Here is a 72,089-nt window from a genome sequence, read left to right on the forward strand (position 1 = left end):
GAAGAGCCTAATGCTGGGAAAGATTGAGGGCAATAGAAGAAGGAGATGACAGAGAATGAGGTGGCTGGATGGAGTGACTAAAGCAGTAGGCATGAGCTTAAATGGACTCCAGAAGATGGTAGAGGACAGGAAGGCCTGGAGGACCATTGTCCATGGGGTCGCGATGGGTCGGACATGACTTTGCAACTAACAACAAAGGTCATGTAATCATCTTTTGCAAACTTCTGACAAGCACTGTCAATGGAGAAGCCAGATTCACTTAACAACAGTGTAACTAACTTAACAACTGCAATGATTTATTTAACAACTATGGTAAGAAATCTTGTAAAACTCACTTAACAATTGTCTTGCTTAGAAATGGAAATTTGAGGCTCAGTTCTGATCATAAGTGAAGAATTACTTGTACCGTAATAAAGATGTAACTGAGCTATAGGACCACAATGAACAAACCTACAACAAGGTTCAGGTAACCAAATAATTTGATTTGTTAACAAATAAATAGAACATGTAATTGCACCGTTTCATTTTACTTTCTATAGATATCTAGATAGTTAAAATAGAGAAAGATTTTTTTGTGTTCTGCTATCAAGGTTCTGATAGACAAGACCAAACAAATCAGAACTCTGAGGCTAGGGATTTCCTCAAAGAACATGTTTATTGGTTACATAGTATTGGCACAGTCAAAAGTGAAACCAAGTCTGAAATCCCCTCCAAAGAGAAACACTATTACAAAGTTAAACTTCCCATCCCATTGCTATGCAATCAGCTATGTTTCCTAACAGAATAGTTTGGCAGGCTTTCTAACCAAATGCTCACATCCCCCACCTAACCGATAGAAATGACCTTGGTTCCCACGAGACAGTGAAATATTTAGACTAGCAGAAATCCTCCGCTCCCCCTCCCATTCTTGTGGCAACCTAGAATGAGCAAGATAGCTGCAGCCAGATTCGTTGTAGAGTTGACACCTGCTTCTTCTACTGTTACAGTAGAAATAAAGCACAGGTATCAAATTAATGTTACTTAATGGGCACCAATAATTATATATACTATATTATTATGTTATCACAATAACTGTTCACTAAAAAGTGTTCTCTTGTTTTTAAATGTAACTGACTGGTGCTTTTTCCCATATCTTAGAAATAAACTAAATACTTAACTAATAATGCATATTAAATCATTTAATGTTTAAGCAATAAATGATTGAATTTTAATTCATTTTTAAAAGTTAAACCATAGAACTATAGAGCCGAGGTGGCGCAGCAGTTAGAGTGCAGTACTGCAGGCCACTTTAGCTGACTGTGTTCAGCAGGTCAGCGGTTCAAATCTCACCGGCTCAAGGTTGACTCAGCCTTCCATCCTTCCGGGGTAGGTAAAATGAGGACCCAGATTGTTGGGGGCAATGTAAATATATATATACATTGCTTACTGGTGTACACCGCTTAGAGAGTGCTTGCACTTAAAGCGGTATATAAGTCTCATAAATAAATAAATAAATAAATAAATAAGACAAGTTGTAAATTTTCTTAGAATATTTAGTTAAATTATCAGAACACAAATAGTGGAATTAGTAATATAATGTCTCTCTTTTCAAGAATTATGGATTTTCCCCTTCAATTTTTCATCTGTCTTTGTATTCAAGAAAGAAAACTTAAGCAGTTTCTCTTAAAAGAAATGTGTTCATTCTATATCACATTAAAATAATTCCCAAAATAAAACTACATATACCAAGAGTGCATTTTCATAATCAATCAATTCTTTAATATAGTCATTGCACAGTTGGACAGAGACATGATAAAAGAACATAAAGTATTACACAGATATTAAAATAAAGTAAGTCAGAGTACAATATGCATAAAGTATTAAATACTGGGAAAATTTAAAAAGTAATTACTAGATCATTAAAACAAAATACTAGATTACGAACATGGTGAAATGCTGAAATACTACCCTACACATCTCTATCATCCTCATCCCCTTCTCCCTAGCTTTTCTTCTCTTCTGTTCCATTTCTGGATCATGTGGCAGATTACCAAATAGAATTTTGTCTCTAGCCATGTAAGGTTGGGGTCATGAGCCTGAAATAAATTTCAGATCATTGCAATTTCCAGAAAATGTAGTTTATACCTGTAAATTATGAAGCCAACATTGGAGCTTATCAGTCTAATAAGTTTGCCAACCTTATTTTTTTTATTTTGTTTATACAATTTATAGGCCACCCATCTTACCTCAAGCTAACTCTTAAGCAGACTTCCAGTTTGGAAGCCCAGATATTAACATAGGGGCCAAGGTGGAAGAAGACCAAATCTTTCTGAGACCATTCTGTTCAAATTTCCTGCATATACCAGGTGGATGAATTCCTCCCGCTTTCCTACTGGGATAGGAGATCTCAAGTAAAAGAATATAGAAGGGCAGATACTATTTTTCAAATGGAAGAAGGATTGTTGAACTTTGCTGAAGTTAGTAAATGAATCAAGCGCTCCTCTATAGCTCCTCTATAGCTAACTATGTTAGTTTGCAATCAGGTACTTGTACTATTAAAAAAAATTAGAAATATCCAAGTTGATGTTTAGTTACAATTAGCACTGCATTATTCAGGGTTATTTTATACTTAATACTGTCCTTAATTATCTATGAACTGAAATCAGCTCACAAGGAATGCTCCAATTGAGGACTCTGAATACATCAGTGTCTCTACAATAGACGTTCCAAGTTGTAAAATGTGCATCAAATTCAACATTTCTGCCATATTTGCATTAACTACCTTAAATGAGAAGCAGTACCACACCTGTTTAAACTGCAGGATGAAAAACATATTTCTTGCCCTTTTTGATGGAGGCTTGAAGCTCATGATAGTAATAAGCTTTCAATCAGCTTTCTACTATCTACAAATTACAGAAAGTTGTAAATGACAGTCACATAACCAAGGGTAGTCATAGATGTACATGCTCCCCAAATAAATGCCCCTAGAAAATCTCCCTTAGTGACACCATTTAAAATAATCAGATCCAGTCGGCTGAAGACCTGCGCTAAGTACAATTCAGCATAGTTAGATAGCAGCAGATTGCGAATGGCAAACAGCAAAGTGGAAAGATTCTAGATATGGAAGACATTGTGGAAATTCTTTGCATTACTCACCCACTTCTGACACTGAAATTATTGACATATCAATGATGATTAGTTTTAAGCAGATTCTCGGAGGAGGGGGGATGATGCGCAATAAGACTGCAGTGGCTGAATTTTATTAATGTTGCTATTGCAAAATTCAGTGGGGCAAGACCAATTTCTAAAACTTAGAATCTAGTAGAAATAAATATTATAAGCTCCTCACACTGTTGTATCTCTTGCCCTGACTCCCCTTTAGTATCAGAGAAGTCTAATAATATCCATTAAGATGAGTTCCTTCTTGCATCCAGGTCTTCTGAAAAATTATCACATTAAATTTGGCTAAATAAAAGGTAAAGTCAGATTCTGTTATTCTCATCCTCAGGAACTGAAAGCATACTGTACACTGAAGTAGGCTGCCAAGAGTACTACCAGGTACTATTTTTATAAGAATTGATTGCTTTGAAACCTCCCTCTGCATGTCTTCTCTGTTTTTCCTTATGTACCTTCTTGGGCGCTATCCCATCTGATCAATTAGAAAATTACAGCTGAAGGATGCGCAATCCTGTCATACAGTAATTTAGCCTCTTAACATAGGCCTATTTCCCTTCATCTTTTGTTAGTTGAAAGGCATTATTTTCCAGTGGAATGGATGAGTCAATAAAGGTTGAAATAGTAATCCCTGGTCAGACTCCTGGGTTCTATTCAGATAATCCCTACATGCATCCTGTTGAACGTATATACAGAAAGGCTTATTTTTTTTCCTTAGGTGGAATATTAAATGTTCTGCAGAGAAACTGAACATAGCTTTCACAAACTCCAGAAACATTTGTCTGTTTTTGAGGCCTTCTGCTATGACTTGAATGAGCTTTTTTAATATCTTAGCCTACAGAGAATACTGTATATACAAAGACCTGATCTTTTTGTTCTGGAAAGGCATAAAAGGTGGAAGACATCTTTCCTGGTTGTTGTCTTTATTCCTTTGCCAGCCACGAAGAGGAATTAGGCAACCCCTCTCCGTTTTGATCAACAGATGTCTTTTACCTTTTATACCTTTCCAGAACAAAAAGATCAGATCTTTGTACCAGGCATAAGATACCAAAAAACAATTCCAAGATGAAGACTCATACACAACAACCCAGGCTCCATCCGTAACTCCTTTTCCCCCTCTCCTTACCATGCTCTTTTCATATAAGCAATCTCCTGTATGTTTAACATGAGACTTTTACTTTTCCAATATATATAAAGCATCTGCTCAGGCAATTAGCTACAAAATAATGATTACAAAATAACAAAACAATGATTACATGATAACACTACAAGTATCAATATAAAATGGTTACTATATATAAAATAGCTGCTAGTGTCAAACTTAAACATACTAAAATCATAAACACAATAAAATCCCTTCAATACTTTAATTGCAAGAAGAAAAACAAGCCATGCTTTAAACATTACTATACCTTCAGATTATGAAGGCCAATTTATTAAAGCTATTTAGAAAGTTAACAAATGTTCAGAGTCTCTATTTCTAATTTTTACATTATATTTTTTACTTCTAAATTCCCCAGGGATTTCTTAATACATTAATAAAATCTTCATCATCCAGAATGCCAATACTTAATCCTTCATAATAATCCTCAAATTCACCAAAGGAAACTTCACTGGGATTGCTGCAGGCATCCTCCAGTGTTTCAAGAAATGAAGATTTAATTTCTTCCTCAGTTGCATTTCCTGTTAAAATATTACTTACTATTAAAGTTGCTAGTGAGCATATGAAAGCTTCAATAAAACATTAAAAAATAAAAATTACACCTGTGTTCTTCAGATGTTAAAAACATGCTATATATCTAATCAAAAAGATTTCCTAAGAAAAGCAAGTTAAAATAGAAAATTCAAGGGATAGCTTAGTAAAAGTAACTTGTGTAGGAGTCTAGGAGGTAAATGACAAAATGTGCATCACCATGTCACAATGCAAATCGTTGTTAATTAGATATTTTCATACAACATCATACTGCAAATGCAAAACAGAGGGATTGCTTTGTTTTGTAATGCTACTGCACAGATGCTCACAATAATTCAGTCTCTTACTTTAAGCCTACATTTATCCCAAACTTTGTAATGTCTTTTTCCAAATATAACAGACTACAATATACACCAAATGAAGGTTCTGGGCATGCTCAGGTTACTAAGATTTCCAAGAATGCTGAAAGAAACAGTATCATTATGTTGGCAGCTGACTGAAAAATGAATCTGGTCTTGTGTGTTCTACTGATCAACATAGGAATGTTGTCTATTTTGTCAACATAGCTGCATTCAGCAGACAAATATTTGAGACTGCATATGAATTAAATACCTCATATTGAAACTTCTTGAGCTTTTTTAAAAAAAAACATTATTCTTTCTTTCCATTCTGTTTTTATAATGTATTTTTACATTTTTTTGAATAATCAAGCAACCTGAAAAAGCAGATGCTTGCAAATTCTTTAGTAACATTAAGCTGATCTAATGGAAACATGTTATACATGTAATGAATAGTCCTTATCTGCAGGAAAAAAAAAAGTAATGTAGGTCTGTCCGTAAAGCCATGCAGCTAAAGAAATGGCCATAGAAATAGAGTTTCATGGTAAGGATCTTGAAGTCAAATAGTTTTAGAAGCTCAGAGGTAGAATATAAATTTGCCCCAAAAGACTGAAGATATATAAACTAAGATAGGGATTACCCAAGGCAGATATAATAAATTAAATTCTTTCTTAAACTGAATGACTATAATGACTATAATCTCCCTGCACCTAAGAAGTAGTAGCAATACAAACCAATAATTACTTTATTTATTTATTTATTTATTTATTTATTTATTTATTTTTATTTATTAATAAAATTTATATGCCGCCCAATCCCTAGGGACTCAGGGCGGTGTAAAAAATTAAAACAATAAATAGAACGATAAAACAATAAAATAAGTGCATTCATACATCATGTCCAGTCATATCCCGCCCCCCCCGGGGACATCAACCCCAGGCCTGCCGGAACAGGAGAGTTTTAATGGCTTTCTTAAAGGCCGGCAAGGTGGGAGTAGTTTGAATCTCGGGGGGAAGTTGATTCCTCCAGGTCGGAGCCACCACAGAAAAGGCCCTTCCCCGAGGGCCCGCCGGCCGACATTGTCTGGCCGACGGGACCTGAAGGAGGCCCAATCTGTGGGACCTCACCGGTCTCTGGGAACTATGCGGCAGTATGCGGTTCTGTAAGTAACCTGGTCCTAAGCCATGAAGGGCTTTAAAGGTGATAACCAACACCTTGAATTGCGTCCGGAGACCCACAGGAAGCCAGTGCAGCTCACGGAGGATAGATGACACGTGGGTGTACCTTGGTGCACCCACAATCGCTCTCGTGGCTGCATTCTGAACCAACTGCAGCATCTGAACACTCTTCAAGGGTAGCCCCATGTAGAGCGCATTACAGTAATCCAGTCTTGAGGTGACAAGGGCATGAGTGACCGTGAGTAGAGCCTCCCGGTCCAAATAAGGCCGCAACTGGTGCACTAGGCGAACCTGGGCAAAGGTCCCCCTGGCCACAGCCGATAGATGTTGTTCCAAATTTAGCTGTGAGTCCAGGAGGACACCCAAGTTGCGTGCCTGCACTGAGAGAGGTAAATTTCCCCCCCCCAGGGCTAATGATGGACCATCAGAATGACCCTTGGGGGGCAAGACCCAGAGCCACTCAGTCTTCTCAGGGTTGAATCTAAGCCTGTTCACCCCCATCCAGACCCTCACATCTTCCAGGCACCGGCACATCACATCGACTGCTTCACTGAAAGGACACGGGGTGGAGATATACAATTGGGTATCATCCGCATACTGATGATACCTCACCCCGTGTCGCCGAATGATCTTGCCCAGCGGTTTCATGTAGATGTTAAAAAGGAGGGGGGACAGGACCGAGCCCTGAGGCACCCCATAATCCAGGCGCCTAGGGGTCGATCTCTGTCCGCCTGCCAACACCAACTGCGACCTGTCAGAGAGGTAGGAGGAGAATCACCGCATTACGGTGCCGCCCACCCCCACCTCTCCGGGACGACGCAGAAGGATACCATGGTCGATGGTATCGAAAGCTGCTGAGAGGTCAAGAAGCACCAGGATAGAGGAATGACCCCTATCCCGGGCTTGCCAGAGGTCATCGGTCAGTGTGACCAAAGCAGTCTCAGTGCTGTAGCCGGGCCTGAAACCAGATTGAAAAGGGTCCAGATAATTCGTTTCATCCAAGGATCGCAAGAGTTGGGACACCACCACCTTCTCTACAACCTTCCCCACAAAGGGGAGGTTGGAGACAGGACGAAAGTTCTTCAAAACATCTGGGTCCAGGGAAGGCTTCTTGAGGAGGGGCCTCACCACCGCTTCCTTCAAAGGTTGCAGGAAAGACCCCTCCATCAAGGAGGCGTTGATTATCACCTGGAGCCAGCCTCGTGTCACCTCCCTACTGGCAGAAACCAGCCAGGAGGGGCACGGGTCCAATAAGCAGGTGGCGGCATTCATTGCCCTCACGGCCTTGTCCACTTCATCAGGGGTCACAGGCTCAAACTCGCTCCAGATAACATGACTAAGACCAGCCCCCGGCATCTCGGCTGGCACTGCCCAGTCGGAGTCCAGGTCTCTCTGAATCTGAGTGATTTTGTCCGAGAGAAACTGAACAAACTCCTCAGCTCTCCCCTGCAAGGGTTCCTCCGCCTCCTCCACTTTAAGAAGGGAGCAGGTCACCCTAAACAAGGCAGCCGGGCGAGATTCTGAGGACGCAATAAGTGCGGAAAAGTGAACACGCTTTGCCACCCTTATCGCCACTAAATAAGTCCTAAGATAGGCTCTTAATAGTGATCAGTCAGATTCAGAGTTACTGGCCCTCCAACGTCACTCTAGACGTCTCTTGTGGTGCTTCATCTCCCGGAGCTCCTCAGTAAACCAAGGCGCCCTCCGGGGACCACTCCCACAGAGAGGTCGCAAAGGCGCAATTCGATCCAGGGCCCCGGATGCCGCCTCATTCCAGGCCGCAACCAGGGACCCGGACGAGTTGTGGACAAGGGAGTCAGGTATTTCCCCAAGCTCCTCCTGGAACCGATCTGGGTCCATTAGGTGCCTGGGGCGGAACCACCTAATCGGCTCCACCTCCCTGCGGTGGGGGAGTGATGCTCTGAAGTCCAGCCTCAATAGGAAATTATCTATCTATGACAAGGGAGAGGTCTCTATTCCCCTTAATTCCAGATCATGTCTCCATTGCCCCGAGAGAAACACAAGGTCGAGCGTGTGACCACCCCTATGAGTCGGATCCTGGATTACCTGGGTCAGGTCCATGGTTGCCATGGAATCCATGAACTCTTGCGCCCCCTCTGAGCATTCGCCAAGTGATGGCAGATTAAAGTCCCCCAGTAACCATAAGTCTGGGGAACCCGGCTACTGACTCCAGCAACGCAGGCAGGGCTGTTGCAACGCAGCTGGGAGGTAGGTACGTCAGCAACAAGCCCAACTGAACCCGTGAACCCAACTTCAATAGGAGGGACCCACACCCAACAATCTCCGGGGCAGGAATCCCACGAGGACTCAGGGACCTCCGAGCAATGACTGCCACTCCCCCACCCCTGCCCTGATGTCGAGGCTGATGAAGCACCACAAACCCGTCTGGGCACATCTCCGAGAGGGAAACACTCCCCTCAGGGCCCAGCCAGGTTTCAGTTATACATGCCAGGTCCGCCCCCCTGTCCAATATTAGATCACGGATAAGGGGGGCTTTGTTGACAATGGACCTGGCATTAAGCAACAGCAGCCTACAACTAGGGCCCTGTACTCCCCTGTCACCAGTACTACAGGATGGGCCTTTTGAGGGGCCGGAACAAGGAATCGTTCTAATATAGCAAGTCCTCGTTCCCCGAAAATGGCTGCCCCTCAGCTCCCGCCATATCTGCTCATCCCATGCTCCGACCTTCTCCCATCCCCGGAGTACCCCCACCCTCACCAACTTCTCCCTTCCCGACCAGACTAGCATTCCATGCACACCAAGCCCAAGGGTAAGTCCTGCCCCCCCACTTTTGCTATTGCACTCAGCAGAGGGGGCACCAGGCTCCACCCCCGACTCTACCATTCTCCTACCACAGACACTCAATACACATTCACACTCAATTAATATACATAAAAGATAATTCACATTCATACGCCCTAAATACAATAATAAAATTTATACCTAACAGGGCAACCATTCATCTACATACATACACATACTCACAACAATTAGACAACTTGTGCCACATTGGGTCATTATTTCAAAGATATTTCCTTAGCTAAACAGAAAAACAGAATGATCATGGGCAGGCAAAAAAGCAGTGGGAATGGCAGTGACTTCCAACTTCCTGTTGCCTTTCCTTGACTTACCTTGTGGGAAACTGGTATGGAGCATCAGAAATTGATCTTCCTTCCTTCCCCCTTCCCTTCTCCTTTCTTCACCTTTCCTATCATTCTGTCATTACCTACCTTCCTTCCTTCCTTCCTTCCTCCCTCCCCTCCTTCTTTCCTGTTTCTCCCTCCCCTCCTTCCTTTCATCTTACTTCCCTGTCTCCTTCTCTCCTTCCCTTCTCCCCTTCTTTCCTGCACACCCTATCATTCTGCTATTATCTTCCCTCCTCCCCCTTCCTTCTCTTGAATACTTGACAGCTTCCCATTCACTTTGCTTGTGGGAAGCTTTCAGAAGAAAAGTCAGTGGGGAAGCCAGCAGACGTTACAAGATCAAGGGCAGTAATCACGTAAGATGCTGCTGCCAGGTGGGGGAGGAAGAGAGGGGATGCACAGGGGTGAGGATTGTACATGGGTTGTGAGACAGATGCCATATAAGTTGAGAAGGATATGTGGGTGTGTGCTTTAGATGCCACATGGGTTGGGGAGGGTGCACAGATGACTAGGTTGGAAAGAGTGGCCATGAGTGCACAAGAGGTGAGGGTGGGATGGGTAGGGTCTATGGGAAAGTGGAATAGGTCAAGAAATATGGAAGCAAGTGGCTGCTGCTGGGTGGAGGATAGAGCAAGGAATTGCAAAACAGTCATGTAACACTGACAATTAAGATCACATGACTGCAGTAACAGCCAGTAGCACTGAAGCAACTACAACTTTCCCAAATTTTATTCCGTTGGGAGTCATGGGTCCCAGATTTTAGATCTGTAAATTAGCTGATTTGAGGTACCTAGTTTCAAAAAATGTTGCCCTTCTAATGCACTGTTTCACCTAGTTAAAGGTCATGACAACAAAAGTTTTAGTAGTATATAGATACCTGCTATAACTTGAGGATGTTTTCTAGCACAATAACATTTCTTGATATCTACCATAGGGACTCTGCCAGTTTTATTGTAATCTAGCTTCATATAAGCCTAAACATAATCAGAAAAAAAATGTGAGCATCAGATATATGGAAAAAATGTTTATATACATCTGGTATTTTTACGTGAAAATAAAGTAATATTAGCAAAATTATATCAACGTGCTACATATAGACTTTATATTTGTGGAATACCCGACTTTACATAAATGTTTGGAAAAAGAGAAATTAAAGAAGTAATTGGGTACACCTAATTGAAATTAACATCAGTGCAAGTAAGCTTTTAAAATTTCCTCATGACAGTAAGTTTTGTTCAATCAGTATCTTATAACAATAAATATATTTTCTACTTAGAAATCTGAATGTGTTTTTTGTTAACACTATCAATTTCTTAGCACATTTTTCCCTGTTGCATAAACAGTAAAGAATTTTCTCACTGACTCACTTACTTTCACACTGACAATTTTCTTCAAATGACACAGAAAGACTTTTCTCACAATAAACCAAATCTTGACATTCTCCCGCTAAAAAAAATCCAGTAAAGCATTATACAGATTAAGAGTATTCAACTTTTAATACATGAATTATAGTCTTAAAATAAGATTACTTACTTTCCTAACAAATATTTTTCTGTATTCATTCATTTCTCCAAGAATAGCACGAATAAATTCAGTATAATCAATTTCACCATTATTGTCATCATGTAGAATTAACCATAAAGATTCAAATTCCTAAATTTAAAATACAAAGTCAAATTAAACGCTGCATACCTAACTAACAAAATAAGTACCATGACATTAGCAAAACTCAAATTAATGCTTCAGGGTATTCATTTGAAAATTGTGCATTTCTTTAAAAACTGATGTAAATATTAAAATACAAACTTTAGTATTTAATGTTTCAGATTTCACCAAAGCAGCAGTTCAAACAAAAGGTTGTGGAAGGGGAGAGAGAGACTAGCTTCATTCACTTTCTTCATATTCACTATAGCAGCAACAATCAAGTAAGTAATTCATCCCCAGCTTATGTTACAGCTGTCTTCTATTGGCTAGAACAGTGATGGTGAACCTATAACATGCATGTCAAAAATGATACATCACTATGTTTTGGATGACATGCCAAGTGTTCACCAACACCCAATAATTATTCTCAAAATGTGTCCTTTTCTTGTGCAATTTTTGGAGGCTAGAGAGTGCAAGAATGGGGTGTGCTGTCATGCAGCCTTTAGACCCATCAAAAGTTGTGTGAGAGGGCTGTGCTCTTACACAATCTCTGGAGCTTCTGAAAATTATGCAAGAATGGGGTTTTCAGAAAGTGCAAGAAGAACATTCTTTGAAGCTACTTTAAGAATGAAGGACACATAAAACCCATAGTAGGCTCAGGTAGGCCACAGGGGCCTGTCAACAGAAAGAAAATATGGCCTAAAAGTAAGCAGAGAAAATAAGCAGCAGGCTGGTCCTGCCTATGGGGCAATTGTACTATTCCCCAAGCTCAACAATTAGTTTCCATAAACGTCCAAGTAACTAAGATTCTATTAGTATTATATTTCTCATTTATGCATGCATGCATTCATACTGCCCAAATTATAACTTTGTGTGGGGTAGCATCAGATTGAAACACATATGAAAGTAAGCAATAAATATAATGACTATAAAAGCACAATGCAAAATAGCCCAAAACCATGAAAGCCTTGTACTTTGGTCCTGGACGGTATTATCAAGATCTTCTGCCTGGCTAAATGGTCCAAAGCCCATCCTGCAATATCACTGTTTTTTTTTTCCCCTCATATGAAAACTCTAATTTGGAGTTTCTTAAGTTCCCAAACCTCTAAAAGCATGTGTGTTCTTCACATACAATGTTATCTCATCCTCCCACTTTGTCTGGCCTATTCCTTTTCAGGAAATTGTATTTTTCAATCTTTGCAAATTGCTCATGAATTACATACCACAATGTTGAAGTAATGCCTATTAAATTGTATCTACTCTCTTATATAAGGATTTTGACATACCTCTTCAGTCACTTCTAAATGAAATACTTTTAGAGCTTGTTTGTAGTCTGCTTTTGTAATATTTCCATTTTGCTTCTTGTCCAATTCACGAAAATATTTTCCTACTCCTGAAACAATACGAACTCCTCTTTTACTTAATTTTGGTCTCAAATTATCTAGATAAGAATTTAAAATGGTTGATTAAAATTATGCTTCTTTCTCTTAAGTACAGTAATTGTTTTCAAATATGTAAAAGTGTGACCTAATCTACCTCAATATTGCCTTTTAGTGATATAGTATGATAAGCTGAAGAAGAATTATTTTCTAATTCTGCTATACAAGGAAATTACTAGAGATGTTCAGAATTTATCCTAGGATATTCTGCATATAAAGAATTATCCCATTCTGATAGAAGATTGCTAATATCAAAGAAAATTCACACTATTTTTTTCTGTATCAAAAAATTATATTACCTACAATCAAAAGCCTTTTCTGAAACTATACTGTAATACAATTACTACATAAAGTACAATCTAGGTTCCATGAAAATATTTTTACAGAACTCATAGACAAGAATTTCTAGCAAACAGAATATACAAACCTTGAATATTCCTCAAAGTTTTTTTCCAATCATCTTCTTCCTTGATAGGATGTTTCTCATTTTCTATATTATACATCCTATAATATATGCATTTGTTAAGCAGTCATAAATACAGAAGATTACTTTCACAGATATATATTATATTTTACATATAAATTAGGAAAAACAGATTTTTTTGACTTGTAAAATATTTTATATATATTTATAGTATCTAAAAACTTTGAAATAAACTTATTCTAAGGTTTAAAATGAGCCTCCCAAATCTAGCCAGACATGAAAGTATTTTATGCAGGAATACATTGTAGATGGCTTCATGGATGCAATGAAGAGACCTCTGTATTTAATCTTGAAAGGTGAGACAGCTTTTGAAATACAGACTCTTAGGGGTTATTTGCTTACCCAGTGCATGTGATTATTAAAACTCACTCAGCTTGAACAAGGGATAGCCCAGATTGATGATTAACTACCTGTTAACCAGATTAGTACACATGTGAAACATCCAAAAGATAAGTAATTTCACCTTATCAAAAGAGATGAATTCCAGTTTTTGAGTATACGTATTTAAAAAAACAAGTTCAGAAATATTCTGAATTAAAAGAAACCAAGTCTTAACTTGTTCAAGCTAAATCTTGAGAGTTACATCAAATAATCTCATTTGGGTATATTTTCTAGTCAGAGATAATAGAAGATATGAAACAGGAAGGGGATTTGTGTTATTACTGTGTGATAGCATCAAAGCTATTTTATACTTCACATTATATTAGGCTTCATATCAAAGCCAGGTCCAGGTCCTTGATTTGTGTTTTTCATTGTTTGTTTATTCTGGCATGCACTTTTGATTTCACCACCCCCCACTAGTACCAAGACAGCCTGGAACTGCTGTTAATTTTCTACATTGCATCACAGGGTTATTATGTGAATACTGTAGGAAATTAAAGTGACAGCTAAACACAGCCATATAGGACTCCAGACCAGAAAAAAATACATTAAATGGAGTTTCAGTCAGGCATTACCTAAAAACATTTAATAAATCTATTAAATCTGCAAAGACAAAAAAACCACACTGTGCTTTTTAATCAGTAGTACTAGAAATATCCCATTAGAAGGTACAGAATATATATGATCTTTCTCCATCTTACCAGTTTTCACTTTAGTAGCCATAATCTGTACAAACTATTTCTGAACTTTCTTTTAACAATGGGCCCACAAAGAGGTACTAGCAATCACTCATTCAAAATGTATCATGTCATGTCTAGCTAAGGCCACATCTATCTTCTTATCTTTACTTCCTAGAGTTCCTTAATATGACAAGGATGTTTCTTTGATGGTCTGATTAATAGATTAGCAAGATCCTAGCCAACACCCATTTTATATAAATCTTTAGTATTCCTGCTCCTACTTGCTGGCCCAATTCACAGACTGTCTAATTATGCATTATTGAACAAGCCACCATAGGATAAGTACCTATGATATGCAAATATACTAAGCCAAAAATATGATTTACACCTTATAATTTACTACTCATAATCTCTAGATTCATAAAACATACCAAGGCAAAGCCAAATAAACTACATTATATATGTCTGTCCTGACCACTTTCTACAGGGGGATGATCGAGAGCATCCTGTCATACAGCATCACAGTTTGGTTTGAAAGCATCACTGCTTCAGACAGGAAGGCAGTGCAGAGAGTGGTGAGAATGGCCGAAAAGATCATTGGCAGTTCCCTCCCTTCCATCCAGGACATAGCACAGAAGTGCTGCTTGAGCAGGGTCCGTAAGATTATCTGGGACACTACACATCCTCTTCATGACCTGTTTTCGTTACCTTCTGGGAGGAGGCTTCATGGTATCTGAAGCAGAACATCCAGATTCAGCCATAGTTTCATTCCATACAGCATTAACCTTGTGAACTCTTAAGCTTCCTCTTTCCGTTATATATTCAAGATGGAAAATATTCAATATGTATTTGCTACATATATGTAGGAGTGTGGGTCTATACATATGTTGTTCATAGTATGTTTAGGTGTGTGTCATGTATGTGTTTCACTTTGGGAGCGGGCAACTAAATTTCATTTTTGATGTGTGCCGTTGTGCCCACAGTAAAAAAAATGTCAATAAAAGTTATCTTATCTTATATCAAAATGATGTATTATCTCAGTTACTATATCTTCTAATCTGCTATTTTTAAAGATTATAGCATATTCTTTTTCTTACTCCAAATAACTACTATTGATTTATTTCTAATCTCTTACATTTATTAGACTATCATTAAAGTTCTAGAAAGAGCTACAAGAATCAGGAAGAAGCATGAAATATCCATTACAGTAATTTTTTTCCTCTATTTACAGGTTTTCTTTTATAAACAATAATGTAATTGCCAATTAATTCCCACTTTTGAAATGAAACTATTAAACTAGTGTTAAATAATCACATGTTCTTCACATGTATTAAGAACTGATTTGGAATTCTTGGACATATAGTTTCAATATTTCTGAGGGACCTACATTACATACAGTTCTGCAATTCTTTTTTGTTTTAATTATATAAACCTGCAATTTGAGTGGAAGATTAGCTTTTTTCATTAAAAGCAATGAAAAAAAAGATATTTTTAATTGTATGATATCTCTCTTCAAACAAATTCAAAATTGTACTTTTTAGAAACAGTAACTATAATATAAGTAATGTTAGATGTACTTACACATTTTTTCTATGTTCTGGAGGAGTTTCTATCTTCTACAAACACCCAGTCATATAGTAACATTCTACTATGTGTACCTCTAATCAGGTATTAACATTTATGCTGGAGAAATACAAACAAACCCTCAAGCCAACAGATATAGAAAATATTTTTGATCAACAAAGAGGATTCATGAGCAGATACTCTAATTCCACTTACTTTAGAAAAGTTCTAGCCATTCCATCAATATTTGTGACACGGATTGTAAACAATGGTTTCCGCTTAATACTTTCAGGAAGGCCAGGATGTTGAAGGCTCAAAAAAGTTAGGTCTGCTCCCTGTGATCAATAATATAAAAATGATTTAAAAGTCTATTCCACAAAATATCAGTACAATATTAAAGAGATGAATTATTTCAAATATGTCTGACTTTGAGAAACTAGAAAGCATGATGTCAAACCAGACCAAATCTTCTATGTTATCCCTCCAGTTTTCTGCAAAGACAGTAATCTTAATGGACAGCATCTGTCTACTGTTCTGTCTTCAGTTATCTTTTCTGCTGCACGCCTTCCCAGTTATATATTAATATTTTGTTTATTCTCCCTCATTCTCTGAATGATCTTTTCTAAATAAGCCACTTTTCTCTCACAATGCTTTTATTTACTAACAGATAACACCTAACTTCCATGATTTTGACTGTTGTACTTATTGCCTCTGGACTTAATATGGCACAGTTGAGAAGAGTTGGAGTTCAGGATTATAAATTTCAAGACTAAAATATCCTTTTTAGATCCCGGGGAAGCAGAATTTATTCAGGGTTAAGAGTTGAATTTCTTATCAGAATATATGAACAGAACAGAACAATTTTGTTTCTCATATAACAGGAAAATATTTTTAAGTCATTAAGTTCTTTTGTAGCTCATTTGATAAATTGAAAGTAATATCTTGATTCAATTAGTCTACGTCCAGTTGTATGCAGATGTGTTGTAGCATCCTTTGTATAGAAAAAATATGTAATTCTGAGAAATCTATAATCTTTAGAGAATCAGGAACAAAATCCATATAGACATTTTCGTATAGTAATTCCAGATGAATACCTCTTGTATTTTTTCTTTTAATTGGTTTATTTTTTTTCCTCTTAATCAGCTGTATATATGAAGATGTTGACAAACATAAAATAAAATGCATAGTATGTGGACAGTATATTTTTCAGTCTATGAAAATCTACACAGATTCCCAACAGGTAGAAATAGTTGTCATGGGTTGCTAATCATGACTAGAGGTTCTTGCTATTATCACTTATAGCCACATCAGAGACTATATATCAGCATCCAATGTATGCATTTATTAAGACATAAGTATTCTTCATTCTGATATTGATTGAATGATTGTATTAGGGATATAGAGCACTATGTTATCTGTTGTAGTTAACATTTCTTCAGTTTAAAGTACAAATTCATACTTTCAAGATGTTATGCTGTAAATTCCAAATGTTCTAATATTGTTTTGTTATCCAAATTACTGTCAGGTTAATACAGTGACAAATAATTCTATGTACACATTCCATTATAGAGGAATGTGCAGTTCCTCTAATGAACATCACTGCTATACTGTTATTAGTAATAATTTCTTGAATTCTAAAAAAGATATTTTGAAAGAAATTCCTTTGTTGGGCACAGTTGAGCTTCAGGGTTTAGTCCCCATGGTCTATAAACTTAAATCCTAAAGCTCAATATTACCCAACAGAAACCGGATATAAACGCCTATACCAGTAAATTTCTCAGTTTTTAGAAGTTCCAATAGATACTTTTTGATTCTCAACACTCTGATAAAAATTTGGTTTATGCTTTATCAAATGAAATAAATAATGATTAATCACCTTAAGAAGCCATGCAATTCTATTCATTTAATTATAAAAGATAGTACACATTATGCTCAGTAATCTTCAATTGCCCGTCTGCCCTCTTGTGGCAAAGGGAAGATATGTAGCCTTAAAGCAATTTAAAAACAAGAAATTTTTTATTTAGTTTGCAACTAAAGAATTCGGGTGAGATCTTTCTGAATATTACTTTGGTTGTGGATATAAGCAATGTTATCAGAATAAATGTCTGCCTGCATTCTCTGAATACATTAAATCAGTTTGAAAAATCATATTAATAATCCATCTAACAATGAACACAGAAAATATTCAACAAAAAAAAATGAAAGCAACAATTGAAAATAAAGTATCATTGCCTACCCATTACTGACAATCACAAACCAGCCTGCAATGAATTCTATCTATACCCTTTGAAACAAATTTAATTAGCAAGTAGTAGAAGGAAGAAGTACAAGCTGGGCTTCAAAGAGGCAGAGGAACTAGAGATCAAATTGCCAACATTTGCTGGATTATGGAGAAAGCAAGAAAGTTCCAGAAAAACAGCTACTTCTGCTTCATTGACTATGCTAAAGGCTTTGAGATGGGAATATCAGACCACCTTACCTGTCTCCCAAGAAGCCTGTACATGGGTCAAGAAGCAACAGTTAGAACTGGACATGGAACAACTGATTGCTTCAAAATAGATAAAGGAGTATAACAAGGCTGCATATTGTCAGCCTGCTTAACTTATATGCAGAGTACACTTTGCAAAAGGACAGGATGGATGAATCACAAGCCGGAATTAAGATTGCCGGAAGAAATATCAACAACCTCAGATATGCAGACAATACCACTCTAATGGCAGAAAGAGAAGAGGAACTAAAGAGCCTCTTGATGGGGGTGAAACAGGAGACTGCAAAAGTTGGCTTGAAACTCAATATTAAAACACTAAGATCATGACATCTGGTCCCATAATCTCCTGGCAAATAGAAGGGGAAGAAATGGAAGCAATGACAGATTTTATTTTCTTGGACTTCAGGATCACTGCACTGTTATCTGCAGCCATGAAATTAAAAGACACTTGCTCCTTGGGAGGAAAGCTATGGCAAACCTAAGCAGCATATTAAAAAGCAGAGACATCACATTGCTGACAAAGGTTCATATAGTCAAAGCTATGATTCCCAATAGTGATGTAGGCTGTGAGAGTTGGACCATAAGAAAGGCTGAGCACTAAAGAATTGATGCTTTGAAATTATGGTGCTGGAGAAGATTCTTGAGAGTCCCTGCAAGGAAATCAAATCAGTCAATCCTACAGGAAATCAATTCTGACTATACTTTGGAAGGACAGATACTGAAACTGATCTCAAATATTTTGGCCACTTAATGAGAAGGGAGGATTTTTGGGAAAAGACCCTGATGTTGGGAAAGATTAAAGGCAAAAGGAGAAGGGGACAGTAGAAGATGAGATGGTTAGACAGTGCACTGATGCAATTAACATGAATTTGGGCAAACTCCACCAGATAGTGGAGGACAGGGGAGCATGATGTGCTATGGTCCATGGGGAGTAAAGAACTGGACACAACTTAGCAACTAAACAATAACAAGTGGGAAAAAAATATGTTCCAGCACAGGTACAGTAGATTTTGGTCAGGATCACTGAAAATAAATAGTTTTTGACCTGTTCGTATTCAATTATTTCAAGCAGAAATAATTCTTAAGACCATCACATTCTTCTGTTTACAGGGAAGGAACACCATCCTTCCTTAGTATGAGAAATGTTCTGTGCTTCTTCCAGCGCAAAAGGCCTCTAGAAGCAAAACTGTACCAGTGATACGTAAGACAATTCTAGCTTTTAAAAGTATTTTCTTCCCTTACTCCTATAAAAACACTCTATTTCTTTTTTTTAACAATATTTTATTAGGTTTTATAAGGATAGGAGAGCGATAGGGTCAATATACAGTAGGTATTGGGGTTCCAGGTAAGGCTCGGGAATGGGGTTGGGATAAAGGTAGGTACAACAATGGGGTTGCCCCCAGTAACATTTCCACGGTTTAGTAAGCAGACTATTGTCTGGATACAAATATTCAGTAACAATAATTAATATGATAGTAAATAGCTATAGTCAATAAGAATAACAGTGATCATAAAGAGTATCAATTAATCAGTAAATATCATTCATCTTATTAAATTTCACAATCATTTCTCGCCAGTTCATTTTGCTAACCATTGGTACAAATTTTCCTATGTTTTAAAATAGACTGAGTCTTCTTTTTCTTTAATCTCTAGGGTTAGTCTGTCCATTTCTGTACATTCTAAAATTTTCCTAATTATAATCTCATCAGATGGTATATTTTCATTTTTCCAAAACTGGGCAAATAGTATTCTCGCAGCTGTCAATATATGTAATATTAAATACTCATTCTCTTTCCCATAATTGGATCTTAATATTCCTAACAAAAACAGTTCTGGCCTGAATTCTATCTGTATTTTAGTCATCTTTTCCAGCCATGTATGAGTCTTAAACCATTTTTTTTTTTTTTTTGCACTGGGACAGTAAGTGTTCGTCCATCGATTTTGATGAGGACCTTGACATCTTGTGGATTATGAGACATCAACGATGTGTCCATAGGTGGCTGATAAGACCGATGTTAGCACGGAATGTTCTGCTACATACTGAACAAAGAAATGTAGACACTGTTACTTCAGCATTTACAGCTCTGGCTTTGCGGAGTGCTTGCTTCTCTTGTGCCAAGATTGTCCTTCTGTGTTCATATGTCTGGCAACCCTGGTACACCAAGGTATGCCATGTCGGTCGATCATGTGCCAGAAGTTCCCAAGAGATGATGTTAATATCTAGGGACTTGAGAGAGGCTTTCAGCGTGTCTTTATATCGCTTCTTTTGTCCCCCGTGCGATCGTTTTCCTTGAGACAGCTCACCATAGAAGAGCTGTTTAGGGATGCGATGATCTGGCATCCTTATGACATGGCCTGCCCAGCGCATCTGGGCTTTCATCAACAGAGTATAAACTGATGATAGGCCTGCTCTGGGGAGGACATCTGTGTCTGGTATCTTATCCTGCCACCGGATCCTCAGAATTCTATGAAGGCAAGTCATGTGGAAGTAGTTCAGTTGCCTAACATGCCTCCTGTACACTGTCCAGATCTCACTAGTATACATCAGGGTAGTTAGCACTGCTGCCTGGTAAACTTTAAGCTTAGTACCACTCGAATCCAGTAAAGGAGATCTTCCTAAGGGCTGAGGTCCATACAGGGATCTAAGGGCTTCATAGAATCGTTTGAGATCACCTCTATCAGCAAACTTCTGGATTTCATCTGCTTTGGCACTCAGCTAGGAGTCCTGCATCTTGCGGAGCTTGCTCTGTACAATCCTGCGAGTGTTTATAAAAGCATTTTTCTTTGCAGTTGACGATGGGTCATTCTGATGAGCACGGTAGAGATGATGTTTTTCAGTAAGCAAGGCCTTAATCTCTTCATCATTTTCATCAAACCAGTCCTGCTGCTTCCTATTTGAAGGTCCAAGAACCTTAAGTGCAGAAGAGTGCAAGATGTCCCGGAAACATTCCCAGTCCTTCTCAGTATTTTCCTGTATTTGCAGCTCCAGGAGTTGATTGTCAAGATCTTTTACTAATGAAACTACTACGTCAGGGTTTTCCAGTGTACTGACGTTGATCTTTTTCATCACAACTCTGTTTCCCTGTGGACGATTCTTTGGCTTGATGTGAATATTTAACTTGGAAATGATGAGTCTATGATCAGTCCAGCAGTCAGCACTCGGCATAGCCTTAGTTACTCTTACATCGTGCATGTCTTTCCTTCGCACAATGACATAATCAATGAGATGCCAGTGCCTGGAGCGTGGGTGCATCCAGGACGTCTTTTTACGAGTAGGCAGGCGAAAGATAGTATTAGTAATGACCAGATCATGAGCAGTACATGTTTTCAATAGTAACAGACCATTGCTATTATACGTGCCAATTCCATTTTTACCAATAACGCCATCCCAGGTAGAATGATCGGACCCCACTCTCGCGTTGAAATCGCCAAGTAAAATCAGCCTATCGGTGCGCTTCATGGAGGAAAGTAGAGCATCAATATCTTCATAAAACTTGTCCTTCATCTGGATTTGTCATTGTGGGTGCATAGGCACTGATCAATGTGGCTTGCTTTCCACTTAGTAATGGGAGATGCAGTGTCATGAGTCGATCATTCACACCCTTAGGAAGACTGGCAAGTTGGCGAACAAGATGGTTCTTAACCGCTAAGCCAACTCCAGACTCACAACGTTGGTCACTGCTACATCCACATCCTACATCCAATGTGTAACCGCCTCCTGTTTCTGTGAGCTGACCTTCATTGGCTAGACGAGTTTCACACAGGGCCGCAATGTCACTGTTAAATCTTGCAAGCTCTCTGGCTACCAGAGTTGTTCTTCTTTCTGGGCGATCTGCTAATGGATTGTCTTGGAGCGTACGTACATTCCATGTACCAATAGTAAGTGGTAACACCTTGTGTTTCGTCTTAAATTCTGTATTTCGACTGCATGAAATGGGATCCCCTCCAACCGCGGTAGGTTGGACAGGGTTTGAAGGAAGCAACAATGTTTAGGGCACATTTTCTAGCCCCTTCCTCATACTACGGAGGTGAGCAGTGTGATCCTAAAGAGGGCTGCTCAGTCACTGATAGACGCCGAATCCAGCTTTGCTTCATCAGCAAGAAGCGACCATTAGACCTGAGCTGCCTGTGTTCAGGTCCGCGTCCACAGCTCCCAGTGATTCCACACCTGCTGCTTCTTCACTCGCCTATCGCCACAGGACTTTAAGATTTGTCAGAATTAGGGAAAATCAAGATGTCAAGACTTGCGCGTGGATTGGATTTAAGTGAGGGAGAGGTGCGCATAGTCAGCCTCACTCTCTCTTCCCAGATTCCATCTTATTCCAATGGAAGGACAAAAGTCGAGACAGTTGGAGATGGGCTGGGCGCAGTGGTTGACCAGGGCATCTTTCGTGTCTTGCCGTGCTCTCAGCGTACCACATCACTTGCAGAAACTGCCTTCATGACCGTTGGTTCTATTTTAATAGATCTCATCCGTTCAATCCACCAGAGTCTGTCTTCACATGCTCGGGATAGACAAATCCCTTACTCACCGAGTGTCAAAGACACAATGGCTACTCTCAACCTGGTTTAGCCAGCCTGTCGAAGCTGTTGCCCAGGGTGTGGCCGCTGCGCATGTAACAGCTACCAGGAGCCACAGGTGAGAGCTGAGTGTCAGGTGAGGACCAAAGGTGTACGAGCTGCCCTAAAGAGGCACGACATGCCCTACACCAGAGGTACTACCCCTCCTGTGTATGGGATGGTAGTAAGTACCTGGCTTTTGATTACATTTCCAACAATTATTCGAAACATTTTTAAACATTTTCGCTAGTTTTACTGGTGTCATGTGCCATCTATAAAACATTTTATATAAGTTTTCTTTATGTGAAGCTGCTTTGGTGAATTTAATATTTCTATCCCATAGCTTTAGCCAATCTTCTAAGTCTATAGAACAGTGGTGGCGAACCTATGGCATGCGTGCCAGAGGCGGCACTCAGAGCCCTCTCTGTGGGCACATGCATTGTTGCCCCAGCAGAGTTTGCCAGAGTTAGCGAGCACGTGGCATTTGGAAGTGACAGGGCAGGAAGTGAGCGAGCAAACAGCATTGGCCCCCCGGGGATGGCGAGGGACTGGCCCAGGCCATGCTCACCCAGTCCGCCGTGACTACTGCAGCCACGCCCACCCAGTGGGCCAAGCCCCCCACCCGCCCTGAGGGCACAATACTGATGCAGCCCTGGCACTTTGCGATAAATAAGTGGGTTTTGGGTTACAGTTTGGGCACTCAGTCTCTAAAAGGTTCACCATCACTCCTATAGAATATCCAAAAAAAATTGCCCATACTATCATTGCTTCTTTTACTTGTTCTTCTTCCATCTTCCAATTTAGCAGAAATCTATAAAGTTTCTTAATCAAGTTTTCATCTCTTTTCAAGAGTATTTGGTCAAATTCTATCTGTTCTTTATAAAATCCCATTGTCTTTACATCTTTCTCATATTTTGTTTGGATTTGCAAATAAGGCCACCATGCTAAGTCAATACCTTGTTGTTGTAGGTCTTGCCTATCTTTAAGTTTTCCATTCTTGTCCAAAATGTCTTTGTAGGTAACAAGTTTGTCATAGTTAATTAAATTTGTGTAAGCAAAAGCTTCCATTGTTGAAAGCCACTCTGGTATTTTAATATAAATGTTTTGTTTAATTCTCTCCCATTCTAGAAACAGTACATTCCTTATAGCATGGTTTTGAAAATATCTGTGTATTTTATTTTTCCCATACCACAGGAAGGCATGCCAACCCAGTTGTAGGTCATGCCCCTCTAGGTAGAGAAGTCTTTTATTTCTCAACGTTATCCATTCTTTGAGCCATGGTAAAATGGCTGCTTGATAATAGAGTCTCCAATCCGGGAGTCCAAATTCTCCACTATCTTTAGCTTCTTGTAACATTTTAACTTTAATTCGTGATTTTTTCCCTTGCCATATGAATCTCAATATTGTTGCATTTAAATCATCAAAAAATATCTTTCCAAGTTTTACAGGAATTGTTTGAAATAAGAAAAGTAGCTTCGGTAGGACACTCATTTTCACTGTCGCTATTCTTCCTATTCTTCAGTTGAAGGTTTTTCCACTTTTCCAAATCTAATTTTATTTGTTTCAACAGTCTTTCATAATTATCTTCTTTTAATGTTATACATCTTGATGTTAAATAAATACCTAAGTATTTAACTTTTTGACTATTTGCATTTGTCTTTTTTGTGAATTGGATTTTCTGTTTGTCTGTTAAGTTTTTTGTTAAAACTTATGTTCCAACATCAGCTGTTGGAACATAAATTGCCAATTTAAATTGTTAAAGGCTTTTTGCGCATCAAGAAATATCAATGCCATCTGTTTCCCTGGATGATTTTCATAGTATTCCAAAACGTTTAAGATGATCCTTAAATTATTTTTTATCTGTCTTTTAGGTAAAAAATCATTTTGGTCTGTATGGATAAATTCAATCAGGAATTTCTTAATTCTTTCTGCCATTATCGAGGCAAAAAATTTATAATCCACATTTAGTAACGATATTGGTCTATAGTTTTTTATTTGTGTGGGGTCAGTGTCTTCTTTAGGTATCAAAGTGATATTAGCTTCAGTCCACGAGTTTGGTATTTTTGTCTCTGAAAAAATTTCATTACACAATTTCTTCAAGATCGGGCTTAATATATCTTGTAGTGCTACATAAAATTCTGCAGGCAGTCCATCTGGGCCCAGAGTCTTATCTTTTTTTTTGGCCTTTTTATAGCTTCTACAATCTCCATCACTGATATTTTCCCATTTAGTATATTTCGGATGTTCTCCAGGACTTTTGGCAAGTCAATTTCTTTCATATAGGCCTGTATTCCCTCTTTAGAGATCACCTCTGCCTTGTAAAGTGTCTCGTAATAGGCCTTAATAATTTTTTTCATTGCATCATTGTGGAAGTGTAACTCTCCTTTTGAGTCTTGTAGCTTATTTATCATTCTTTTTTCTTTTTCTTTCTTCAATCTGTATGCTAGCCATCTTCCTGGCTTATTGGCATTTTCAAAAAAGTTCTGTTTAAACCATTTAATCTTCTGTGCCATTATATCCATCTCACTTAGATTTAATTTATGTTTTATTATTTCCATTTGTCTCTTAAGAACTTTCTTTTGTGGGTCAATTTGTAGCTCAAGTTCCAATTTATTAAGTTCTTCTTTCAACTTTAACTGTAGTTGTTTCTTTTCTTTATTCTTTTTAACAGCATAAGTTATGTCCAAGCTTCTAAAATATGCTTTGGCCATGTCCCACACATTTTGGAGGGAGGTTTCTTCTTTCTTGTTTATTTTGAAGAAAAATTCTATTTCCCTTGTTGCTAATTGTAAAAATTCTTTTTCTTTTAGTATGGATTTATTCAGAGACCATCTTAGTTTTTTCTTAGTTCCTTTCCAGATCATTTTTATTGGGTTATGGTCTGTCCAAACTTTGGTTTCTATCTCGACCTCTAGCTTTTAAAAGTATTTTGTTCCCTTACTCCTGTAAAAACACTCTATTTCTCTCCACCCTGTTTATTTGTTCATATACTTGCATGGCTCAAACCCATTACCCAGCAATCATGCAGTTTCTGGAAAACAAAAAGTTGTTCATACTTTCCTCCTATCCAGATTTAGAATACTTACAACAAAGAAATCATTAAGACTGTATGGTTTTCCTTTCCTCTGTCCACGCTGATGCATATAAATACCCTTCAGAATGAATGGTAGAGCATTTATTCTGTATGAAATTAAAACAAAAAAAACCTTGAAGTGATTTTACTAAGTATTAATGGCTGAATAAAATTCTGAGATTTTTACACACACACACACACACATACCTATTTTTACCAAACTTTCTATATTCATATATAGTTAAAGATTTGTCATAAGCAAAGTAAAATCCAATCAGTTCTCGACAAGCATCACGTCCATTTCTATAACGGAAAAAAAGTATTAGATTTCTTAAAAATAAAGCAGAATGAATCCTTAAGTGCCAACCAGACAGAAAAAATATTACATTTTAAGCAAATCTCATGTTACTATAGTTTGTGTAATATAAATTTAACCAATGTGTTCTTCTGCTGAGAGTTCTCCACTAATCCTGATCAGAATATGAGAATTGGGGAATGCATATTATTTCCAAGTAGGCCCACTATGTATAAGTGCTCTACTTTCAGTGTCTCAAAGCTCCACCTAATTAACAGATCTAAGGACCAAACATTACATATTTTAGTATTTAGTATTTAAGGTAAAAATAATGTTGATGAACAACTGCTGCAATAGATCATACTGCTGGACCACGACATAAGGGGGAAAGATTAATAGAGTAAATGATTATATTCACAAGATCCACAACAATCAGTTAAAGGACACCAATTCTATTTACTAGTTTATCCCTCCTGTGTACATACACAGGGAAATCAGCATTTTATCATCAGTCTAACACCTGATTATGATTTCATAAAATGTGCATACAGCAGATCAACATGAAATATACATAAGAATAGATAAAAGTCTAATGTAAACTGTAATATTGCTATGCTATTTTATTAGAAAACAATTAAACTAAGATGTGGTTATGGAAGTAGCATACTCAGTAACTTCTGAGTAGAAAACAATATTTAAAAGTTTTGTAGGCATACCTTGATATTAATCTACCATCAAATCGTAATTTGTTAGAAAGCATATTTTCAGTCAGTGCTGACCTAGTCTTAATTCTGTAAGAAAAATATATATTATATTCTATGCAAGTAAGTCATTTTGTATGCCAGCTGCTTGTAGAATAGACATGTTCCTGAATAGAGTTCAATAGAGTTATCATGAAAAGATACAGCAAAGACAAAACCTAAATGCTGATTACTGCCACTACAAATAAGCTTAAGTATTATATACAGATTTATATATTTCACTGGAACTATAGAATTGTGTATATTTTCACTGCTTATGAGTAGTATCTTCAAGAATCTGAAGCCTTTTTAATCTTTCTAGCAGATATCAATACTAATCAAAATCTTAGTTCTTGGTTGCCTGAACGTACAGTTGAACGGACATAAGGGAGACATTACAAAACTAGTATATATTAAGAAGCAAACACCATTCAGTGTAGCCAGAAAAGAAACTGATGGAATATTTTATTTATTCATTTATTTCAATTTATATCACTGCCCATCTCAAACTCATGACTATAGGAAGCTACTAATAATGATTAAAATAGAAAAAAAACCCCATAAAATCAATGAAAACAAAAATACAGGTAGTCCTCGAGTTACGAGTGTAATGGAGCCTGCACATTCCATTCGTAACTCGAAAACTTATGGGAGTGAATCTCGTACCTCGAACGAGATCACTCCCTTGCTCATTAAGACACACGCGGCTCGTATAGTGCACATGAGGTATCTCACGGTGGGGAAGGCCATGGAGGGGGGGCCTAGTGATGGAACAGGCCCCCAAAGCCCCCTTGACCCACTGAGATACCTCATGCTTCTCCCTCCCTTCCTGCCACGCCAGAGTCACTTACCTTGCAAAATCTGTCTCCTCTCTGCTTCAGTTTCTTTCCCTTTGAGGAAGAGAAGAGTCGGCTTGGAAACGCTTTTTGCACCAACAATGGAAGCTCCTGGATGCCGTATTACTGCATGAGTTCAAACACAAATTCTCTGCAAAAGAGATCATGGCCCCCGGAAGCTTCCATTCTAGGGGGGAAGTGGTTGCTTTGTTTGCATGCCTATGGGGGAAAGCGTCGAATTGTAGTCAGCAAGGTGCAGGAACCAATACCATCCATGACCTGGGTGTACTGCTCGCATGCGCTGGCCTTAGTTTGAGGGCAGGAACAAAGCCTTCAACTGAGCGGAGAGGCATTGCGGGTGAGTCCCCTTGCACCTGCATCCAAGCTGCTGGTGGTGGAGCAGCAGAGAGGAGACAGATTTTGTAAGGTAAGTGACTCCGGTGTGGCAGGAAGGAAGGGGGAAGTTGTGAGGAGTGTGGGGGTATATGGTGAATGTTGCAGTGCCACTGCAGTCACTCGTAAGGACGAACGACTGCCATGGTGCTGCAATATTTGTAATTTTGGGACTTGCTCGTAAACACTAGAGAGCACTGATCGCATAACTTCGAACACTCGTAACTCAGGTTACCTGTATACGTGCAATCTATAGCCAAAGTAAAAACAATACACCAACAAAAATCAACATAGCCATTGTATGGATTGCACATACATGTGGATCACTAGGTCCAATGACAGTATATCTGAAACACTACTCCTGATTAGTTCATTTGGAAAAAAAAATCCCACATATCTCGAATACAGCATATTATATTTTAGATGGGGGATTACAATTTTATAAAAACAGATATAAAAACAGATTTAACATAGCAAAGCAGTTGGAATTAATGGTCTATTTAATTTTCATATCCAGCTTCCAGTCATGATTAATCTATTTCCAGCCATGTCTAATTAAATACTAATCGGAAGCACTATTCTAGACTTTCTCAGAACAATTGATTTTTAAAAGCATGCTTCTTTGATGTTACATGGTTAATAGTGATTTGACAGTCTTGTCATCTATGAATTTATGATAAGTTGGAATCTATCATCTCATTATGTGGCAACTAATTTTATAGATGAACATCTTAAATATTCATATTAAATACATCATTTTGACTATGCAGATCCCCCTTCATTCAGTGTAAGTGGATGACCCCAGATTCTACTAGTAAATTGGGGAGAACCCACTACCTATTTAATTTCATCATAGTGCTTTATAAAATTCTATCAGGTCTTCCTTTTTTCTATTTTTAATTAAAAAATGAATTGTATCCTAGTTGATTAAAATGCTCCAAAGTAACAGATCTTTTACAAATGAATTGCATAAAGGCATGAGCCACAAATAATGAAACTAATAATCATAGGCCTTCTTGGCTCATGGGAGCAATAGTATACTAATTTACTTTAATTTATTTCATGTCTGTAAAATGATGAATAATACATTATAATTTAAACATATAGTGAAAGGCAGGAAAGCTTTAAAAAGAGCTAAAACCATTGTTAGATAAATATTATTATTACGAAAAACAGATTTTATTTTAAAAAATATAGAGATTCTCATTTATGGAGAATCAAGATATTTAGGTACACAATCTAAAATTAATGAAAGCTTCATAATGAAAATAATTTTGAGGACATTATCCATAAAGCAATATAGTGTAACATTGCTTACTTTGTTTCATGTAATGTTCTTTTTCTAAAGCGCAGAGGTGCTGTGCTTAACCCTGGAAGAACAGGATCCTTCTTGTAAGTATCTGAATTTCCATTTTGCTCTGGATCACTTATCACAGCTCTAAAAAAATACAGAATTAGTTTTATCAAATTAAGATATAAACCTATTTCATTTTTTTCAAGTTTTTTAAATTGTTAAATTTTACAAGTTAAATAAGTGTTGTACAATCAGAAAAATAACAATAAAATTACTAATACTTTTCAAGTAACATAAAAGTGCTTAAATTGTACTATATACATTGCAACTTTTCTAGATTGCACTGATAGGAGTATAAATACACTATACATTATCATCTTTGTTAGCAATACCCAAGTATTATGAATATTACATATTCATATAAATTGTTATCTATCTCATAAAGTCTAATGTTGGAGTTCACAAAAACATGCAAGTGTCAGATACTACACAGATCTGCTTCTGATACAGTGAACACAGATATCCAGTACACTATGTGATGCTAATGTATAGTATTGCTCATGCACTGTGATTGTTCAAAATGTGAAGTCTAAATATTTTAATAAGATGATTATAGCAGTCCTTTCACCTGTTTTCTTGACCTCATCCATCTAGGTGTCACTTGAACCAGCCCAGAGTAGTTGGCTGGTAGATCCAGGGAGTAGCGAAAGCATGAGGAACTGGTGGCACCTAATTGTCTTTCCACTCCTTAGCCCTCTCTGGATCCAAAGCATTTGCCAACTGCTGCTAAACTACAAATACCTTCTGGGCAAGGAAGGATGATAGCGGTGTGAATATAGATGTTTTTGGATAACATCATTAGCTCAAACCCCTTCAATCTGAGTTCAGGCATAGTTTGGGGAAAGAAGCAATCAGCCATTCTGACAAATAACCCTCATAAAAACAAAAAGACAAAAATGTGTGATTCTTTTGATCCTGATGGATCTGTCAATGGCTAGGATATCTTTAACAACATTCTTCTAGGCTTTGAATTGGGCCACAGAGAATGATACTGGGTATTATATCTTAGTCTAAAACTATGCTTGTTCTTCCCCCAAGATTGGGACAGAAGGAGATTAGATGCCCAGGAATGGTTTTTTTGGCTGTACTGGACAAGGATGATTGAGGCATAATTTTGTTGTTTCTATTACTGTAATTTTGATTGTTGTTGTGAGCCACTTAGAGTTGTGTTTTAAGTCTTATAAATAAATCAAACAAAATAAATAAACAAGTCACACAATTAACCAAACAGCATGTAGTAAGCAATACTGTTGTCTTTTAATTCCCCTTTATAACCAGATATTTGATCTTACAATTTAGTTCCACAAATTGGTCTCATATTCACTGATCCACTGAACTTTGATGTTCAGAGAACTATAAAGTAAATAAATCAGCATACAACAGATGACTTGTGGGAGGATGAGGAGAAATGGAACAAATCTTCCCAACATATTTAACATCTTTTTTGCTCCTCCCCCCCCCATCTATTTGCTACTCAGCTACTGTGATATTTCTTATCACATGGAAGCATGATTCTCTGCTCTTCAAATACTGGGTTCACATATTGTATTAAATAACAATGACATTTGTTTAGGTTTGACTTTGTATATCAAGTAATTCCAAGTAACCCACTGTGGTTTGTAAACAATGGTTTATGAATTAGCAATGGTCATCTTATTTTTACCAGCAAATTAACTAGATATGTGAAGATGACCAGAAGCAACCACAATATTATGAGAAAAAAGGGGCTACTTTGATTCAACAATATAGTTTTGTATGTACTTCTGCTAGTTCTGAACCATCTTTTTCAAAAGAAATACATAGCCCTGCTATATATTAGTACTTTTGTAGCTAATTAATTGGCATTTTATTATCTTACCTACACAATTGATCTAACATGACTTGTTCTACCACAGCTTGTTTTTTTCTTTCTGCTGCTACTTCTTCCTGCAAAATAACCATTGAACAGAATAAAAATACTTTTTAAATACTTTCAACAGTATTGTTAAAAGTGCAATAAATTTAGCATTCTGTTTTTTTAAAAAAATATTAATTTTCCAATTTTACATTTAGGTATTTAAAAAGCAACGTGGTGACTGGGTTAATCAATAATTCGATAACAAAGTCTTTAGTACAAATCTCAAGTTGCAACATCAAATATTTCTTCTCTTTTTCTCTTAACATTTACTGTCTCGTATTCAAGCTAGTACAGTTCTTATTATATCAACTCAATAAGAACATCATTGTTACATTTATCAATAAATTTTTAGCATATATGTATTTTAATTACATTCAATCTTCATAAACAATCCATATCCTGTTATTAATTTTTACCCAATTTTTAGTTTCTCATCAATATTCCAATTTAACCCTTGATATTTATAAATTTCAAGCCTTAGGTAATTAAAATTTCCCTTATCTCAATTCATAACAAAATCTAATATCCAAAATACACATTTTATCTATTTGAATATTGTTCTATTTCCTAAAAGTTATCTATTTCCCACCATATTAAACCATCTACTTAATAATACAATATCCCCTTTAATAAATCAAAACCATTATGTATATTACCTGGGTTAATCAATAAATGAAACATATCCATAATAATTAATTTTCTTTTTCCTTTTAGGTCTAATTTTTAAATATTAAACAGATAAAGTCCTTATTTTCAACTAATTTCCAAGTATTTTAAATCTAATGGCCAGAATTCCTCTTATCTCAACTTCTCCCTTTAATCCTCTAATTAATAATGTGAAATCCTCTCTAATAAGTCAAAACCCCAATTTTCTTCAACCTTATTCTGGCTCTCTTCCTTTGCCAACTAGGCTTCCATATCGTGCTTTTAGATGGTCAAATAGATCTCCCTTTGTTATTATATATGTTATTTGAAATAAAGGAGACCATTTAATTGCCATTTTTTGGGAAGAACTAGCCCATTTGTAGTCATTAGGTTGTCTCCCTGTTATTCCAATTCCCCATGCTTGGCCTGATATGTTTGTCTTCCATTCAATCTGTTCTTCTTTTTCAAATTTCTTCTTGTTTATATAGAAAGTCATTTCCATTTTCAGTGTTGTCACTTCCTTTTTTGGATTTTCCATCGGCTGTATTTGTTGGTCAATTGAGTCCTCTGTCTTAATATTTGATTGTCCCATTTCTTCTGTTATCTTCTGCATTATAGGTTCTTTGATTGTAGTCAAAGTTTGGGTTTGTGTATCTAAGCTGGCGTCTTGATCTTTTATGTTAAGTCTTATTTTATCACAAGCTAAAAGAATGGTTTCATGTATTGCTTTCAACATGGAAAGAATCTTTTCCTGATCTCATCCATCTTTCACGTGTTTATAGTCTTTCTAGTAAAAGATGTTTATCAAGCAAGATTTTATAATCCAAGGTATTTCAACATCTCACATAGTGACCAATATTCTTCAAATAAAGAGATAGGAAAGCAGTTTCCCACATATAACTCTCTGAGAGTCAGTAAAGGTTTACATTCACAGTTCAAGTAGATCAGTTATGCTGCCCAGCTGTTCTCCTACAGCTAAGTCTCTCACAGGTGGTACCAAGTTCAGAAAGGTTTTATCTAAGGTCTGGGCTTCGAGCCAAATCTCTTTTATGAAATAACAAGTTGTATTACCAAACTTCGTCACAAGATGTCACTGATGCCATTTAAGGTTTTTTGAGTCCAAAATTTTTATAGTCTTTTTTTCCAATTTTATTTCTTTTTTGTAGATAAAAACAAGAGTCTCCAATAAAAAGTTTCAAGAACATATAAATCCAATTAAATTAAAGTTGTTCTTTTAATGCTTTAATTCCCCTGGGTAGTCAGACGCAGTTATTCTTAGAGGGTGGGATAGGAAATCCCTTCCCTCTCTCCTCACAGGGGGAAAAATAATTCAGGCAGCTTTTACAGGAAGAGAAAGTACTTAGGGTAAAGAGAAGATCAGATCTCACCCAGTTTCATCTGTGTTGCTTTCAAAGTACTTGGTAGTAAGTTTGACTTCGGCTGTCTGCAGCCTAATGACGGGCCATATTACTATGGCTGGTCTTTCCTCACCAGTTTAGAGGGCTTCCCCGGATCAAGCGGAAAAGCTGCTGCCCTCCTGTGATCAAGCAGGGGTCCCCTCCTTGCTCATCGTCCCTACAGGGTAACTTTCGACCCTTTCCAGAGTCCCCCAGTGGAGCAAAAACAGATGCAGAAGACAGAACTCGCCTTCTGAACATCCGGAGCAGCTGCCTCGGCAAACCGGAAGATTTAGCACTCTTAACAAGAAGCAGTGAGGACTGTTATTTTAAAAATACAACAGATATAAAATGCTGCCTTGTTATTAGATTTTACCAATAATTAACCCAGTATCTTAATCTATGAAAAAACATCATTTTTATTGAACTGCATTTAATTTAAATAGCTACAATATGGGCAGACTTCATCAACAGGAAATTCTAAAAATAGTATCACTTTTTTTTCAGATTGGAGTCAGACATAATTACTTATCCTAAACTGTGATTATAGTAAAATTTACTCATTGTGTATTTGTTAAAAAATTGCACCAGGAGACTCAGGTTCTATTCTACCCACAGACAGAAATCCTCTGACTGACTTTGAGAATTATTTTCTCTGAAAATCACCTCACAAAGCTGTTTGAAGAGAAATAAGACATAGCATTATGGACACTGCCTTGCTTTTCTGAATGAAAGGAAGAATATAAATCTAATAAAGAAATATTTTAATATCTATTCAGCCATCAATCTATGCATAAACATGAATATGCTCACTGACATGAAACTGATTCTATGCCACCTTGATACATGTTAAACTCAGAGTTTCAAATTATTGAAGTAATGTTTTGTTTAAATTCTTAATGGAAAATAAATTTTTAAAATAACTCAAGAAGACAAATATCTAATACATCTTCCTCCTCCTAATTTCCCCACAATAACAATCCTTTGAGGTGGGTTGGGCTGAGAGAGAATGACTGTCCCAAAGTCACCCACCTGGCTTTCATGGTTAAAATGGGACTAGAATTCACAATATTACACTTTCTAACCTGGTGCCTTAACCACTAGACCAATCTGGTTCCATTTCATTTGTGCACAATAAAAAATTATTATATGTGTACTTAAACTAGAAGGGCACTATATCAAGTGATATTGAGTTAAATTTAGTTATTTACATTGCTTAATTATAAGAATATATGCTAATTTTCTAGCACTTTAATTTATCCTATTAAACTTACAACATCCAATTTTCTTATGCTATGCTGCATAGTGTATGGTTTGTTTGTATAACCTTGCTGTAAAAGGGCTTTCTCATCAAGAACTGTGAATTCATCCATTCTTTGATTTTCTGATTGTAAATCCTATATAGAAACAAAACATAATATTTGGATGAAATTGGTGATTCCAGTGAGTGTTATCACTATTATTTATTTCATTTTAATTCATTGCTGCTAAAATGTGCACAGGAAGTAACCTATATATATTTCCTATATCTAACCTCCCTTCTTCAAAAATTCAAAAGAATATAAATACTGAGACATTCATAAGTCTTGTATACAGCAATTGTTTCTATTAAAATAAATAAAAACCCATTATGCAAAACATTTTAATGTTATCTCTGACCTTACAAGAATTGCTGAATATTCACATAACTAAGAAATTACTACAACCATATGGAATCAGAATAGCACACAAGCCAACTAAAGTCTTTCAAAACATCCCAAGCAAACCAAAAGACCCAGCAGCCCCAGAAGAAATAACAGGAGTCATCTACAACATACAATGTAATGACTGCAACAAACACTATGTAGGACAAACAAGCAGAAGGCTGGCAGAACGCATCCATGAACACCAACTAGCAGTTAGAAGACATGCTGAAAACTTTTTAATTTCACAAGATATGGACAGACTTAACCTTAGTTTCAATTGGGAAACTGTGACCATCCTAGACTAAGCCAAGTCCAAAAACGCTAGGGAATTTCTAGAAGCCTGGCACCCTGACAAATTAGCCATCAATAGGCATATAGACATAAACAATATCTATAGACTATGCAAAAGAGACAATCATCAAGCCAAAAAGGGAACAAAAAGACCTAAGCACTTCACCAGCAATCAGCTCCTAGATAAGCATAGATTATTTTCAAGATTAATCTCAAACTAACAATCAAGTAAACAATATCCCAATCAAGAAACTGCCAAACAAACCAACAGTAACAGCCCAACCAAAGAACCTCTAAGACCACCCTACCAACACTGACAGGGCAAGGCACTAGAACATAAACTGAGAGCAAACGCAACTCCTTACTAGCACTGATGGTGTAATAGTTTGAGTAATAAAATGTCTGCAAGAAAACAACCAAGCCCAGATAGCAACCCTCAGATCAAGGAATCAACCTGAAAGACTAAATAAGCAGCAGTATGGTAAGATGACTTATCAGTATAAATTCACAAATCACCAAGGACAAAAATGAGAACAGCAAATTAGCCAGGCAACTATATCCAAATTAAAATGCAAAGAAATGGAACATAGAACTATAAAACAAAGAGAAAAATACAATGAGTTTCAAAGGGGAAAATGTAGTTGAATAGGCAGATGTTGGAAAAAGCAAAATTTGGGGGGGGGGGGGAGCTTAACTCCTACATTAGTCCATAACAAAAATCTATCCTCTAGATCATCGGTTCCCAACCTTTTTTTTACCCCACGCCCCTAGAACACTTCTGATAAATTCTCACACCCCTTACAAAAGTTTGAAATAACAGCAATAAATTATGCACATACACTATAATTTTAAAATTTCTAAACCCAAGTTTTCAACCACCTGAAATATCGTTTCACACCCCAGGGGAACCCCTGCTCTAGACTGTCCATATTATGCCTTATGCACTACACTTGCTTTAGTGAAGCCAATCTCCTTACAATATTTTAGGTAGAGTTGTTACAGTACGTATGGGTAATGTATGAACATTACCTTTTTTTCAGCTATCTTGCCTGGAAGTTCATGAAACAGGTTATTATTTATCTTCTTTTTCGCAAGTCTCTGAGAATACTGTTTATATCCCTCTTTCATTTCTGCTTCATATTGCAGATATTTCAGCTTGTATGTGTCTGTTGGGAGTGGTAGATTTTCCGGTATTGTTTTTTGCTCCTTTGAAGAAAGCTGAAAATAAATAATCAGAACAATAATAATTGTATGGTATCTGAATTGATTAAACATAACATTTAAATATTTATCAATTGCCCAACTCAAGGTTGTTCAGATTTGCAGAGATGCAAGATGTAGCTGCAAATCTGAAACAAAAAAAATGAAAATGTAAAGTTATATTTTTTACTAATAGGATTTGTTTCAGAGAAATAGAAGAAATATACAAGTATCGCAATCATCAATACAAAAAAAGTTCATATTTGTTATTTTAAAATGTGATTCATTGACTTAAATTATTTACCTCAATTTTCTTCAGCTCAGGTCTCCTTGCTGCCTATACAATAAAAAGGAAAGAAAGTACATATTTACACTATTCTCTCCTCTAAAAATTCATTATTTAAAGTAATCAACAAAGTGTGATATCTTTTAATAATGAAGAACAAAATCAGAATATCTTAATATTAACAATATTAATTACAAATCCTATGTTTGTATTTAAAAGTAAACCCTATTATACAGGGGAAATTATTTCTAGGTAAGAATAACAGAACTATAGAGCAAAATACAATTCTAACATACTGACTGTGATTCAGAAATAACCAGGTAGTAAGATTTCCATTTTTAAATTCTGATATCAAAATCTAGTAATCTAGGAGAAGGTAAATGTGGACCATTTTCATTGTGCCGTTCACTCAGATATTTTATCATAATAAATGGTTCTTTCAAATACTGGCCTCTATTAACCATACATAAGGTCTTAATACTTTTTATGGCAGAGTTTAAAAATAGGATTCTAAAAATGAATATAATACATTGATAGCATAAATAAAACTCCATACTGGATCAAGATCTGGATGGGGACATATGTAGAACAATAACTAAGATCACACTATCCAAAATATTATTTAAAAATCAAGGATTTTTTTTAAAAAATCAGCACATTTCAGTTATTTTCACTAATAAAAATACCAAAGAATGGTAACTGCTATTTCAAAATAAACAAATTAGGTACTCCAATACACAAAGCACTTATACAACTGTCATTATGACTCAGGAATTTGAAGCATAAGAGCACCAAATAGAGCACAAATTGAATCTATCCTATTTATCTTAAGACCATAACAGATCCCACAGCTGCAATGGAATCAATCTCTTTTTTTTTCCTCACAATATTTTCTAATTTTTACTTTCTCATCTGCTTAGGAATTTTGAAGAAATGAAAACCTATGCGTTATTCTGTGATCATGTAACTGTTGACTATTATCTTTCTTTAAAAAATGTTAATAATTTTAAGTACACTGATTCATATATTTAGATGTGATTTATTTCTGGAAGAGTTATCATGCTTGAAAATATTTCCTTCAATAAGCCAACTTACCTGTTCTATATTATGATACAGTGTGTGAGTACTTTGTAATTGAGTGGCCCCCCTAAAAGATGAAGATAGACGTGGAGGGCCAGTGTAAGGTCGTTCAGCATTGTAAAGTGAGCCATTATCCCCATCCTAAAACATAAGAAAGCATTTATTTAACTATAATCAAATAAACTGGACTTTCTTAATTTTTTCTTGAAAATGTTTTGCTTCTCATCCAAGAAGCTTCAGTTCTGAAGGTTCTTGGATGAGAAGCGAAACATTTTCAAGAAAAAACTAAGAAAGTCCAGTTGCCTTTTGAAAAGCACCTTTGGGACAATCATGATCTGGATGACTGAGAATCTCCACAGACATGTAATCAAATAAACTCATCTAAAAAATTCAGAAAGTTTAGATTATTCAGATAATGGCAACACATCCTAGTAACCCAGCACCAGTACAGATAGGCAAATTACTTAAAGAGTTTTCTTGCTCAGATTTGCTACTCATCAATATTATTTTGATGTGTAAAGAATTTAATCACAAATCAGACATATACAGTATAATGGATACCAGGTAATTGTATCTAAACACTGAAATTAAAGAATTATTTGGTTTTTCTTTGTTTTTAATTCCCTTTACTTTGAGTTAAAACCAAGACGAAACCTGGGAGGCAGTGGTAGGATTCAGCCAGTTTGCACTCCTGCGGCAGAACCGGTAGCTAATTTTTTGTTGCCCAGGCCCAGAATGGACTTCCAGAAGTGTCTGGTTGTTCGCATATTTGAATTCCACCACTGCTTATTATGGGCTTGTGTGCCAGGTTGAATATGCACACAGATAACTAAAAAGCTACATACAGGTAGTCCTTGATTACAACAGTTTGAAATTACAGTGGCACTGAAAAAGTGACTTGTGGCCCTTTTTCACACTTATGACCATTGCAGCATCTACATGGTCATGTGATCAAAATTCAGGCACTTGGTAACTGACTCATGTTGGTTGCAGTGTCCTGATATCATGTGATCACCTTTTGTAACCTTCAATGTCAATGGAGAAGCCAGATTTCACTTAACAACCACATTCCTAACTTAACAAATGCAGTGATTCACTTAACAACTGTGGCAAGAAAGAAAAATGGAGCAAACTCATTTAAGCAATGTCTCATTTAAGCAACAGAAGGATTGAGCTCAATTGTGGTCAGAAGTCGAGGAATACCTGTATAAGGAATATCTTAGCAATAATTGGAAAATGTTAAATAATTAATAATAATGTATTAAATTTATATGCTCCCTATTGAGGTCCACTTTAAGTTGGACTTTGTAATACTTGAACTATGGGTTTTGTAATATTATTGTGCTGCCAAACTAACATGGGTTTACCTTCTTAAATTTAGTTTACATTTTGAGCATATCTTTGTAAAAATGGAATGCTGAAGTTTTCTCTTGGCAACCAACTTGCTGTAACTAACTGCAAGATAAGAACTTTCTTAGGCTAAATGGCAAAAGGCTTTCTTTTTCAACTGAGCATGTTAGGAAGTTTAAACTTAACTGAAATTCTATTTTTTCACAATCGACTCTATGGAACTCACGATTTGTTTTCCCATGCTAATATTTTACTTTTTTTATATACTTTAATACAATGCTATTTTCTATGCTCACATATTATTGGATGTGTTAATTCCTATGATGCAATTGGACAGATGATTATTTCTAAACCAATCAACTTTTAGAGGTTCTTTGTTGTGCTAACTATAAAATGTAAATATAAATCATTTTTTCCAGATCCTCCCTTTCATAGGGAGACCCTTCTTTATCAGAGTACTCTAAAACTTTTAAATGATCTCCTGACTTAGTAGCTTATTAGAGAAAGTAAGCCGAGGTAGAACGTACAGCCAGATTTGGCCATTACTGTGAAATTAGGGTGAAAACAAGCAATCATGGTAGTACAATTGCTAATTTGGCCTAAATTGGGCATTATTATACTTAGTAATTCTTTTTTCCATACTCTGGATAAATCTAATCTTAATATCCAAATTGCCATTATTAACAGTTACTTTTGTTCTCAGAATGCATAGTACTTACTACACATTTGTCTAAGTCAGTGGTTCTCAACCTGTGGGTCGGGACCCCATTTGGGGTCGAATGATCATTTCACGGGGGGTCGCCAAACAACGCAGTCTGCCATTTTTTTCCCCTTTTCCTTAGCTGTGCTACTCCCTTTTATTCTATTGGCTTTTTAAAGCCATTAGAATAGACTCTCTTGAATAGAGTCTAATTCTATTGGCTTTCAAAAGCCAATAGGAATTGTCCAGGCTGTCTCTGCCCTACTGACCCCACCAAAAGTCCCATTCTGCAAACAGTGCTGCACCAGTTGAGTAGTCCTCGACTTACAACCGGTTGAGTAGTCCTCGACTTACGACCGGTTGGGGGTCGCGGCATTAAAAAGGTTGAGAACCACTGGTCTAAGTTAATGTAAGTTAACAATAAGATGATAAAAATAAATAAAAACTATGGCATTCCATGAGAATTGTTTTCATTTCTGTTCCAGTATTTACATTCTAGCAACCGTCATATTTAGTATTTGTATATTTTTAATAATTTCCAAAAGAACAAATAGCTATTACCTCATCTTCTGAATCTCCCAACTTTCCCAAGTCAAGACATGGCACCCTATAGAGAATTAGAAATTTAAAATTATAATACTTACTTGATTTTTAGATGTCACACAACTTTTTCCTTCAAAGTAAGGTTGATGATTTTTAAAAATGGATTAAAGAAAAAGAGCAGACCATTTTTTTTCAGGAAGTAAAGTAGACATGCTTTCTCCCGTTTTCAGTTAGGCCTTATATAGCTTTCTTGTCAGCATTACTTTGCTGCTCACAGTCTCTCTCACGTACACACTGTGCAAAGCTTCCCAGCACTCTTTAACAGACTGGAGACCCCTCATGTGTATCAGCTGGCTATCGTCCAAACTCAGGATTATGCTGGCCAATGCTTTCTCATTCTTTCTCCAGTCCCCATCATCCAGGGCTGCAGATGGATCAGTAACTATTATCCCCTTCGCAGGTACATCTCCATTTTCAGACACCAGGAGAGGTAGTTTGTCTCATTCAGACGAGATACTATGAAACCTCCTCCCATTACGCTGACGAGTCCATGTTGCCTGCTACCACCACAAACTACCACAAACCACAAGCCTTATCTCCTCTGGCTCTGGTTCAAACTCTCACTGGGCCCATAACCTGTCAGAGCATGCACAGTCTTATTGTGCTGAGATAATCCAGGAGTAAACACAGTAAACAGTGGTTTGTATTAAATGGTGGTTTATCTTACACTATCTACAATATCATACAACAGGAACAATATACATACACATGCTAATATAGCAGAATCCAACAAACCACAATTACAGCAGGAAACGGAAGACAGAGTACACATCAGCAGAGCCTTCCATTTATACAAATGCTCTTAAAGAGACACAAACCCTGCTGAGTCATTCTCATCATTACATTACATCTTACATCTTACATTACATAAGCTGGTTAGCTGTTAAATCAATATCTTAACATAAAACTCTCAGTCCCACCCAACTCTTTCCCAAACATCTTTAGGTATATTTCCGATAAATATATTTACATAGGTTTGAGCAAAATTGTTTTTACACATATGCAAATATACTTATAAACTTTACAGACAAAACTCTAAAATAATATTTTATTCTATAGAACTAAACATTATACTCTGTTGCTCCTAACTTTGAGTATTACTTCTTGATCTATAAATATTAATGATCTACATTGCTAAATAATTAAGTAAAACAGAATTATTATTATTAAATTACGTTTATTTGCTGCCCATCTCACTAACCTACAACAATAAAAATGAAGACATAAAAAGGAAATTTAAACAAAGGAAATTTAAAATAAGAGAACAATAAAATAAAACAATCGAAGAATAAAATAAACCAAGAAAAAGAAAACAGAAAAAAATAGATCAATATGTCTAGCTAAAAATAGATGAGCAAGTGAAGAATACTGTGTATGCTGCTTTAAGTTACCAGAAGAAAGGTGGGATATAAAAGTAAAAATATATTTGAGGAATTCTAATATTAATCAATTTTACTTTTCAAACAATTGCATCTAGCCACAGAACTTCATGCATATGGAAGCAAAGGAATGCCAATTTTTGCCAAACTCCCTTTGAAATCTGCTACTTCAAATTAATATTAGCAAATTAATGATTTGCTAAAATGATTTAATGATTTAAAGGCTAAACAGGATAATGATTTAAAGGCTAAACAGCTTATGTAATGATGTAATGTAACATAAGGTGCATGTTGCGATAATAGGAATGACTCAGCAGGGTCTGTGTCTGTGCCTTTAAGAGTCTGAGTATAAAAGAGAAGGCTTTGCTGGAATCTTTCTTTCTCATCCGTTTCCTGCTGTAAGTGCTGTGTTTTGGAGTTTGCTGTATTACCACGTGTATGTATTTTGTTCCTAGTGTATATTGTAGATAGTGTAATATAAACCACCATTTAATACAAACTACTGTTTACTGTATTTACTCCTGGGTTGCCTCAGAACAATAAGACTGTGCATGCTCTGACAAGTTATGGGCCCAGAGTGAGGAGGAACCCAGTGAGAGTTTGAACCAGAGCTAGAGGAGTTGAGACTTGTGATTTGTTATGGTTTGTGGTGGTTTGAAGAAGCAGGCAACATAGTTTCCATCAGCGTAATGGGAAAAGGTTTTGCAGTATCTCAGCTGAATGAGACAAACAACCTCTCCTGGAGTCTGATAATGGAGATGTACTGAGAAGAGAGGAGTTGTGGATGATAGTTACCGATTCACCTGCAGTCCTAGATGACGGGGACTGTAGAAATAATGAGAAAGCATTGGCCCACATAATCCTGAATTTGGAGGATAGCCAGCTGATACATGTGAGGGGTCTCCAGTTGCTAAAGAGTGCTGGGAAGCTTTGCATAGTGTGTACATGAGAGAGACTGTGAGCAGCAAAGTAATGCTGACAAGAGAGCTATATAGCTGAAACCGGGAGACAGCAAGTCGACACATTTCCAGTCTATGAGAAAGACATTCCTAGAATTACAGGAAAGAAGGATGTCTTTCACTGAGTCACATAAGGTGTATGTGGTGCTCAGTTAATTGGACATTTCATGGGATGTCCTAGTGGCAAGTTTAGAGTCCATGCAGGAAAAGGACTTAACCATGAGTTATTTGACTGGCTGGTTGCTGGAGGAGGAACAGAAACATCTGGAAAGGCAGCAGAGGGAGAGTGACCACAACGCTCAGCCCAAGCCTAGAACTGCTATGTCCTAGGGTGCCAGCACAGTAGCTGAGAAAGTTTGCATGGTGGAACACTGCTTCAAGTGTGGTTCTACAGAGCATCTCCAGAGACGCTGTCTTGAGAGGAGAAATAGAGTAGCAGCAAAACAAGATCCTAGAGCTACACAACCAACATTTTTCCTGGCAGCAACGTTAACTAAGAAAAACACTTGGTTATTGGACGGTGGGGCAAGTCAGCATATTGCAAATGGCCCACAAATGTTTTCTGAGACCAGCTAAGCAAGCATTTGTTAGGTTGGCTAATGGACAACAGTCTGCTGTTAAAGGGGAAGGTAAAATTTATGTACCTGGTATTAGAGAATCACTGGATAATGTATTATATGTGCCAGAGTTAGACCATAATTTACTCAGTATTTCGAGCTTGGACAACATATGAAGTAATGTTTGCAAAGGGTCAATACGCTATAAGGAAAGATGGGAGGATTTGTGCACAAGGTGTTAAACAGGATTATTTGTATGTACTAAAAAAAACAGCAGGAAGGTTGTGCAGGAACACTCCCAAGCATGATAACTGGTACATTTATTACACAGAAGGCTAGGACATGCAAGTTTTAAAGTGCTGCTGAGAATGCCAGATCTAGCTGAGGGACTTAGAATCAAACAATGCAACACATATTTGGATTGTGCTATTTGTAAGGAGTCAAAGTCTAGTATGTATCCTGTAAATAAGAAAAGCACGAGACAAACTAACAGAGTTTTGCAGTTAGTGCATGCTGATTTAAGTGGTCCTATGGTGCCCTCTCTTGGAGGAGCTAGGTACATACTAGTCTTAGTAGATGACTACACTAGGTATGGGTTCTGTTACTTATTAAAGAACAAAACTGAAGTTCTACAACAGTTTAACTTTAAGCAATGGGTGAACTTTGTAGAGAGAAGGTATGGCCACAAGGTATATCAGCTACAAACAGACAGGGGAACAGAGTTCATGTCTGATAATTTCCAAAGATGGATGAGAAATGTAGGCATAAAGCATAGATATACAAATCCTTACACACAGCAGAAAATGGAGTGGCTGAAAGGAGAAATAGTATATTGCAGACCATGAAGGATTCATTGCTAGCAGATGAAGGAATGAGTAACACATACTGGGGAGAAGCTATAAAAACATCCAACTATTTAGTGAACAGGGTATGGAGTGTTGCTATCAATGAAACTCCATATTACATGTTGTATGGAAGGAAATCTTCATTGGCTCACCTAAGGACATTTGGCAGTTATGCCTGGGTGCATATTCCCAAAGGCACCAGAAGGAAAGGACAGACAAAAGCTAGGAAATTTAGGTTTGTGGGATATGAGCCTGGTTCCAAGGGATATAGATTTTCAGATGGAACAAAGAAGGTAGTGATATCAAGGTCTGCTAGTTTCACAGAGCAAAATAATTGGAACAGGATGCATGCTAACACTAAGGTGTTCATGCCAACAAGTAGAGTTAGTTTTCAGGAAGGAGAGGCTACACAAAACCCAATGAAGGAAGAATAGGATAGCAGGTCAGAGATAGTAGGGACAGATGAGGATAGACCTGAAATAAAAAGAGAAACAGAAACACATGAACATGTGATCCCAAGAGGTCTGAACGCAGCAATAAAGGTGTACCTCATGATTGATTCACAGCAAGTGGGGTTAGAGCATATAATGTAAGGTATGAACCCCATGATTATCAAGAAATGTTATCGTTAACTAAAGTAGAAAAGGATAAATGGAAGGACACAATAATGAACTGCAGTATAAGGCAGCAATGTATACAGAGAAAAATTGTTCAATTGTTCAAGCCGATATGTTGACTAAGCTTTAAATGGAGGAAAATGTAAATGTAAAAGCATTTGGTTTAACAGCTGTTTGGCTTTAAATGGGAGGAGTGTCAGGATAATGATTTAAAGACTAAACAGCTTATGTAATGATGTAATGTAACATAAGGTGGCTGATGCAATAATAGGAATGACTCAGCAGAGCCTGTATCTGTGTCTTTAAGAATCTGAGTATAAAAGAGAAGGCTTTGCTGGAATCTTTCTCTCTTATCCGTTTCCTGCTATAACTAGTGTGTGTTGGAATTTACTGTATTACCATGTGTATGTATTTTGTTCCTAGTGTATATTGTAGATAGTGTAATATAAACCACCATTTAATACAAACTACTGTTTACTGTATTTACTCCTGGGTTACCTCAGCACAATAAGACTGTGCATGCTCTGACATAATATTAGCAAATAAACAATGTGACATTAGAGTTAAAAATATTGCTTGAATATTTTAAAACACAGAACTTTCAACCAATGAAACCTTTAATGAGACTATACAATTTCTGAATCTGACACTACCACCTACCATTCAGCAAGTTTAATTTCATCAGTAAAACATTTGACATGATTTATAAAGCATAAATATGATTTGATGTCAGAACATAGGACACTTCTCAGCTCTCTGCCAAACAAAATGTGACATCCCTAGTTCAGAAATATTTTAAAGGAAAAACATGTCTTTTGAACTGTTTGATTTGTTTCATATTAATATTATATTATATTTGCATAGAATTTTTTTTAAAGGAAAATACTTACTCTGCTGGTCGAGGACCATGGCTTAATCTTGTGTTTGGCCTCCAACTCTGAAAAAAGAATACAAAGCTTTTGTTTATTTATTTGTTTGTTTTCATGTTCCTCCATACTTAATGAAACTCTGAATATAAATAAGAATAATTTTTTAAAAGAAACAAAGAAATACCATAAAAATATTAAATTTACTATAGTCTAATCAAGGGGAAATCCAAGGGAATGGAAGCTAGGATTTTAAAAGAGTTTGGGTCAGTTCTGTTGTACTTTAACTCTGTGTAGAGTTTGGGTCAGTTCTGTTGTGTCAGTTCTATAGACAAGTTTGTCTATAGAAAGTGAATTTATTTATTTATTTCAAATATTTACATAACCACGCACCTTTTACCAAACTCTGATGGATTCTTTTTTAATACAGCTAAATAAAAATTAAGATTATTTAATTTTGTCCTGAAGTATGGTATCCAGAGCCCTGGGAGGTAACATAAATATCTCATGGGGTAGGATAACCTTCCTCCTCCTTTTACTATTTCATCATATTTTCTTATATTTTGGAGATAATCTATAAATATTACAATATACATATTTCTTTCAAATTATTTGGGAAAAAACATATCAACTTGCCCTTTCAAGCAGATAGTTGAACAAGTACTTTGGCTTGCTATTTGAAAGAGTAAGTTCTGGGGCTCAAATAATACACTCCTTCACACATCAACACTCAACTTCACTGGGCTTCACCCTCACTCTACCCCAATGCTTGAGCTTTTCAAGGCCCTCTAAAGGGCTAGGAGAGGAGTTCTTGCCAGATCTCAGTGGGAAGGTAGGTATTCTGTAGAGTAGGGTCTAATAGAAAGAAGGTGTGTTTCCTAGATCTCACTTAATGGCAACATTTAAGGGAAGGAACTTAGAGTGTCCCCACTCTACTTAACCTGGTGAAATGAGAGATAACGTCAGTCAAAGAGTTTAGGCAGGGTTGCTGCTAAACTACAGGGGGAAAAATAAGCAAGAAGCAGTTCATATTGATTCCTTGGCCCAATCTCACAAAGTCTCATATATGGCTATGTCTGAAGCAGAACTCCTAAAGGCTAGCAGAGACATTTGGATAATAAGAATCACTCCCCCAGCCCTACCTCAGTGCGATGCTCCAAACCAGGAGGAGACACTTTGTTTATTAGAGAGGGAATTCTCAAACAGACATACACAACAAAACCAGGTTTTAATGATGTATACCTGCGGTATGGTTTTGTTTCTCTGTAGTTAATAGATGCATACATGTTTCTGATCACAAGGCACAGTGATTTTGAAGTTTGCATTCCGTAATTCATAGCTTTATATACATATAACTAATATACATCATTTTTAAAACTTTGACTTAGTTTTATTTTAATTATGGACATTTATTAATGTTTTAAAAATTAACATTCATTTTTCAATTTTGTAAACTTAATTTTAAATTTACCTGAGAGGACAGTAGAACTTGTCTTTTTGGAGGTGCTGCAATTCCTTTAATCTCCAAGTCCATCTGAACTGTTTATAACTTAAAATGGAGCTGAAAAGTAAAATTATAAAGGTGACTGGTGAGGGAAGATCAGATCCAATAAGAAGAATTTCAACAAAATAAAAGAAGTATTTCTTTCACTTTAAATATATTTTCTATTGAATTGAAATTCTGTTCAAAAGCATTGAGCAGAATTTATTACAAGGAAAAGTTTCAATGAATGTCATTTTCCAATCCCATCAGAAGCTTGCTACAGTAATTTAAACCAGTCCTGCATGTTGGTGGCTCTGAAGACACATATTTTTTAACACATAAACCAAAGTTTAAGTAATTGAGAAATAAAATATTACAAGATTTTGCTCTTAAAGTCATATAATAAAATACTTATAGGTACAATATCTACAGAAGACTGACAATACGATCAGAGATGGATGATCAGCTAGAATTTATACCAATATTACTTCAATTTTAGAAAAGACTACAGCCACCCACCATATGGTACTAGAAAAAGTATCTGCAGCCACAATATGGCGCTAGAGAAGATGTGGCTGTTTTAAAGAAAGCCAGGCAGATCTGTGTTCACACCTAGGTATGTTGAAAAACTCCTCTCTAAAGATTATAGACCTATAATAAGCAATATTCATATTTTTACTTCAGCAGATATGTGTGTGTGGATGGAAGGAAAAGGTAGTACAGAGAACAATACAAAGATACTGTAGAGTTTTCTCTAGATTCATTTTGCAGAGTGCCTGTTTCAAAAGAGGAACAGGCAGAATTGATCAGGAGGCATAGGAGAGTCAGTTTGGTGTAGTGGTTAAGGTGCTGGCCTATAAACCAGGAGCCTGGGTGACTTTGATCGAGTGACTCTCTCTCCATCCAACTCACCTCCCAGAGTTGTTGTGGGGAAAATAGGAGGGGGGAAGGAATATTATGTTACCTGGCTTAAGTTATTTAAAAATAATTAATATCTGACTTGCATCAAAACTTCAAATCAGAAGCTGGGGCAGCAAGAAGTTCTACCCCTTAGAAGTCCTGCTGAAAGTATCCATATTTTCTCATTCAAAATAGAACAGAACATAGACCTGTTTTCTCGAGAACTGGCTGTCAACTGACTTCCTAGCGATCTAAGCCAAACTGAGGATTTCGCGGATAGGAACCAGCTCAATATCTATCAGACAAAATCCCTTGTACGCCGAAAACACGCAGTGTGTTCAGAGGCAGACACTTCCTTATACGAGTTGACCCTGCTTGTTTCTGTAAAATAACTCTTAACAGCCGTACAAAGTCAGGAGAGCGAAGGGCGAAATAGACATCCCCAACTGTTTTCGCCTTACAGCTAGATTAAGGAGTCGCAGGCTTGTTTGTTTTGTTTTTTAATGGCAGAATATTCGGCCCGCGTCTGATTGCCTCTCCTGAGGGACGCGCGCACGCCGCCATGGTTGCCAAGGTTCCTAGTAAACAGGCCGAAACGCTTTCTTTTCCCCCGCGTAACGCTTTGAAAATTAGAAAGTGACCTCGAAACGGGGAAGAAACGCGAGTGACCGACCCCTCTCTTTTCCCACCTACGTTTTTCTCGCTCGGTCCCAGTCGTCCAGCTATCTCTCTCGCCGTCTTTTTCGTGTCTCCCGGAGAGTTTGATGAGCGTTCTCTAACCAGGTTTTCCTTTTCCTGATTTCCGTCTGGTTTTTGTTTAGGAAGAACCTGTTTGCTACGATGTACGTTTCTCCCAAGTTCTGCTTTCTTCCGCTTAACAGGACTCCCAGTAATTTCGAAAATCATCAAAGGGCAGCAGATTGTGAGAATTATATTACACCAGTGTTTGTTAATCCGTAAAGATTCTGTTTCATGGGTTGGTTTGGATACTTTTTACAATTCGTTCATCTTTTAACAATTGGCCGTTATCTGGACCTCAGTGTGGCAAATGAATAATTCTGGACAGACTCAGCTTCCTCGTCCTTTCTCTATTTTTGTATGAATAATTTTATTAAAAGAAGATTGTACAAAGATTTTAAAAACTACAGAAACATAGTAGAAATAAAAAAAATATTATAAAAGAAAATTAAAATTAAATAACAAAAACATAAAAGCAACAAATTCTGATCTTTGCAGCAGTTAAACATAGCGAACAAGCAACCATCTTCACTGTCATATTGCGTATCATAGTTACCTTCTTCCCATAAGCAAACTTTTTAAACAAATCCCAAAATCAGTTCATTTTTATCCATTTTCAGCAAAAAGTTTATAAAAGATATCCAGTGTTTTATAAAAAATAGTTGTAGTTCCTTTCCTTATTCTTTCCCCAGAGTTTCTCTAAAGAGTAGTAAAGTCGCAATAAATGCCAAATATGCTGCAGCAAACCCAGATGATCCTGTTTTTCATTGCATAAATCATGAGTTACACGGACTATTGCCAGTAGTTGAAAGCAATCCTCCACAACCTGGAGTTCTTTATGTATATGGATTTCAGCTCTCAGAATTCTCACAAAGCCTAGTTATGAACAAATTGGTGTGAACTTCTAACTATATAGAATTTCTCCATGATGACAGATCTCTAATTTGCACCTAACCCGTTCCTTTAGGATCTAAAGTTTAGGTCTTCACATCTTCACTCATTGCCACTGTAACTGAGTCCATCCACTTGACTGCTGGTCATCCTCTTCTCTTTCCTCTTTTCCCAGCATTAAAACTTTATTCAGACAGCTAGGTTTTGGTATGTGTCCAAAGTAGGATAATCTGAGTCTGGCTATTTGTTCATATTCTATACATTGGGAAACCATTCATACTGACAAAAGCAGCCCTAAATTGACTATATTTTTAGTTCTTAAACTTAGGAAGGGGTGTAGAAGAGAAATAATCCATTCCTAATTCATACAAAACCATTCTGACTGATGTACAATACTCTGACTTATCTACCTCATGCAACCCATAATTTGATTTATGCAATTAAATTGTCTACTGATAAATAGTTTATATACCACAGAATGTGGCTTGGCTATATTTATTATCATTTTCAAGAGCAGCTGAAAAGATACACCATATTTTTAAAGAAGTATAGTACTGGCCTACCAATTTACTAGATATTGCTAGCAAACTCCATGTCAGATTTTATACTAGAAATTGTGTTTATTGGAGGGGAGAATGTTTTAGCAGTTGTATAGACAGGCCTTAGATCAGGCCAATCCACTCTCATCTGGGTTTAAATGAAAAATATGTTGCCAGTGTTAACTTTCAATAAAGGACAAAATACCTCCATTATTATCTAAAATTAAATTTTCTACTATGAGACATACCTCTCTAACATTCTGACAGCTATTGAATTTCCCGGCAATGGGGCACTGTTGACAAATTGCTGTTATGGATATTCTCCAGAGGCATTACTGACCTTATTTTATAAGCGCACCACAATGAAGTTTAAGGAAAGGATTCTGAACAAACTCAATGTCACAGAATTTCTACAAGATGGGAAATTGCCCTGGTACATCAATTAATTTAAGAATATCGAAGAGCTTTATAGGGATTCAATTTGCAATAAATTATGAAACCAGCTTTGAAAAAAGAATCTACCCTTATAGAGTCTATGGTGATGTTCTGCTATATGACTTCTACAGAAAATGCCATAATACTTATAGCAACTATTCTCACATTATTCCCTGAGAAAACAGATGGAACATAAGTATATCACTACTCAGAGCCCCTCTTTGAGGGAAATGGGCAGTTTAGAAAAATAAATAAATAAATAATCAATCAATCAATCAATCATCTATAAGGATTTTGGAACTACATAACATGGTCAAACTTGCATCAATAGCCTGAAAAAATCACCAGATTAAATGACAGCAATTACTAAATTAAGCACAATAGTAGCATCAAGGTAATGTGGTTGGCAATTCATCATATAATTAGCTATCATAATGCATACATTATATTTAACTGCTCCATTTTATATTTTCAGTACTACTCAGTTACCAATAAAATCTAAGACTTATTGATATTTAATGTAAAGAAATATAGTTTGTCTCAAAGAAATAAACCTGTTTCCACTGTTTGAAAAAAAAAGAGAATATCAGAATTAGAATCCATACTAAAGTTACACTGAAATGCAAAGTAAAGCAACTGATAAGATTCCATATTAGTTGCAAATAATTTCTGCAGAGCCATATGACATAAACTTACAATATTATTTGTGGCCCTGCCCACACTTTAAAAAGAATCTGTGTTATTAAGATACTGGGTAGAATTTTCAGTGCAGTATATGCAGAGATTATTTTATTCAGAATAAATAGAAAATGTTCATAAATATATCATTTTAAAACATACAGCAGTTATGGTGAATATATTTTAAAATTTTTAAATGTGTTGTATAGTATGACAATATTCATTACAATTCGTTCATTAGTTCCTAAGACGTCTTCTTAACCCAATATTTAATTCTGTTATATCTTGATTGGTTATTTCCATCTTCTTTGGTTTTTCCATGGTACTAAGTAAGTATTCATGATCAAAATGCTGATACTTTTTTATACCATAAAACTCTTCCATATCTTCAAATATGGTATCATGCTCACATTTTTCATAAATATCCTCATCTATTTTTGCTTCCAGATGTTCGCTGAATGACTGTATTAGATCTTCAAGCTTCTCTTGGCATGTATGGTGGCTAATATCTTAATACACACAAGAGGAAATTGGAACACAACATTACAATTAGGTTCCTGTTTTTGCAATTAAACCAATTTACTACCAGAAAATTAGAAACTTTTGTTTTCCTTACAATAGAGAGTGCATTGCAATAGTTTGATAGATCACCAGTTATGTTATCTATTAAATCATAAAGCAAGTTGTTGCAGTTTACTCAAAAAGCAAGTTAATAGGTCATATATAATATGGTAGTTAGGTAGCAAGAAACAGTAAAAGCTCTAGCCTTGGCTTGGGACTTTGAAATAGATAAAATGGAACAAGCCAATTCATATGCACAAAAGAATATGCAGATTATTGCAACACTTGTTAGAGAAGGAAAACCTGCTTAAAAATAATGATCAAGATATCTAGTAGTACTTTATTAGAGAGTGTAAAATCCTCCAAAAGTACCTTGTGGTTTCATGGCTGATTTGTCTAATCCACTTTCTTTCATCAGCTTTCTAATGGACTCAAGTTGTTCCATAATTTCATCTTTCTGCTCAAAAGCCAAAGTATTAATACTGAAAAGCCAAAAAGCTGTATCAGATTTAATTGATCAGGACAGAAAATAATTACAAATCCATTAAAATAATGTTGAATTATTTTGTATTATTGGTAAATTTAGATCAACCACATTAACTATATTTTACTTAAATGAAACTAAAATTCAAATTAAGATTACATTGCTCATTTCTAATCAGCCACACACAATATTAGGTGAAAATCAGTCTAATATAAAATTCATTATATTTCTATTCACTGTGTTAAGTTTTTCAAAAATAAATACAAATTATGTGCTCAAAAGAAATGGTTAAAAAGCAGTGATGGCACCTTTAAATTCTAATTATTCCTTTTTACCCCTAAAAGGGGTAAAATTGTCTCAGTGAAATATCAGTTGTAATAAGCATTGCAAAAAATAGGAGAAAATATGCCATCCGTGATATATTGGCATTCTGTTCTTATTTTAAGTTCACAAACATGATCTCCCAGATCTCGTTCCCATATCTGAAGATAAACAACATAACATTTAAATTAAATGCTTTGATTTAATCTATTTGACTCACCAGCTTGAAAGTGGATCTAACTGAGTCAATAATGAATTTAACATTTTTTCTGTTTGTGCAAGATGTTGCTCCAATTCCAAAAGTTGATGCTCTAAAGTGAGAATATACACTTTTTAAAAGCTAGCATAAATCAAACATCTTTAAGATTAAACAAAAAAGTAAAGCAACAGGCAGAGGTGGAAGTATAATAGCTACAGTTCTATTCAGATTGTAGGATCTGAAAAAATATTTTTCTAATAAACACACATGAAGGAATTCCTACTGGGTTCTAAAACAGACTGTTTTATGCCTTAGATCAGTGGTTCTTAACCTGGGCGATATTGCCCCCCAGGGGGCGATTTCATTTTTCAGGGGGGCATTGGAACAAAAAGGGGCAATGTGGGGGCGAAGGAACAAAAAGGGGGCGATATGGGGGCAATGGAGCGAGAAGTTTGGGGGACACTTTTGAGATTTTTTCATACAGTGAATTGCTGTATATCTGTCATACAAAAACATCAGATTGCTCGCTATTAGTGGATTGAATTGTGTTTTCAAATGTTCCTCCAGCTAGCTTCAATACAGAACGCCGTACATATATGAATACACATTGCTTATCTTCATGCGCGTTGCAGAGCAATCTCTACCCTTTTTATATTTCTTTTTGCATCTTAAATTTTACTTGTAATTCAATCATTAAATATTACTGTTTTTCTTTTCGGGCATTTCTTGCAATTGAATTTTGTTTTCAAAGTGGTCATTACATTTAAGTGTCTTGAATAAATAAGATAATAATGAAATATATGTATCACGAAGTTTGGGAATAAAGTGACGGGTGGCACCAAAATTTTTCACACAGTTGACATATGGGAAAAAGATTGGAAATAAATTATTTGCATCAATATGTCCTGAAGACAATTTTAAAGAAGATAAAACAAGTGTTTGCATAAATTGAAGAATTATTTCCTATGTTGTGATTGAGAGGTTATGTTGGGGGAGGGGGGCGATGACAACTTCCTCATTGGCTCAAGGGGGCGATTCTTTCAAAAAAGTTAAGAACCACTGCCTTAGATTTTTTCAAAAATGATTTTAAAAAGATTTGAAGGCTTGAACTGAAAATGAAGTACCATTTGTAACAAACAAAATGATCAATGAAGAGAATATTTGTAGCTCAGGGTTGAAATGAGGGGTCCTTGATGCTCTGAGCTTGCTTGTTTTCTTGCAGACATTTCATTACCCTACCTAGGTAACATTATCATTGTTAATAAGGAGTGCTGTTTGGGCTCCTTACTAGTACAGATGTTGTTACCTAGTTAGGATAATAAAATGTCTGCAAGAAAACAAGGAGACCACCAAGGAACCCTTCAAACAAAATTACTACAAAACCACAATGCACTGAAGAGGAATTTAAACTGATTTTGTCCCAATAAAATCAATCTAATGAATGCCCCATTTAGATACACTTTAATGTTGTATTTCTCTGAAGTTATATTTACATTGTCATGGTATATACAATTTGGCCTAATTAGCAGTCTGTTTTATTGAATTTAAGATTATTCATATATCAATTCCAAACTTATTCTCAAATAGTACTTCTATATAAACAATGTACTTTTTTTCAGTTAGAATAGAATGCTGATTAAACCATTTTGTATGCAGTTATGCAGTATATTGTTTCTCCAGAGTTGAAAAAAAATATTGCTTAATAATTAAAATGAAATGTCATTGTTTAGCTGCCAAAAGAACTTTGCTAAATAGCTTATGTGTTTATGAAGTCAGATATGATTCCATATTGCCAAGGGAAAAATTTACTGCAATAGAACTTCCATTCCAGCAAGGAACTGAAATAGGAACCTCACAATAAGCATACCTGGTATGAAAAGAACTCAAGTATATATTTCTCTATAAATATTGGTGATCCTTCTCAGCCCAATAAGGAATATTTAAAGAGCACAAGTTACTTCTGCCTAGTAAATGGGTCATTTCATCTTGAATGTCTTTATTCACTTTGAACATTATGTCAGGGTCTAAGACATATTATTTATCAGGATTCTCCAGGTAGGTGAATCTCTTTTCATATGAATTATTAAAGCTTTTATCTATGCCATTTTCTGATCTGAAAAATCAAGCCTCTTCTTTGTCTCCAAAAAGCTGTTGCACTCATCTGCTGCAATTAGGAACAACATGAGTTCTGCCTTTTTAAAAGAATGTTAATCATGAAAAGTTAAAGAAACACTATTCCACATAGCTTTTTTTTCTTTGCAAGACATTATTCTCTTTGGATAAGAAGTTGTTCTCTGGATGAACAGAGAATTTTTCACCACAAAACTGTACTTTGAAGACAAAAAGTTTTCCACTTGCCAATTAAACAATGAAGCAATAATAAAAATTGGAATGGGAAGCTGTGGTTAATGAACTCATGTATAAATCTCAATTCTAAGTTAACATTTGATAATTTGTACTAGGTCAATAAAGATTTAAAAACTATAAGCAAACATTTTAACCCAATTCTTACCTGTTTCTTTTGTTTTTTCTTCTGCATTTTTTTCTTTTTTTGATAAATTTTCTTCCTGTGATTTCATCTATAAAATCATAAAACAATTTCTGTAATAGCCTCAAATATGTAAGACTAATAAAGTAACAGTACTATATAAACAAAATATTTACAGAATATTCCAAAATATTCCTACATTAGCGTGTTTTGTTTAGTTTCAGTACTTTAATAAAATAAAGTCAATAGCAATCCAGAATATTCAGATGAAGTAAATTATAATAAAATTATAATTTTATTGTAAACTTTATAGTACAATTATAAAGTAAATTATAAAAGATCCCACCTTTTTCAGGTCAAGACTTTACATGCTTTCAATTGCATAATGCAAATTCCAGAAAGTTAGCAACATAAGAACAAAATGCAATTTAATTTAAAATATAGCAAATTTAATTACTTCTCATATTTTCATTATTTTCCAATTTTGTCTCAAAAAGTATTTTGAAAGGTCCTAGGAGCTGCCACAAAAATCATGCAGAAAATACAAGCAGACCTGGAGATGCAAGTTGTGCACTCCTCCTGTATACTGGTACTTTTCATTAGATTATATGTGCCATGATATTTTAACTTTTACCTCAACATTTACTAAGATAAGAAAACTTGAATTTCTATGTGATACCATATATTGGGCAAAATAAGATATATTTATATACGTGCTTATTACAAAATAATTCCACCTTGTAGTCCACTTTTGATTTTTTTAAAATATTTACCTTTAAGAATTTGTATAAAGCAAACACACCCGCGCTAATAGCATATAGCGGCATTAGGGTTAATGCAAAGTCTTTGCGGTTGTCTCTAGTCCGTTCAGTCTTCAACTCCTTCTCCATTGCATTTCTCATTTGCTGGATGCTTTGATATGTTTTACTTTCAGGAGTTTCAAAATTTGTTGGTGTATGCAGAATTTTCTCAGCTGTGCCTACAGAATAAACATTTTAATAATTCAGAGTCAGTTAAATCCAAAGCCAGTTAATAAAAACTAGGACTGTAATCTGGGATTTATGTGCTGAAGTACACTACAGTGGGGCAAAAAAATATTTAGTCAGCCACCAATTGTGCAAGTTCTACCACTTAAAAAGATGAGAGAGGCCTGTAATTGTCATCATAGGTAGACCTCAACTATGAGAGACAAAATGAGAAAACAAATCCAGACCATCACATTGTCTGATTTGGAAAGAATTTATTTGCAAATTATGGTGGAAAATAAGTATTTGGTCAATATCAAAAGTTCATCTCAATACTTTGTTATATATCCTTTGTTGGCAATGACAGAGGTCAAACATTTTCTGTAAGTCATTACAAGGTTGGCACACACTATTGCTGGTATGTTGGCCCATTCCTCCATGCAGATCTCCTTAGAACAGTGATGTTTTGGGGCTGTCGCTGGGCAACACGGACTTTCAATTCCCTCCAAAGGTTTTCTATGGGGTTGAGATCTGGAGACTGGCTAGGCCACTCCAGGACCTTGAAATGCTTCTTACGAAGCCACTCCTTCGTTTCCCGGGCGGTGTGTTTGGGATCATTGTCATGCTGAAAGACCCAGCCACATTTCATCTTCAATGCCCTTGCTGATGGAAGGTTTGCACTCAAAATCTCACGATACATGGCCCCATTCATTCTTTCCTGTACACGGATCAGTCGTCCTGGTCCCTTTGCAGAGAAACAGCCCCAAAGCATGATGTTGCCACCCCTATGCTTCACAGTAGGTATGGTGTTCTTTGGATGCAACTCAGCATTCTCTCTCCTCCAAACACGACGAGTTGTGTTTCTACCAAATAGTTCTACTTTGGTTTCATCTGACCGTAGGACATTCTCCCAATCCTCTTCTGGATCATCCAAATGCTCTCTAGCAAACTTCAGACGGGCCCGGACATGTACTGGCTTAAGCAGGGGGACATGTCTGGCACTGCAGGATCTGAGTTCCCAGCGGCGTAGTGTGTTACTGATGGTTGCCTTTGTTACACTGGTCCCAGTTCTCTGCAGGTCATTCACTAGGTCCCCCCATGTGATTCTGGGATTTTTGCTCACCGTTCTTGTGATCATGTTGGCCCCACGGGGTGAGATTTTGCGTGGAGCCCCAGATCGAGGGAGATTATCAGTGGTCTTGTATGTCTTCCATTTTCTAATTATTGCTCCCACAGTTGATTTCTTCATACCAAGCTGCTTGCCTATTGCAGATTCAGTCTTCCCAGCCTGGTGCAGGTCTACAATTTTGTTTCTGGTGTCCTTCGACAGCTCTTTGGTCTTCACCATAGTGGAGTTTGGAGTGTGACTGTTTGAGGTTGTGGACAGGTGTCTTTTATACTGATAACAAGTTCAAACAGGTGCCATTAATACAGGTAATGAGTGGAGGACAGAGGAGCCTCTTAAAGAAGAAGTTACAGGTCTGTGAGAGCCAGAAATCTTGCTTGTTTGTAGGTGACCACATACTTATTTTCCACCATAATTTGCAAATAATTTCTTTCCAAATCAGACAATGTTATTGTCTGGATTTGTTTTCTTATTTTGTCTCTCATAGTTGAGGTCTACCTATGATGACAATTACAGGCCTCTCTCATCTTTTTAAGTGGGAGAACTTGTACAATTGGTGGCTGACTAAATACTTTTTTGCCCCACTGTATATGTATAGATAGTTCCTGTCAACAAACACATTAATAAGAATCCCTGCACTATTTTAGCTTTATTAACAGTTTGTGAGAAAAGGGATAGGAATGATTATAAAGATAACATGGATGTTTTTCCTTGAGACAGTGAAAGTCACCAAAAGCCATCTCTATGACACAAAAAAGCAATTGTTTTCCTTTCTAAGAAATAATCCAAAGCAACCTGATCAATATTGGTGCCTTCCAAATGTGTTGAAGTACAAACACCATTTTCCTTAGCTCATACTGGCCAAGCTGTCTAGAAACGGCATAATAACCCAACAAATAGGGACATGAGCCAAGAAAGGCTGACCTAGCCTATGGAAGGACCAGTTTCTCTAAGTAATTCCAGCTACAGTTGAACATGGTGTAAATATTAAGGAACTTCTCTATAAGACACTTTAGGACTAGTTTCTTTTAACATGTCCCCTTATTGCAGACGGAACCCTGACATTAAGCCAAACAATTAGGGAAAGAAGAGAGCTTTTTATTAGCAGAAGTGTTATGGCAATTTCATCAAGTTACAGCTTAAATAAGGCTTTTCCATTTGCTTTGCTCTATGACGTCAATAACCAGTTCCCCTTTCGTTAACAAAATCTAATTCATTGGAAGAATAAACCCAGTGATAGATCAATAGATATATATCTACTTGATGCAGTATATCCCTCCCTCTCCCTGGCATCTTTGCCTGCCACGAAGGGACGGAGTGTGGAAGAGGGAAGAAATGGGCGCCGGTACGATACCGTGTCGGGGCTGGTGAGGAGCTGGCCGGCCAGAGGAGGTTTTGGCATTCCGCGGAGACTTCCCTCCCCCACTGAATATCCTAGGCATCACTACGAATAGGCAAAGCACCAGCACGACGGAGACGAACCCCTGCTGCATCGAAAAAAGCGCCATGGCGTCACGCAGGGACAAAATTGCGAGAAAGGGCTGTCGACTTTACTATCGGCCACCTACAATCACTCAAATAAACAATACTAGCCGGAAGGAAGCTGGAAAAGGGGAGCGGAAGAAAAACAAACCACAGATTTGCGAAGAAGGACCTTCATCTTCGATTTATTTTTTGTACCGCCCCCTAATGGGCTCCAGGCGCTGTTGGCGTGGCGATAAGTGGAAGGAAGGGGAGTGAATTCAATGGAAGCTAGGCACTTCTAGTATAAAATCTCACTTTTGTTCACAAAAGAGCGAAAACCATTGCTTACAATTGTGAAAGGATATTATAAATATGTAGTTCTGCAACAAAGCTGATGAGAAAAAGGTAAACAGTGTTTTGGAATCAGAATTCAATTTCAGCTCATCAGTGTTGTAAATGCAGAAGAAAGCTAGAGGCTATTAATAGTGGGGCACATAAATTCTGTCATACATAGAGCATATATATGGATACTCAAAAATGCGGCTGATATCAGAAAAAAATTAAGGAGTGTATGTCGATATTTAAAATATAATTTTGGCCACATGTTGCTTTCACAGGATCTAAAAACACTTGATCTAAAATGAGACACACATCTATGGAATAATACTGCATACTGTGCAGGCTTTAGGCAAATTTACATAGCCTTCACCCTGTGGGCTGTAAAGTAATAAGAAAATACCCTTGTTCCTGGAGAGTATGTCCATGTGCCAGTGCACCTACAACTATCTTGCTTACCACCAGTGGTGGGATTCAAATAATTTAACAACCAGTTCTCTGCAGGGGAGGAGGTGGGGTGGGCACTGCTACGAGGCAGGGAGGGGGGGATCTGCCCCATGCACCCCGCAACCAATTACCATGCCAAAGGGCCTCTGCAGCCTACCACGCCCCAACACCTGTCGTACCTTGTCTGTTCAATAGTGACTTCTCCCACTTTTTCCTCCTTCTTCTTTTGAAAAGCCCTTCACTCCCATTGCTGCTTTTTCAGTCCCGGAGTTTTTCCAGAGCCTGTGCAGAATGTCTTTGGAAACGAAGCCCCACAGAGATCGGGTGGGGTGGGAGCCATTCCCTTTGTTTTTGGACCGGCTCCCAAATGGGTTGGAAGAGCGGCCCGAGAACTCCAATCCAGCTTTGCAGCAAGCAAGGGTATTGGAGGCATGTGAATGCACGCTAATCTGGCATCTCAGAAAAATGTCCCCCCACCCCTTTGCTGGATTTTCGCTGCCATACTGTTTTAACTTTCTTTTACTTGATGCAGAATGGGAAGAAAAGAAAGTTAAACAGTATGGCAGCGAAAATCCAACGTGTTATATCTTCAGTTCTTTAGGCATTGAACGAGGCAGAGTGTTGAAACAGCAAACAAGTTTATTAACTCAGAACAGAAGCACCCCTAAAGGCTGCTGCACAACTATTTATACAGTTAGCCTCTAGGTGGCAACCAATAGGTTTAAAGTAACAGTTTCCCACCCAAAACCTATTATCAGCTTGGAGACAGCCAGTCTGGCTTTCAGTAACAGCAACTGTTAAACAATATAGCAATGTAGGTCGGACATTAAGCAAGTGATTTAAAACAGTTGTGGCCAATACATTACACAGCGGGGGGGGGAATCCATTTTTTTGAGGCCCCAGACTAGCGTGCATTCACGTGCCTCCAATCCCTTGCTTGCTGCAAAGCCAGATTGGAGTCCTCGGGCTGCCCCTTCCATTCCATTTCGAAGCCAGTCCAAAAGTGAAGGGAATGGTTTCCACCCCACCCGATCGTTGCGGGGCTTCGTTTCCAAAGACCCTATGCACAGGCTCCAGACAAACTGAGATCGAGGACTGAAAATGCAGCAATGAGAGTGAATGGCTGTTCAAAGGAGGAGGAGGAAGGACAAAGTGGGAGAAGCCCAAGGGAGATTTCCTCCGTCACCCTGCAAGCGGAAGCGGGGAGGGGGAAGGCAGGCGGTCCGGATGTTCTGCATGGCAGCAGCAAGCAGAGGCGGGGGGGAAGCCTTGCCCTGCCTGCTTCTGCTTGCTGCCGCCCTGCAGCATGACTGGATCACCTGCCCTTCCCCCTGCCTCTGCTTGCAGGGTGGCGGAGTTGGTCTCCCTTGGTCATGAAACATGCTTTGGAGACCCTCCTCCATCATCCTGAAGAGCATGAGAGCGGTAAGACCCGAAGGGCTGAAGGGAGGACCCGAGAGAAAACCTCAGCATTGGATTGAAAAAAACTTGAAAAAACCAGAGATGGGAAGGCCAAGAGTGAAGATTCAGATTTATCATAACCGGTTTGCTGAACTGAACAAAAAATTAGGTATCAATTCGGTTGAACTGGTGCGAACCAGCTAAATCCCACCACTGCTTACTACTTGCAGCCATATCACTTGAAGAGTTACCCCTCTGCTCCTTCTTTATCAAACTCTACTTTTAAAAATATCTCTCTCTCTCTCTCTCTCTCTCTCTCTCTCTCTCTCTCTCTGTCAATTCACATGCACACATATGTGCACCCCTCAGTCAGTTGCCTGACTGCAGGAAAAATTGATGCAACAACCATTTCCCTTGCCCTGAGTCAATGCACAGCCTCTGAAAATTGGGGGAAAGTAAGCATGCATGTTAATAGGGTTAGTGGACCATCAATCTATGAAACAAATTGGTATTTTGTATTGCATCCCCACTAGAACCAGTTTAATTTCTGTGTTGCCCTATCTACTGGGCTTACCAGTCTTCATCTGTCTCTATTGTCAGCCCTTCAAGGTAAACCAAGTCAGGAAACAGATCAGAAGAAATACTAAAACATGTATTTTTTTTCTGCTAATGGATTGTGGCAGAAATGAACAATTGACTAGGGTGGACTACAGCTTGGGACTTTTATCTTCAGAGCCTTTTATCTTCAGAATGTGGTCAAAAAAGTCAAATTGATAGCCACAATGGTGTGATCAAAACTCCAACTATTTTTTAAGTGTATTTCATAAAAAAATGGACAGATCATACCATCACAGCTACCATCTTGATATTTTTCCCAGGTTTTTTATTAATTTTCCAATATTACATTTACATATTTGAAAAGTAGCATGGCAGCTGAGCACAGTAATTCCATTACATTTGAATATCATCAGTACAAATCTCAATGTATTCTTCTTCTTGTGCCATATCCATTATTGGACATTGGCGATCATGTTGGTGATCCTGTTTTTATCAGCAGCTGCACGAAAAAGTGCTGCTGAGTTTTGTCCAAACCAATCCCTTAGATTTTGAAGCCACAATGTTCTTCTTCTGCCTGGACCTCGTTTGCCTTCAATCTTTCCCTGGAGGATTAAATGGAGTATGCCATATTTTTCTGGGTGTTGCATCACATGTCCGAAATATTCTAATTTTCGTTTTTTAATTGTTTTCATGATTTCCCTTGGCTTACCCAGGCAGCCTATCATCTCCTCATTTCTGATCTTGTCAACCCAGCTTATACGTAACAGCCGCCTGTAAATCCATATTTCAAATGCTTCTAGTCTCTTCAGGCGGCCTTCTGTGAGAGACCAACTCTCTACTCCATAGAGTAGGATAGAAAAAATATAGCATCTGACAAGCCTGATTTTCAGTCTTAGGCTTATGTCATGACTACAGAAGACTATTTTCATTTTGAATAATGCTGTTCAGGCTTTTTCTATCCTTGTCTTTACTTCAATGGTCATGTCCCAGCTTTCATGTAAATTGGAACCGAGGTGCATGATCCTTTCAACTTTTTCTAGTGGTATGCCTTCTGAATTTATTGGTGGTAAATTAACGGGTTGTTTGCTGATGACCATGATCTTGGTTTTTGGGGTATTAAGCTTCAAGCCGTATTTTTCAGATATTTCTGTGACTCTGTTGATGAGGAGCTGAAGGTCTTCATGCTTACTGGCAAACAGAACTGTATCATGAGCATATCTTAAGTTGTTGATCCAAACACCGTTTACTTTGATGCCAGCATCAATGTTCTCCAGTACCTTGTTGAAGATTGACTCAGAGTAGATATTGAACAACAGTGGAGACAGAGTACATCCCTGTCTGACCCCTCTTCTTATTTCTGCATCAGCTGAGTATTTTTGGCCTAGTCTCACATTTGCTACCTGATGCCAATACAGATTCTTTATTATTTGGATGTCTTTGTCATCTAGTCCCCCTTGTTTCAAGATTTCTAATAATTTTCTGTGTCTTATTTTATCAAAAGCTTTTTCAAAATCAACGAAGCATATGTAAACGCTGTGATTGACATCTCTACAATGCTGTACAAGAACCTGAATGCTGAACAGCGCATCTTGTGTACCAAGATTGCTTCTGAAACCAAATTGTGTGTTACCTAGACACTCTTCAATTTTGTTGTATATTCTTGTGTGAATTATTCTCAGGAATATTTTCAGAGCATGACTCATTAAGCTTATTGTTCTGTATTCAGTACACTTCTTTGCATTTTTGGGGGGGGGGGTTGTCACAAAGGTTGATTTTAGCCAATCATTTGGTATCTTTCCTGTTTCATATATCTGATTGAAGAGCTGCAGTAAAAAATTCTTCCCATTGTCTTCCAGCAATTTTAAAATTTCTACTGGGATATCATCAGGTCCTGTGGCTTTTCTTGTTTTTGCTATTTTTATTGCATGTTCAACCTCTTCCATACTAATTCCCTCTCTTTCCCCCATAATACCTACTGTCTCATATTCGGATCAAGACAATTCTTATTTTATCAATCAAACAAAAAAATACCTTTCTAGTATTCATCAATAATCTTATAGAGCTGAGGTGGCGCAGCAGTTAGAGTGCAGTACTGCAGGCCACTTTAGCTGACTGTGTTCAGCAGGTCAGCGGTTCAAATCTCACCGGCTCAAGGTTGACTCAGCCTTCCATCCTTCCGGGGTAGGTAAAATGAGGACCCAGATTGTTGGGGGCAATGTAAATATATATATACATTGCTTACTGGTGTACACCGCTTAGAGAGTGCTTGCACTTAAAGCGGTATATAAGTCTCATAAATAAATAAATAAATAAATCTTCAGTCTATACATATCTTAATTGATTTGACATTCCATCCTTTAGACAATAACCTAGTAAGTTTTTCTTAACTTTAATTTCCCATTGATATTTAAATTTAACGTTTAATCTTTACCATTTCCAAATTTTAAATGACCCCAATTTCTAAGTCTCCCATCTCATATTTGGGGCTAATAATATTTTTCTTTTCTTCCTTCTACTTCCTTCTTTCCTTTCCAAAATAAAAAAATAAAAATAAGCATTTGTACCACAAACCAATATACAAATTTAATTATTAGTATTTATACTTCTAAGTTTGTCTCAACTCATAATAATATCTTAAATTCCAATCTTAGTTATTTTTAAACATTCAAACTTTTAGCCAATCAGGGACCTGATAGTTAATTTCCCCTTAATATTTTAATTTAACATTTAATATTTTTTTCCAAATTTTTAATTAAGCACAATTCCTTTATCACAATTCCTCATTCCAATTCCAAAACCTAATATTTAAAATACACCCCTTATATATAAATTCTACCATCTATCTTAACAAACTAATAAAACAATATATTCTTATTTCAATATTTATATTTCTAGATTTTATATAACCAAAATTTTCTTTATCTCAAATTGTTACAATATCTTGTATTCAGAATACATATTCTATCCATTTGGATATATTCTATTTTAGATCTCATGTGTAAATCAAAACCCTAGTCCTTTTCAATCTTATTCTAGCTTTTTTTCTTTGCCGAGTCATTTTTCATATCTTTGCTTTTAAATCATCAAAAAGATCTCCTTGCATTGTTGTGGCTATTGTTTGATGTTGATAAAAGCGTCCAGTTGATGTTTTCTTAAGAGGACTAGCTGATTTAGCAGGATGTCTCTTTGTTTTTCCAATTTGATGCAGTTGTCCCGAAGTATTTATCTTCTCTTTCATCTGTTTTTCTTTTTTATCTTCAAATTCCTTCTAGTTTATAAGAAAAGTCCTTTCCTTGTTCTCTATTATCAGTTTCTTTTTTGTGTTTTCCATTGTCTGTATTTGTTGAGTATCTACGTCTTCTGTCATAGCATTTGGTTGTTTCACTTTCTCTATAGAATTCTGTATAGATGATTCTTTGGTTGAAGTCATAGTTTGAGTTTGCATATCCAAACTTATACGGAGAGTTTGGATAATTGCTTTTAACATACAAAGAATTTGTTCCTGTACTTCCTCTGTAGGAGAAATCCATTCCTGTTCTTCTTCCATTGTAGTATATTAAACTAAAAAAAACTTACAGTCAGAAAGTCCACCAAGTGAGGAGCTGAGCTGAGTTTCTTGCAGCTGGTGTTTCAAGGTTGCTTTATATCTTATCTATTTTCAAAGCTGTCAACAAGTCTCTCTTAAAGAATAGCAGGTTACAGTCTCAAATTTAGCCACCAGATGTCATCTCAGAGTTAGTTGGATCTTTTCAGGGGTTTCCCCCCCCTCTATTTTAAGGGGGGGAAACCCCAAATCTTCAATAATAGTTAGAGTAAAAATCAGAGAGAAAAAATAGAGAGTAGAAAGTTACAAGTCTTATAATCGACCAATTTTAAGAAATAGAATTCCAATTAGGATCCCAGTATTTTTCCAACATTTTAAAACTCCTGAGTGGTCAATCGCCGCTGTTTCTGGAGGGAGGGGGAAAATACTTTAGCAGCTTATGCAGGTAATTAAGTAATTAGAATGTAAGAGAGGCAGATTTCACCCAGTCTCTTCCACGCTTTAAAGTTGCCAGATGGTAAATGCGACTTTGGCTGTTAGCAGCCTAGAGACAAGCCATATTTCTATGGTCAGTCCTTTCATCCACCGGTTTGGAGGAATCACCAGCTCTAACGGGAGAGTTGCTGCTCTCTCGCGATCCAGCGAAAGCCTCTCCTTGCTGGTCACCTCTTTGGGGCGACTTTCGGCTTTTTTCAGGGGGCCCCAGCGATGTGAAATTGAACGGGGGAGAGAGAGCAAATCTCCCAGCTGTCCATGGCCACGTGACAAACCGGAAGCCTTGATATTTTTTATTAAACTCTGCTTATGCCCCTGTAGCTGAAAGAACCTTAAGTTATTCTCAGATACATTCATTTTAAAGTACTGTAGTATTTCCTTCCTTAAGTTGATGTTACAGTGCACTACTATAGCTTCAAAGTGTACAAACATGATAAAGTTTCTCAGTTTATCTTCAAAATAATTCATGATGTGTTAATGATGTGATTGGAGATGTATTTTGGGAATGTTGGGAGACAAAGATGCCCTTTCTTCTTTGGTCTCTAATAAGTCTCCACCCTACCTATCTCTCTTTCATTGTGATATCAACACAAACGTTTGGCATCATTGTACCCACTTGTGGATACCTCTGCTTCATACTGATCATCTCCCCTCCCCTTATCCTTTTGACAACTATTTGTCTCTAGACCGCCAGAACAAGAAGCCTTTACTATATTTCATTAGGAAAAAAGAGGAACATTGTTATAGTACAGTGGTTCTCAACCTGTGGGTCGGGACCCCATTTGGGGTCGAACGATCATTTCACGGGGGTCGCCAAACAAGGCTGTCCGCCATTTTTTTCCCCCTTTTCTTTGGCCACGCCCCTGGCACCCGGTGATGTATAAGTGGTTGGGGGTCACCACAACATGGGGAACTGTATTATGGGGTCGCGGCATTGGAAAGGTTGAGAACCACTGTTATAGTAGAATAGGCCAGTGTATTCCCCTTTTTTCTCTAATTCTAAGTAGAAATATGCTATAGAGCACCACTTATTGATAAATCTCCTTTGAAAACTTACTTGAAAAGTTATTAAGATATAGTAATACTTCACAGATTTATAAAAAGCTGATAGTATATATTCAGTTAAGAAAATATATCAACATTTTATTTTGCTTTCCTCACTTTTGTTAAATGCTAAATCTCACTCTTTATTAAAAACAGTTTAGACATGAAAAACTAAATATGATACTACAATATTTCAGAAGATCATAAAATTAAATTGTAGATATGGTTGCATGTTTAAGGAATTGATTTCTCAGTGCTTTTTTAATTACTTCCAAAAATATTAGAACATTCAGAAAACATCTCATTTTATAATTCTACAAGGCTGAAAATTTAATAGTGCAGAGATAGATGACAAAATATAATTAAAGCTAAGTCTCGCATAATTTGCAGATATATAAAATATGCTTGGAAGTATACGGAATCCTGAAACCACATAATCTGGAAAAATCTGTGGGTAGAACATGCCTCCAGACAAGCATTTTACAGTGATGGTACCATTGATAAACATTGAGGAAATAAAATTCTAAATTTAAGATTAGTCAGGAGTTTACAAGTGTATGTGGACATACTATTTAGATTATTTTATCATTTTTATCAACGAATGAATAAATATCACTCAAACATAAATATGTGGCTAAAGGCAGTATAGTTATGATAGCTATTACAATAATTCAGCAAAAATAGCTCTATATAAGGTATTTTGAAATTAATCTTCTAGCACAAGAAAATCTGTATACATAACAGTAAGTTTAGAATAAATGAAATTATTGTGAAGGCACTCCATACAAAGAATAAATCCAGGTTTAGCTGTTAATCCTTGTAATTTAATTTGGTTCAGCTTTCCAAAAAATGTTTGGTGTGATTAATCAGAAGGTCTCCACTATTTTATTCTGGATTTATCTGTGCAACTCTGGAGTGATGTCAATGGAACATCTTTAGATGGAGCAGGCCTTGCTTTTCCTTGTTGCAGTGACTTAAAATTCTGAGAAGTATAAAAGTAGGCTTTTATGGATATTATGTCAGTTTCAATTTCTTCCTCCTCCTGGGAAATAACAGAACTAGTATCAAGTCAGTTTTAGTTCTCCAGCTGTACAAAATCTAATTTCTTGCACAATGCAAGACTGTTGTTTCCTTTCCACTTAGAACTACTGTGCCACAGTGACTTTCTATTTGTGTCTATTACCCTTTCAAAATTAGAATATATTTGGCACTGTTTAATTGAACATTTTTGTAGAAACATTTCATGATTGGGAGCAATCTCATATGTTTCTTTATTTCACATTTTTCTGTAATGGGATGTGGGAGGAAGGCCAGACAAACCAGCCTACTGAAGTGGAAACAGAATCTGCAAATAGCATAATTGCACAATATTGTCAAAACCCATTTATACTACAATGCTACAGTTAGTGGGTGTTTTCCTACTACTTGGTAACCTGCTAAGGGAGATAGTAGCAAAGCTAAGGGAAAAAACTCATTTAGAGTATTGTAGTGGCTGGTGGCCCAAAGATCAGAACTATACAATTCTGCATGGAGTTGCAACAGAAGCAGGGAAAAGGGACTGATGTGGGCAGTCCATTTTATGCTAACATTTTGTACTGACAGATTTTGCTTTGTCAATAATAGGGGACAAAATATAGTAAGACAGACAGAACTTTATTTCAATCATTGACCAATAAAAGTACAGTCAATAAAACGAACAACACAAAATGTTCATTTTAGGGGTAACACTAGTTACGTTTTTCCCAGCTCAAAATGGAAATATTTTGTTCCTTCAATTTCAAAAACTGCAGACAGAATTTAAAAGACCACAAAAGTTGTTCAGAGGCAATGGACTGGTGGTAGGATTCTGGATTGCTCACCCTTATTGAAACTCACCTTATAAAATAGAACAAAAGTATACTTGAGATATCTCCATTAACAACTGAAGTAGATATAGAGATTTAAAACCCCAGAAAGATGCAAGGTAATTTATCTTCCACTATCTTACAAAGTATTAATGCTCGTTAATTGAGGTTTCCATTTCTCTCAGGGCAAATAGATACCCATCAAAATATCACTGGATAAAACTGAGGAAAAGAAAATCCAAATCAGATATTGTTTCAGTCAGATTCTTCTTTACAGATTTAAAGAGATATTTCCCTTATAGTGAAATTTTAGTTTTTTTACAGATTAGATGCTATTAGGTGTTATTTTCAGCCCTTAACTAGATGGAAAGAAGGCCTTTACTGCATTATGTGATTGTGGTTTTGTGTGAATTACACTAACACATTTTGGAGAAGTAGCATCACTTTCACATGCTATTTTTATAATAAGAATGTCAATATGCAGAGTTTCCTGTTTATCATTAGTTGAATTGCTATATTATTACTTCTAGATTGCTGATTTTGATGTTATATTATTTAACTAAAAAGCAATCAGCATACTCAACTAATGCTATCCAACCTGTTGTGCGCATCCTGAGTCTTAGAGTGACTTTTCTTGAAAGACTATCATATACATCTGTTGAAGGAAAAATCTTCACCAGAGTCCAGTCCAAGCCAGGAATAATCAAAATGGAGACTGCTTTAGAAAGAACATTGCAATTTATTGAAGAGAAGAACCAGTCAGAAAGATGGCTTTTGGAAAAAAATGACATGTGGCAGGGAGTAGTGGGTTTTTATACCTCCTTTGGGCTTTGTATTTAGAGTTCTTCCTGTGGTATGAACTTTGACCTGAATCTGAGTGTGCCTTTCTGGTATTCTGATGGTCGTATTACGTCCCAAAGATCATATCCTGCTTCTCTGGAGCTGTGGCTGATGACTGTTGGATTTTTTGTGTGAGGGATTGTTGATTCTAGGGATCTTTCTTTCTAATCCAAGCTTCCTGACTCCAATCTTTCTGACAAGATTATCACATCTGCATTTCTGGTTTCTGTTTGGGGCAGAGAGACTAGACTTGTGGGGAGGGTGTTGGTTTCTGCCTTTAAAATTCTTTGGAGAAATATATTCTGCCTTTTTAATATTTCCCAAAATATTTATTTTTCTGGATTCTTCCACACATCGATATCGAGGAGGGTGACTTTCCTTGGAAGAAAATCACTAAATGTATATGGCATTTCTTTTAACATTTATACAGTATGATTATACATGTGCATGCACAGTATTTATAATGCAGATAGTATTTCGCCAGTCAGTTTGTATTACTGCCTGTTATTTGTTTGATAATGCCCTTTGACTTCCAACTCTTGTGGAAAAATAAAGCCTTTAAAAAATAAAGGGCTTTTACGAAATTCCATGGGTGAAAGAGAGATCTTTATTTTTGGGCAAAAAGGTTCAGAAGTGACTTAACAATCAGCAAATTTCTGAACAAGGGGGAGGGTCTAAACTAAAGCTTTATAGGTTTCTTTCTCTCAGGAACAAAGGAAGCATAGATGGAATCTTACATTGTATATGGAATCTACTTTTGTGTAACATTCAGATAGTTTCTCACACGTTAGGTCCATTTCTCATGGGAATACAATGAAGGCAGTTTTTACTTTTATACAATGTTTCTAAATATGCATTAGGTCATTCACGTACTGTTAATACAGCTTTTGGCTAACACAGCTTTCTTTCAGAGATTATGCAGACACATGATTTTTGCTTTTAGTGATTTTTCATTATTATTATTATTATTTTACTTTATTCTTCTTTATTCTATGTTATTCTATTTCTTTCCCACTTTACTCCCCCCTTTTGGAAGTTTTCCAGCTTAAACTTCCATTATTCTACCTCTGATTCCGGATCTCCTGAAGGTACCATTTTATATTCCCATAAGGCTAACATTGTTTCATGTTTTGCTGTTAATTGGGCTGTACTTTCTGAGATCCTCCGAATCATGGCTATAAGACAGGGGATCAAGCAAGGAATTAAAATACATCCTAGAATTAACAAAACTTTCAGGCCTATAAACCTTCATAGTTATAGCAGCCTTGTTAATTCCAAGATCCATAGCAGTGGTCTCATTGGTTCCAGACCACCATTTATCATTTTCCCATGTCCCTGTGCATAGGAGGTCACCTACTGCTACACAAGATTCTGTTTTGTTTCTTGAGTAACATACATGTCCTACCAAGTTGGAAGTGAGACCCCAATCACCATCTTTCCCACTTGTATAGGTTAAATTATTATTTTTAGACATTTCCAGTACCTTGGTATAATTTAACTCTTGTGCTTCCCACGGCCACCTTTCTCCCATGTTTGTTCCACCACACACAAAACAGTTAGACACGCCTAAAGTATGGGCAATGTCTTCTGCTAACTTAACAAAGGTATTGGTTACATGTCTAGGTACTTCAGGAATATGTAGGTTCTCCATTTCCTCATAATATGACCAAAATAATGATTTTTGTTCTGGTCTTTTGGTTGCAGTTATAATTTTGACTTCTATTTCTGACATTGGGTCATAGCCATTTGTATCTATTCCTATCCCAAACATCCATTTCTTACTTTCCCACCTATTTTGTTCTAAGAATCAACTGCCATTCTTGACTGTGAGAGTCACCAAATTACAGTTATCCGTTCCACAGGAATTTGCTTTTGTTTCATTCTTTTCAAACAAGATGTGGTCTATCTCTTTTGGGTCTTGGGTATGCCACTTAATACATGACCACCACTTACATTTGACCGCACATCCATCTGGTGGGCACAAGTACTTATGTTTTGGGATAAAGTTGTGAATATTACCGATCCCTCCGCAACCATATATTGGAGTCCAATAATTAGCTGCTTTGCAAACATCAAAGGTGACGCTAAAACTGGAGTGTGGATTGGATTTCCATTGGGAGATCCCTAAGAGTGCCTGGTCCTTATAGCTAGTTCTTGTTCTATGTGTTTTGATTTGTAAGGCCCAACAATCAGGATCAGACTTTGGGTTATAAGACTGATATTGGACACCTTTTCTACAAACTTTATATGTAGTTCTATTGTATGTACAAGAGTCAGGAGAACTATCTTGACACCCTTCTGGTTTAACTGTATGGTAAATCAAAGTCTTGGTTATCTGTTTCCTTGTTTTGTAGTTTTGATACAGTTTTGACAACCTTGGTTTCCCTGTGTTTCTGCTCTTTCTTGGTGTGTACTACTCAATAATTCTTTATTAGAGGGTTTCTGCATTATAACCTCTTGTGAAGCCATTGTACTGATTTTTGTGTAGGAATGT

At 36.8% G+C, this 72,089-nt stretch overlaps 2 protein-coding genes across 8 annotated transcripts; both read right to left on the minus strand.

The window, feature by feature from the left end:
* Positions 1 to 1,731: 1,731 nt before the first annotated feature.
* Positions 1,732 to 49,114, minus strand: CAPS2 (calcyphosine 2). Of its 7 annotated transcripts, none has more exons than XM_039342309.1 (20): positions 48,891 to 49,114; positions 47,286 to 47,375; positions 45,839 to 45,885; positions 40,550 to 40,595; positions 37,954 to 38,079; positions 36,877 to 36,909; positions 36,402 to 36,590; positions 34,671 to 34,793; positions 31,316 to 31,383; positions 29,422 to 29,541; positions 26,851 to 26,925; positions 26,047 to 26,142; positions 25,853 to 25,946; positions 15,935 to 16,053; positions 13,038 to 13,114; positions 12,458 to 12,612; positions 11,061 to 11,180; positions 10,899 to 10,973; positions 10,405 to 10,501; positions 1,732 to 4,836 (listed from the first exon to the last, which is right to left on the minus strand). In XM_039342309.1, the coding sequence occupies exons 2-20, from the start codon at positions 47,346 to 47,348 to the stop codon at positions 4,661 to 4,663; spliced, it is 1,899 nt and encodes a 632-aa protein (XP_039198243.1). In that variant the 5' UTR covers positions 47,349 to 47,375; positions 48,891 to 49,114; the 3' UTR covers positions 1,732 to 4,660. The 7 variants fall into 7 exon arrangements, with proteins under 7 accessions (XP_039198243.1, XP_039198245.1, XP_039198247.1 ...); XM_039342311.1 differs by having other exon boundaries at positions 48,887 to 49,114; XM_039342313.1 differs by lacking the exon at positions 48,891 to 49,114 and adding an exon at positions 48,659 to 48,812.
* Positions 49,115 to 51,299: 2,185 nt separating this feature from the next.
* CCDC107 (coiled-coil domain containing 107) lies at positions 51,300 to 59,232 on the minus strand. Its single transcript, XM_039342317.1, has 6 exons — positions 58,977 to 59,232; positions 56,305 to 56,510; positions 55,556 to 55,622; positions 53,065 to 53,155; positions 52,412 to 52,521; positions 51,300 to 51,987 (listed from the first exon to the last, which is right to left on the minus strand). The coding sequence occupies exons 1-6, from the start codon at positions 59,128 to 59,130 to the stop codon at positions 51,716 to 51,718; spliced, it is 900 nt and encodes a 299-aa protein (XP_039198251.1). The 5' UTR covers positions 59,131 to 59,232; the 3' UTR covers positions 51,300 to 51,715.
* Positions 59,233 to 72,089: the final 12,857 nt, after the last annotated feature.

This window comes from Crotalus tigris, unplaced genomic scaffold (genome assembly GCF_016545835.1).
Source record: "Crotalus tigris isolate CLP2741 ecotype Arizona unplaced genomic scaffold, ASM1654583v1 scf7180000017785.2122318, whole genome shotgun sequence".
NCBI lineage: Eukaryota > Metazoa > Chordata > Lepidosauria > Squamata > Viperidae > Crotalus > Crotalus tigris.

Excerpts from the sequence above, each read along its gene's own strand:
- CAPS2 (XM_039342309.1), bottom strand. The coding sequence starts at position 47,348 with ATGGACTTGGAGATTAAAGGAATTGCAGCACCTCCAAAAAGACAAGTT. Across the intron at positions 29,542-31,315 it reads ATGTTAGATCAATTGTGTAG|AGCTGTGATAAGTGATCCAG; the intron begins GTAAGATAATAA and ends GTATTTTTTTAG. Across the intron at positions 26,926-29,421 it reads AGAACATTACATGAAACAAA|AATTAAGACTAGGTCAGCAC; the intron begins GTAAGCAATGTT and ends TTTTTCTTACAG.
- CCDC107 (XM_039342317.1), bottom strand. The coding sequence starts at position 59,130 with ATGGCGCTTTTTTCGATGCAGCAGGGGTTCGTCTCCGTCGTGCTGGTG. Across the intron at positions 55,623-56,304 it reads CTTTATACAAATTCTTAAAG|ATGAAATCACAGGAAGAAAA; the intron begins GTAAATATTTTA and ends ATGATTTTATAG. Across the intron at positions 53,156-55,555 it reads AGAAAAAACAAAAGAAACAG|AGCATCAACTTTTGGAATTG; the intron begins GTAAGAATTGGG and ends TTCTCACTTTAG.